This window comes from Saccopteryx bilineata, chromosome 4 (genome assembly GCF_036850765.1).
Source record: "Saccopteryx bilineata isolate mSacBil1 chromosome 4, mSacBil1_pri_phased_curated, whole genome shotgun sequence".
In the NCBI taxonomy this organism is placed as follows: Eukaryota; Metazoa; Chordata; class Mammalia; order Chiroptera; family Emballonuridae; genus Saccopteryx; species Saccopteryx bilineata.
In genome coordinates this window covers 154,421,636-154,491,098 of record NC_089493.1, presented here as the reverse complement: position 1 = coordinate 154,491,098, position 69,463 = coordinate 154,421,636, and the positions used below count along the sequence as shown (strand labels likewise).

General features: G+C 51.8%; 3 protein-coding genes across 6 annotated transcripts in view; 2 read left to right on the top strand and 1 right to left on the bottom strand.

Moving 5' to 3' along the window:
* The window catches only part of SNCB (synuclein beta), an 8,978-nt gene extending 5,562 nt beyond the window's left edge, over positions 1-3,416 (top strand). The window contains exons 5-6 of the mRNA XM_066276975.1: positions 2,321-2,410; positions 2,794-3,416. Coding sequence (XP_066133072.1) covers positions 2,321-2,410; positions 2,794-2,826 — 123 coding nt within the window. The 3' untranslated portion in view covers positions 2,827-3,416. The remainder of the gene's footprint in view (positions 1-2,320; positions 2,411-2,793) is intronic.
* A 10,665-nt stretch (positions 3,417-14,081) lies between these two features.
* Positions 14,082-27,340, top strand: GPRIN1 (G protein regulated inducer of neurite outgrowth 1). 3 transcript variants are annotated; one of them, XM_066272284.1, is made up of 2 exons: positions 14,082-14,582; positions 22,957-27,340. In XM_066272284.1, the coding sequence occupies exon 2, from the start codon at positions 23,122-23,124 to the stop codon at positions 26,377-26,379; it is 3,258 nt and encodes a 1,085-aa protein (XP_066128381.1). In that variant the 5' UTR covers positions 14,082-14,582; positions 22,957-23,121; the 3' UTR covers positions 26,380-27,340. The 3 variants fall into 3 exon arrangements, with proteins under 3 accessions (XP_066128381.1, XP_066128379.1, XP_066128382.1); XM_066272282.1 differs by having other exon boundaries at positions 14,082-14,592; XM_066272285.1 differs by lacking the exon at positions 14,082-14,582 and adding an exon at positions 19,599-19,680.
* A 29-nt stretch (positions 27,341-27,369) lies between these two features.
* Positions 27,370-60,826, bottom strand: CDHR2 (cadherin related family member 2). Of its 2 annotated transcripts, none has more exons than XM_066272281.1 (32): positions 60,729-60,826; positions 55,868-55,934; positions 55,522-55,590; positions 50,062-50,201; positions 49,860-49,913; positions 48,595-48,684; positions 46,392-46,481; positions 45,644-45,769; positions 45,404-45,550; positions 45,249-45,324; positions 45,035-45,150; positions 44,696-44,929; positions 43,068-43,223; positions 42,823-42,984; positions 42,469-42,530; positions 42,001-42,244; positions 38,873-39,112; positions 37,048-37,117; positions 36,278-36,883; positions 34,776-34,847; positions 34,322-34,371; positions 32,804-32,955; positions 32,551-32,659; positions 32,371-32,459; positions 31,850-31,918; positions 31,687-31,764; positions 31,533-31,593; positions 31,330-31,454; positions 30,688-30,801; positions 30,526-30,606; positions 30,240-30,297; positions 27,370-27,627 (listed from the first exon to the last, which is right to left on the bottom strand). In XM_066272281.1, exons 2-32 carry the CDS (start codon positions 55,917-55,919, stop codon positions 27,493-27,495), a joined length of 3,927 nt encoding a protein of 1,308 aa, XP_066128378.1. In that variant the 5' UTR covers positions 55,920-55,934; positions 60,729-60,826; the 3' UTR covers positions 27,370-27,492. The 2 variants fall into 2 exon arrangements, with proteins under 2 accessions (XP_066128378.1, XP_066128377.1); XM_066272280.1 differs by having other exon boundaries at positions 55,522-55,593; positions 60,729-60,825.
* Between the last annotated feature and the right edge of the window lie 8,637 nt (positions 60,827-69,463).

Below are 69,463 nucleotides of genomic sequence, written 5' to 3'. Positions count from 1 at the left end.
CAGAAGTTCTGGTTTACGTCCTGCCTGTGTAATTTACCTGCTGTGTGACTTCTCATTTCTTATTATTATGTTTCCAGTGATTGCTCTCATTCCCTGACCTCTTATATGGGCAAGAACTGCTCTAGAAATGTTACATGGAAGTAACTCATTGATTCTTGACAATATCCCTATGTAGAAGGTGCACAGTTAGCCCATTTTACAGAGCAAGAACTGAGGCTCAGAAAGGTGAAGTGACTTGCACAGTATCCTATTCCCGCCTGCCTCCCTAAAAAGGTGGTTGGGAGGATAAGCTCAGGTCCAATCATTGGAGTCACTTGGTGCCTGCATGGAACCAGGTCAGAGAGGCAGGTCTGGGCTGTTTGTGAGGGGCATTTGCACAGAACCATCTTTCTCCAGCCACCTTCCTCCTACCAGCACTTCCCCTCTCAAGGAAGCTCAAGATCATAGATTTACAATTCAAGCTAAAGCCCTTTGGGGCCACCAGGTATGGGGAACCCATGCAAGCTCAGTATGCATGTTCCGTCCCAGCCTGCTCACATGTCACTGGAGCCTCCTGTACTACTACAAAGCAGAGACCCCATCTCATCTCCCAGCCCAGGCCAAGACCACTGAGATTGGCAGTGAAGTGACTTCCCTGATACCAGACAGCTAATGAGTGGCCAGGCCGGGAAACACTCCCATATTACCTGCACCCAGATCAAAACACAGAATGTCAGTCCTTCAGAAGACCCCACTCCCACCCCTTTTCCAGCCCTTCCCCCAGGACCAAGACTAGGGTGAGATGAGGGAGGTGTTGAGGGCACAGAGTTTAAGGGGTGTGCTCATTCCGGGGTCTCATTGACATGACCCTGAGAGTGCGTGCCTCCTCAACACTTGCGCCCTCAGCTCCTTACTCTCCTCCCCTTCAGCCTGGCCCTGCCTCTCCCTCTGTGAGTAACTGCTTCCTCACTTCTATCACCACAAATTAATTGGGTGTTTTTTAACTTCACATAAAAGTTATCCTAAAGTTCATGCCCTTCTGTACCTGGCTTCTTCCACTCAACAAGGAACCATGCTGTGCACTCTTGGTCTCCCTGTTTATTGCTCAGTATCCACACGTGATAAAACCACAACGCATACCTCCTTCTCCACCTACTGGACTTCTGAGTTTATTTCCTAACAATGTGCTCAAGCTGGGATTTTTAACACTCGGTTTCTTTCCTGGGTTCTGGTCACAGCTGGGTGACTTGGAGCAAACTAACATTTCCCACCTCCTGGGCCTTAGTATACCCAGCTGGATACTGAGGAGAATGAACCAGGTCAGGAGCTGTAAAGTCCTGTGCCCATGAGGCCCACCTGGACTGATAATTCAAAAGACCTGAAGCTGCTTGGATGGAGCTGGGGCAACTAGAGTGCATAGTGGTCTGGGCAAGCCTCCTCAGTGCCAACCTTCCAAGGTCCCAAGAGTCTTATCTCCACCCAGTAGGGGGGGATAGTGGAACTTGTGGAAGTGGGGGAGTTGGTATTCTTCCCTGCCTACAGGTTTCCCCAAAGGCCCAGGCATGTGCCAGCCCATGTGGCCTTGTGCAACCGTGCATGGGACCCCAGGTTATTATTGTGTGTGCCTGTGTGACAGCCAGCTCCATCCCGTTTGCACACATACATGTGTTCACTTGCAGGTGGTTGACCATCTGTCTGGCAGCCTCCCACTGCGCGCCTGCTGGTCTGCACTGGGCTGGGCAGCAGATGCAGGGGGAAGGGAGAATCTTAGCTCACACATCCAAGCAACACCACTGAGCTGTTGCTTCCAGCTTATCTTAAAATAGCAACAGCTGAAGAAACCAGGCCACACAGGGCCCTGGGGGAGGGCTGGATGGAAGGTGGCAGGAGAATGGTTCAGATCCCCTGCCCAGTCCATCTCTGAGCCTCCATCTCCCTCCAGCCCAGAGGAGCCTTCAGGGTTATCTCTGGGATCCCAATGCCCTACACAAAGCCAGACCCAAGAGGGTGTAGGGATAAACTAGGTTGCTATATATGCTATCTCCCTATTCCATTCAGTCCAAATGATGGAAGTGCAGGAGGCTGCCAGGTGCTGGGAGAGGGCATGGAGAGCCCTGCTCCACTCCCCATCCCCAGCTTCAAGCAGGATTTGGAGGGGTTTCACTTCTCATGCATTCATCCCACTTCCAAGGTACTCCAAATAAACAATTTAATTAGAAATTCTGGTTTCACTGTCAACAAAGCCTAGCTGTCCCCTAGTCATCCAAGCTTCCCAGGGTAGGAATTTGGGGGGCATCCCCAGCTGCTGCCACCATAAGCCCTGTCCCTTCTCTGCCTGCAGCCTGAGGAAGTGGCCCAGGAAGCAGCTGAGGAGCCACTGATTGAGCCCCTGATGGAGCCAGAAGGAGAGAGCTATGAGGAACCACCCCAGGTGAGGGGTGGCAGGGCTGGGTGAGATTGTGGGCATCTCAGAGGATTGCTGTCATCCCCAACTGGGGCAGGAGGTCCCTGGCATGGTAGGGTTGGGCCAGGGAGTTTCAGGTCTCCATTTTCTAGAACCCAAGCCCCAGGAGTTATCAGCATGGAGGGAGGATAGATGGTGTGTAGCACTGTGCCCCAGGCACCCTGCCTAGGACTAGCCAGACTGTCCCCTACTTCCAGCTTCCTTGTTTGCCCAAGGGGACCGGATGTACTCTTCCTCCTCAATGGGGGGGGGGGGGGTAGAGCCAGGTCCTCAGTCCAAGCCTGGCTGCTTGTTTTCCAACCCCTTCCTCTTTTGCTCTTCTCTACTGCACCCCAACCCCTCTGATGCAGGAGGAGTATCAGGAGTATGAGCCAGAGGCATAAGGGCCCAGGAGGGCCCCCCACCATCAGCACAATCCCTTTCCGGTTTCTGCCCTGCCCCCCAGAACCAGGGCTGTCCTTCTACCCCTTCCCCCCAAACACAAGATCTTCCTTTACTCCGAGGCGCCCCTCGGAGCCTGTGTTAGTGTCTGTCCATCTGTCTTCCCTACTCAGCGACCTCCAACCCTGGGGCGGGGACAGGGCCAGGCTGAGGCTGCCACTAGGAGCCTCGCTCCACCTGTGTCGCCCCTTCCCCGCCCCATCCAGTCCAGTGTCTGCGCGGATGTAGCATGTTTTGTGTTTTTAAAAGATCCGAAAGCGAGGCTCCCCACCGCACCCGAAGTGGCTCTCCGAACGACCCCCCTGCAGCCCCAGAGTCCCCCATCCCACTCCACATTGACCCCCAGAACCATTTTTTAACCAAAACCAGGAGCCAGGCTGTGCCATGCCCCCTCCCCCAGCTGGACCGGTCCAAGCGCAGGCGTTGTGTCGTGATTGTGGCATGGAGAGTCCCCCAACCCCGCTGTGAGCGTGTTCCGGGCGGGCGGCACAGCCGCCCCTGCGTGTCCATGAATAAAGTCAATCTGTCTGTACGCGGCGCCGCACGGGCAGGGCTGGGCGCTGGATGGGGTTGGCCGATGGTTTTCCAAGACCCAACTGCCCTACTCTCCTCTTTGGGGCCCGGCACACTTGGCCCAGGTACGAGACTGACAACCTTGGACCTCAACTTCTCCATCTCCCACCCTCCACGTGGGATTACCGGGGGGGCGGGGGAATTCCCCCCAGGCTAGGACGTGTAGTCGGTTGGGAGGCGGGAAGGTGGCCTCGGGAGCCACCTGCTGGGCGGTAAAGTGCCTGCTGCGGGTTCCGGTATGAGGGGAACCCTGCGCCGCTGTAGCACAGGGTGGACAGGTTCACACTTCGCCGCACACGCAGCGCAGGCGTACGACTGCCACGCACGCGCGGACATGTGTGCACGTACGCTAGTCCCTGTGCACCAGCTGAAGTGTACGCATTGTGGCCGATATGTGCGGACACGTGCACACTGTTGCTCGCGAGCCGCGCACAAGTCCTCAGAAATCAGCAGCGTGGGCAAGGAAAGACTCTGTTACGCGCAGACAGGCCTCTCTCCTCCCCAAAACGTTTACACGCACACACACCTGCTCACACCTGACTAACGCAGACAAACCTATGCAAGGGAAGGGGAAATGGACAGCTGCCTCAGAAGGAGTCACAGCATGGGCAACCGGTGCTTCATCCCTCCCGGAAGGTTTGCGGCCTGGGCTGAGGTGGGCGAGGGGCTGCAGAAATCGGGAGGCCAGCCAGACGCTTCCAGCAGACCAGGACAGACACTGAAAAGACCTCAACACCTCCTTCATGTGTGGAAGAAAGGGCGGAGACATCACGGTGCTGCGTAAGGTCCCGCCTTCGTCGAGGCAAAGGTGCTGCTCTCATTGGCTCAGATGCTCCCCCATAGAACCCGCCCCAACCGAGGCAAGCTCCAGCCCCCTTTGCTGCAGAGCCGCTTTAACTTCACTCCTGCAGAGGCCGCGACCCCGCGGATCCCCCACCTTGCTTTGTCGCTGGATGCCCCTACCTCGCCTGCGTAAGACCCCACCCCCTTCTCTGTCTGGTCGGACACACTTTCCGACTCCAGTGCCAGGTCTGGAAGAAGCTCGCTCTACTCAACCTATCCTAAGTGTTAGCGCTGCCTCTTTCCCTGAGGGACTGGGTGCGGGGATGGTGCCAGGTTTGGGAAGGCCTTGAACACTGCGATAGACCGGTCCCCTCGGGTCACCTTGGCCTGCAGTATACCGAGCCTTTACTTCGGAAGTCGGAGGCAACTGGCAGATGTGTGTATGTAGGGAGGACAAACCGATGGGCTTGGATTCTCTGACTCCACATGCGAGTGCCAGGATCTTCAGATCCCTTTTGACTGAATTAGGGCACTATTTACAACCCACAGCCTGTGGGGGTTGCAAATTCCTAGCCCTCAGGTTGAATTTGACCTATAGAAGTGTTTAATTTGTTAGCCTGACATTTGTTTATTTGTTTCCATTCGATTCCAGTTGGCAACAGGCCCTTTCTCCCTATTCACTCATTTTCATGACCTGCCTGGTCTCTAAAGAATTTGTGTTTGCCACCTCCTCTCCAGTAATCAGCACTTGATCACCATTTTTAGATGCCAAACAAGGTTCACCATCTGGCTTGGGGTGGGGGGTATTCTTCCTTCCTGGGTGCCAAGCCATGCACCTGGTTTCTGCTCAAAGACCAATGTTCTCTTCTGCCATGGTCACTTTAAATGCATTCCAGGCACAGGCCCAGAAGCGTCAGTGGAAGATGCCAGCCCTGTGTCAGATGGCAGCCCTGACTGTGGATGCACATGTGAGAACACATAACTCAGGGACTCTTCTCTTGTGACAGGGGTGGAGCTATTTACCAAGTACCCACTATGTCCCAGGCATCCGACATTTGTCTCCATTAATTTCACTTGAAACTGTCTTCAGGGGTTCCTTGTTATTAGCCCCAATTTACAGATGAGGGAATGGAAGCCAGAGAGGCAGTTACCTGTTCTGGGGAACATCATTGGGAAGTGACAAAGGCCGCAAGCCTAACCCCAAAGCCCAGTTTTCCAAAAGGGACTTGCTCTTTGGGGAGACAAACACAAAACCACCAAACAAAGAAAAACATAGGGACAACAGAGTTGAGATAACACACTTGTGCAATTTCATGCAGACTGCAAGTGAGATTGTGGCTTTATGTAGGGGTGCTGAGCTTTGCACTTACATATGTGATGCAGGTGTATCTGTTGATGCATGTTCACGGATGTTGCCCATGTGTGTTGGGTGTGTTTAGTCATCCAACAGTGTGTGTTGCACACCTACTCTGTTCTTAGAAGTGAGGGGCCTCAGCTTGCTGCCCTGACAGAACTCATGTCCCATGGATCAACAAATACATGATCAAGATAATTTTTAGTTTTATGAAGAACATAAAACAGAGTGATGTAACAGAATGTGACAGGGACGGGGTGGTAACCAACATGAAATTGGGTGGTCAGCTCAGGACTCTGAGGAGTGAGGTTGGAGCTGAAACCTGCATGTAGAGCAGGGGTCCCCAAACTTTTTACACAGGGGGCTGGTTCACCGTCCCTCAGACCATTGGAGGGCCTGACTATAAAAAAAACTATGAACAAATCCCTATGCACACTGCACATATCTTATTTTAAAGTAAAAAAACAAAACGGAAACAAATACAATATTTAAATTAAAAACAAGTAAATTTAAATCAACAAACTGACCAGTATTTCAATGGGAACAATGCTCCTGTCACTGACCACCAATGAAAGAGGTGCCCCTTCTGGAAATGCGGCGGGGGCTGGATAAATGGCCTCAGGGGGCCGCATGCAGCCCACGGGCTGTAGTTTGGGGACCCCTGTTGTGGCCTGGAAGGTCTGAAGAGACAGCCTTGCAGCCATCTTGCAGAGAGGAGGAGCCCTCCCCCCCCCCCCCCCGTCTGCATGGACATGAGGTGTGTGGTCAGTGCTCTGAGCCTGGCTAGGCCCCTGAGATCTGTGGGTCTAGCCCCACCATTCTTTCTTGTCAGGGCTTTTTCCTCCACAGCTGCCCTCAGCTCTGCCTGTTGAAATCCTCCTCTCCCCTGAGCTTTCCCTTGTTCTCCAATCGAAATGACTTCTCATCATCACCCCCATCCTGCTCAGTTGTGCACACACAGACCCCTCCCCACCCATGCCAGCACTCTCCGGACCTGGCTGGCTAACCTGAAAACTGCCCTCTCCCCCTGATGAAGGGCTGGGGCTCTCCCTGTGTCCCCACCATCCCGTCTCTCCAAGCTCCCCACTCTTCCCCACCCCACCCGTGGTATATGAGGCTCCACAGCTTGCTCTGGAACTTTATTTTTGTTTTCTCCCTTCCCTATTTATAGCTCTCTCCCCTCCAGAACCATCCCTGCATCCATCCTGTTGCCTAGAAACCAGCTCCCGGCTGAGGGTGGGGAAGGCCAGGCCAGCCAAGGCAAGGGGAAGGAAGAGGTGTTACCCACTCCCCCTCTCAGCACCTCTACCCAGGCTTCGAGAAGCCCACCGTGCCCTCCACCCAGCACCCATGGGTGTTTTTGTTTGTTTGTTTGTTTGTTTTTTTATTACAGAGGCAGAGATAGACAGGGACAGGCAGACAGGAACGGAGAGAGATGAGAAGCATCAATCATCAGTTTCTCGTTGCGCGTTGCGACTTCTTAGTTGTTCATTGATTGCTTTCTCACATGTGCCTTGACCGTGGGCCTTCAGCAGACTGAGTAACCCCCTGCTGGAGCCAGCGACCTTGGATCCAAGCTGGTGAGCTCTTTGCTCAAGCCAGATGAGCCCGCGCTCAAGCTGGCAACCTCGGGGTCTCGAACCTGGGTCCTTCCGTATCCCAGTCCGACGCTCTATCCACTGCGCCACCACCTGGTCAGGCCCATGGGTGTTTTTTTTTAAAGATAGAACAAAATGTGGAAAATGACAACTTTTGTCATTTGTGAAGTCTTTCACAGCTTCTAAAGGACAACACGCACGTGATTCATGCCTCTCAATAGCCTACGCTGGAGGAGGCCTGGGCCCATTTTTTCAGATGAGGAAACGGAGGCTTCAGGAAGCAAAGTTCCCATAGTTCAACTCTTCTCAGTAGAAACTCTATGGCTTTGGACTAGCTAGCCTTGAGATATTGGCCTGAAACACTAAAAAGAAGTTTTAAAAGCATAAACAACCCTATAATCCATTCGTTTCAGAAGAGTAAAAAAAGTTTTGTCATGATCTTGCCACACACTAAGCCACCAATCCTGGCTGTCATACACCCTGCCACACCCTCTGCCATGCCCCCCACTATGATCCCAACATGTCCCTGCAAAGTCTCCACCATGCTTCTTCACATTCCCCTCGCCCAGCTGCAGCTTGACTTCTGGCCCTAATGCTCACTGTCCATAAATTCGGCCAGGAAGCTGGAGCTTGCTTCCCAGCTGTTCTTGCACCAGCCTTGGAAAATTCACATAACCTTTCTGAGCCTTGGTTTCCTCAGCTCGAAAGTAAGAATGCTAATTCCTACCCCATAGGACTAATAAGAGATACTGATGAGAAGGTGCTTTGAAAACCATAGAGTACTGTAATATGTGAGTGATCCATTAGAATAGTTAATATAGTCATTGCTGTTATTAGGTCCAAGAGGTAAGGCAGGGGAGCCAAAAGGGCTCTGAGCTTACAAAGGGAGCCCTGGCCTCTGTCCATGCAGAAGGGCCCCTTTCCTTGGAAGAAGGAGGGACATGGGTGGGGACTGCTTGAGGAGTGGGGAGGGCACAGAGACCCTCTGCCTGACTCCTCCTGTTCTCAAGCACCTCCATCTCCTCCTGCTCCACTCCCTGTCTCCAACCCTCAGTTTTCAAAATAGGCTTTCTGGGCAGAACGGGGGAGAGGGCTGCCAAGGAGCAGCTGGGCCATGATTCAGCCTGAGTCACCCATACAAATCCTCGGGCCGCCCCCAGCTGGGCCAGGGCAGCAGCTGCTGGGGGGTGGGGATGTGGAAAGGAAGGGAGGGGGTCTGTGTGGGTAGCAGGTTTGCTCCCATGTGCCCAGGCCAGGGGTTCTCATGAATATCAGAGCAGCCTGGAGGGATTGGGAGTGAAGCATATGGAGAGGTCAAAGTGGGGTCAATGACTCCATGGACATCAGTTACCTGAGCTGACTGAGGAGGCAGCATTTCCATGCGTGTATTTGTGTATGTGTATGCCTGCACATGCATGAGGTGTTGCAGGTATATCTGAGTAAATGAAGAAAAGCTAATAATGTGGTCTGGAGTTGGGCTCCCAGCTTTGTCACTTTCCAACTCTGTGACCCTGGCAAATTACCTAAGCTCTCTGTACTTCTCTTTCCTCACCTATGAAATGGAAATAACAATACTATCAATCTCAGATGATTTTCCTTAAGGAATAAATGTAATGAAGTGGCGACTGTAAAACAATAAGGCAGACAGTAAATGGTATATTACCATCATTATCATCATCTAGGACAGCGGTTCTCAACCTGTGGGTCGTGACCCCAGTGGGGTCGCCTAAAGCCATCAGAAAATACATAATGCATATCAGGTATTTACATTCCGAATCATAACTGTAGCAAAATTACAGCTATGAAGTAGCCACCAAAATTATTTTTTGGTTTGGGGTCACCGCAATATGAGGAACTGTATTGCGGGGTCACGGCATTAGAAAGGTTGAGAACCACTGATCTAGGATATATGGGGGTACACACTGCCTGCTTGAGGACAGGTACGTATCTGATTGTATTCAGGGTGTGTCTGTACAAATTGCAGGGGATGGGGGATCTGGGTAAATGTATCTTGAAAGAGCCTGGTGAATGTGTGTTGTGTGTGCATCTCTGAAGCAAACACAAGCACTTTCCAAAGAGTTGGGTTTATATGGCTCTGCCTGATACATGATCTCCTCCCAAACACACACACACACCACCACCACCGCACTTTCCCTAAAGATTGATTTGCTGAAATTGGACCTAGAACAGGACCAGTGTCTAAGAAAATGGCTGAGGAACTGTGGGTGCTGTTGTATCGGGATTCTCAGACCTTCTCAAAAGCCTCTGGCCTCAAGCAAAGCTGGAATGGGGATAACTGGCTAGACCCCAAGGTTGGGTGTGCCTGGGGGGTTAAGTGGAGACTGTTTGATTGAGTGGATATGAACTAATATGAACATGAGAAAGCACAGAGAGATGCGTGTGTGTGTGTGTGTGTGTGTACACACGCAGGGCAGTGTTGGGGGGTGGCTGCTGTGTCTGCTCTGGTACAGTCTGCTTGTCTCCATGGCACCTGTTGCCACACATGCTTGCTTTTCAGAAAGTCACCAGGATTGTTTATTCCACCCCCGACCTGGGCCCCAGCCAAGGAGCTGCAGGCACTTGTTTATCTTCTGGTGCTTATGAGTGTGTATGGTTTCCCAGTAGCAGACCAACTGAGACACCCGCACACACACATTCACATGGGTGTGGGTGCCCATGTCAGTTGTCACAGAACGAGCCTGAATCCCAGGATGAGCCCAAACCCAGGCCCAGTCATACTCCACATGGGGACAAAGATGACCCCTCAACAGCCCAGGGGACATACCACACTCCCAAAGTTCCAGGAAAGTGTGAGAGACAGTTGTCCCAGCCTCTGTCCTGTGCTCTACCCCCAGCCCCCAGAACTAGTAACTGCACAGCGATTGGCCAGGCCTAGGTCACTGCCCACCTCTAAAGCTGGCAGTGGGATAAGTCCTCCTCCACCACTTAGACTGCAGTGAGGAGGTGGTTCCCCTCAAAAATAGAGGTACTGTGGTCAGAAAAGGGTGCATGGTGTTAGGCTCACCACTACCCCATTATCTGCCATGAGTGTTACACCAGGCATTTTTTTTTTTAGTTTTTGTTGCTTTGAGGTTTTCTCCCTACATTCACCTTAGAGCTCTGAGAGCTATTACATACGATGAGGCTGAGTCTGAGAAAGACCTCAGTCAAGGCCACACAGCTAGTGACTAGGAAGGCCGGGATCTGAACCCACCCTCCTGCTTCCATGCCCTTTTTTTTTTTTTTGTATTTTTCTGAAGTTAGAAACGGGGAGGCAGACAGACTCCTGCATGCGCCTGACCAGGATCCACCCGGCATGCCCACCAGGGGGCGATGCTCTGCCCATCTGGGGTGTTGCTCTGTTGCGACCAGGGCCATTCTAGCACCTGAGGCAGAGGCCATGGAGCCATCCCCAGCTCCCGGGCCAACTTTGCTCCAATGGAACCTTGGCTGCGAAAGGGAAAGAGAGAGACAGAGAGGAAGGAGAGGGGGAGAGGTGGAAAAGCAGATGGGCGCTTCTCCTGTGTGCCCTGGCCAGGAATCGAACCCAGGACTCCTGCATGCCAGGCCGACGCTCTACCACTGAGCCAACCAGCCAGGGCCTCCATGCCCTTTTTGAGCTACCATTTTGCCTTAGCATTTGGTTTTGTTGTCTGAAAATTTTCATTTTCAACATGGTTGTTGTTGTTTTTTGTTTTTGTTGGGGTGTTTTTTTTGTAGCAGAGACAGAAAGAGTCAGAGAGAGGGAGAGATAGGGACAGACAGACAGGAAGGGAGAGAGATGAGAAACATCAATTCTTCGTTGGGGCTCCTTAGTTGTTCATTGATTGATTTCTTATATGTGCCTTGACCAGGGTGCTACAGCAGACCAAGTGACCCCTTGCTCAAACCAGTGATCTTGGGCTCAAGCTGGTGTGCCTTGTTCAAACCAGATGAGCCCACGCTCAAGCTGGCGACCTCGGGGTCTCAAACCTGGGTCCTCCACATCCCAGTCCGACACTCTATCCACTGCACCATCGCCTGGTCAGGCTTTAACATGTTTTTATCAACAAGTCCCTATGGAACAAGAGTGGTTTGATGACAAAGGGCATAGATGGGATGTACCCATGTAGCAGGCATGGCCAGAGCACTGACTACATCCCCTCAAGTGACCATTTCTGTGCCTGCCAGCGAGACTCCCACCAGCCAGGATCAGCAGCTCTGTCAGAGGGCTGCCCTCCAGCTGTGGGACCCACTCTGCCCCCACACACTGTGAGCCAGAAGTACCTGGGAATTAACACACAGCCTCAGTGTCTGCCAGGCACTCGGATGTAAATACACCAGCTCCTCCACCCTTGGCCAGGACAATTCTGAGATGTACCTTTATGCCATTTCCCAAGACTTCCTGCAGGATTAAGTTTCATTCACCCACTGTAGTAGCTGGCTTACTCAACCACCACTTACTGAATGCCTTCCTCTACTGGGTCACCTTCCCACTCCCCTGCTGTTGTCACTGCACCTCCCAAATAAACGCCATTCCCTGATCTTCATTTCAGGGTCTGTGAGCTGCCCCAGGGAGCTGAACCCCATCTTACCCTTCCACCCTAAGCATCTAGACCCAGCGTCATGCTCTCCCTTGCTGGCATCTCCCTTTTCCCTCTCTACTGCTTCTCCTTCTATCAGGATTTAAATGCCTCCAATCTCCTCCTAGTCACATGTAGAGACCATCACATCTCCTTTCTCCTTCCAAGTCCAAGCTTATTAGAGTCATCTGCTTGCCCTCTCCAGTTCCTTACTCCTATTTACTCATCAACCACCCCACCCCCTCCAAGTGTGGCTTCCACCTCCACCACTCCACTGACTGTGCTTTCATCAAATTTTCATTACCTTCTTCCCAAGTTCAGAGGACATCTCTTCAGCCATATTTTGTCTTTCTGATGTGGTTGGTCCTGCCCTCCTTCTGAAACATTCTCTCCCCTTGGCTTCTGTGACATCACATTTTCCTGGGTTTCTTTTGGTCTCCCAGACAACTGTTTCTCATTTTTCTTTTCTTTCTTTTCTTTTTGTTTCTTTTTTTTTTAATTTTTTTTAAAGAGAGGGGGAGAAAAAGAAACGTGGATTTGTTGTTCCACTTATTCATGCCATCATTGGTTGACTCTTGTATGTGCTCTGACTGGAGATTGAACCCACAACCTTGGCATGTTGGGACAATGCTCTAACCAACTGAGACACCTAGCCAGGAACTTTTCTCATTTTTCTTTGCAGCCTTTTTTCCCAGGTGGTCCCTTAGTGTTGGTGTTCCTCAAGGTGAACCTGCAGTCTTCATCTCACCTTATTTGGTCTACATGCTCCCCTCATGTACAACACATCCTTATGACTTCCATTACCAGCTCCCTGGTATGTCTGCCTTGGCCATTCCAAAGCTCAGTTTTGGACTTGTATATGATAAAATGTCTGTCCCCACAGCCCCAGATTTCCCCCAGGGTATCTGTCCTCCACCCACTTGGTTCCCTAATGCAAAACTTCAGAGAGGCAGCAGAATTCTCTCTCCCTCACACCCACATCCAGCACATGACCACCGAGACCTAAATAGTTATCAAATCTAGTCCCTTCTCTCCATCCCAACAAATGCTACCATCGTTCAGGCAGCATCATCTCTCACCTGGACAATTGCCATCGCCTCCTCATTCATGCCCTGGTCTAGCTCAGATACACCTTTTTCCTGCCCCAGTGTGGCTTTTAGATAATAGGTTGGTCTTACCACTGTTCACAGCTTGTGAACTTCCCCAACCCTCCATGTCTTCATCTGTATCACGGGTCCAATAATGCCTATCTTGAAGGACTATAGGGAGAATAAAGTGAAATGACGAAAGTAGGGTTTGTAAACTGAAGCAAAGTGCCCTTGTGGACAGCGAATGAGCAATTTTCAGGGCCTGAAACATTATTAAGCAGACCCCGTATGGGTGTTGTCCGTGGTGCTGAAAATTGGCCCGGCACTCCGTGGTTTTCTGCTTCCCTGGAATGCTGGCTGAAGACGCTGGTCTGATAGATTTTCTTCATTTGCTATCTAGACTATTTAAATAAATTTTTTAAAGACCACGTTGACTTAAGGTTCATCAGGAAAGTGAGGGGAGCAGAAAGTAACGGTTAAGTATAAGTAAGGTTTCAGGAGTTAGACAACACCACTACTAACTAGTTGTGTGAGCAGAGACAAGTGACATCAATTCTCAGTATTCTTATCTTAAAAATGGGGATATAATACATTAATATTGACTTCCTCTAAGTGACTGGAAATTGAAATTAGATGAAACTTGTAAACAAAACTTAGCATGGTGTCTGCCCCTAAATAAGTGTTACATTAACATGAGCTGCTACCATTTTTAGTAAGTGGTTTCACAGTAAAGGTGAGAGGGTTTTATCACCTCTTGGCAATTATAGAATTGTTTTTTCTCCTCTGGGAAGTCAAAGGGGACTGTTTCACTGCCAATAAATGTCGAGGACGTGTGGGCCGCAAGTCCTGATGTCCTTGGCAATTCATATTCATTTGGAAGCCCGTGAACATTTATTTCAGGCTCCTTCATCCTTCCAAGGCCACTGTGAGGTGGTTCATGTCAGTCCCATTTTATAGATTGGGAAATTGAGGCTCAGAGAGGTGAAGTGATTTGCTCGTGGATACTCAGGGGGAGGAGAACTGGATTTGCAGACTACAGGGTGGGTGGTCACGTGGCTAGGACAGCAGGTGGCAGGGGACTCCAAGGCGCTTCCCCTGAACCCTTAGCACCACCTGTGTCCGCGCCACTTGCGGGGGCGTGGACCGCAGCAAGACAAAGGACTGGGGGCTGGGAGGACAAGACCGGAAGTGCGGCCAAGGCGGAGGCGGGAAATTTCCGCGCAGTGAGAGCTCGGAGATCTCACCGACCTGCGACCCTATCCGAGCGCTGAGTGTCCTCGGACTAGTGGCTTCCCCTTGTCTGAGCCCGAATTTCCTTCACCGTGAAACGCGCAGAGGGTGTTCGCAGGGCTGGATTGAGTGAGATATGAGCGCGCTCCACCCTAAACAGGCGCGCGGCGAAAGGCCAGCCTTTCCGCCACCCAGTCTCCTCGTTCGTCTGTGACAGGAGAGCTCGGGCGAGTAGGGCAGGGAACCCAGGAGCGCAGGGGCCGTGGTAAGCGGCGTCCCTCCCCCCTTCAGCCCGGCTTCCCCGTGGGTTCCGCCCCTCCCGGTTCCCAGGCCGGAGTCAGCCAGCGCGCATGCCCGGGGCGGGGCGCGGGGCAGGAGCGCGGAGCCGGCGCGGGGGCCGGCGGTGCGGAGTCCACGGGTCCGCCCGCCACCCCGGCCGGAGGCAGCTGAGGCCGCTCGGGCGGGGCCCGCGGGAGCCGGAGCGCGGCGCGCGGAGGAGACGGAACAGCGGTACGGCCGGGTAAGCGCCGCGCCCGCACCTGCTACCCTCGGGCGGGTGTCATAGAACCCCTTCTTCTCTCCTGTCGACCTCTGAAACAACTGTTCAGGGTCTTCGAACCCCGGGTGGCGGGGCTTCGGCTCTGCGCTCGGCGTGTGTCCAGTATGAGTCCGGGTCCGTGTGCGCCCGCGGCCGGGGGGCGGTGGGTGTCCATTTCCAGGCTCCTGGACGAGACCGGGCGGGGCGGGGGCGGGTCCCGCTGTCCCGGCAGAGCCCCCTTAGGGCCCTGCTGGCCAACCCGCATGTATGTAGAGCCTGGGTCCGGTGCCTGTCCTCCGGGCCGACAGCCACTTTGTTCTGCATGGCCTTACGGGAGGGGGCGCTTCCCGCCACTGCGGGGAGGGGGTCCGCCCGCGTTGATTCATTTTTACCCTAGAGCAAGCTCCGCGATACATAGCGGCTCTGCTGTCTACGAGACACTGAGCACACTCGACATAGCACAGTTAGTGTGGCACACACCGGGGGTTCCATCTCCCACTGTCACACCGCGCATTAGGCCACAGGTCCACCCACATACACTGTGGCCATTCCATGGGACTCATGCACTCGCCACCTGTGCACTCACCCAGTACACCTAGTAGGAGCCTTGCATACACACCCAGACTTAGCTACGCACTCACACCAGCCATTGCTTGTCACAGCACACTCAGCTCCACAATACTCTCTGATCGTAACACACTCGCAGCCATCCTGCTCTGGCCTGCTTGTGCCTGTTCACACCTGCTCATCATGGCGTCCCTCATGTAACCCCAGACCCTGGAATAGGCTGTCCCACTTGTGTCCACTTTCCCTGTCATACATTCTCTGTCTCTTAGTTTGCTATTCATCATCCTCCCCCACACTCAGCCCAGGTGTGCACACACTCTTGCCCTCTTGGAGATGGATGGATGGATGATCCGGGGCCATTTCTGGAAGGTTTGGCTATCATCCTTTGCTAGGCTCTTTCTCACCTCCAGACCCAGGCAGGAAGCTTTGCTGCTCTGAGGATACTAGATGAGGGGATGAGAGGGTGAGGGGCAGCAGACCAAGACTCAGACATACACAGGTACACTCACACCTGTCACGCCCTACAAGCCTTTGTAGGTCTTGTCACGACAGGAGGAGGTGTTCGCCTGGCAGCCCTGACTCCACATCGCAAAGAAACCCTAGAGGGAGAGGAGTGGGCTGGCCAGGTCTCTGAACCAGAACAGGCATTTATAGGGCTACTTTGCCTAGGAGCAGGGCACAAGCACCTATGCACACCTCTAGCCAGCTCTCCCCGAGTGAGACTCTGAGGCTACGTGGCCACACATGTGCATACCCACATGGTCCAAGTGGCTCTCATGTGACACAAACAAATGGGCAATTCTGCTCATACAGGTTGCCATGTGTACACCAAACTCTTCTTGAGCAGAATTCAGGAGCCAAATCATGGCTCCCCAGGCTGGCCTATGCTGGTGCAGACAGCCGCAAGAGGTCTGCACACCTTCTGCACTTAGGAGGTCATCTGCTCATGGGGTATGTGTGTTCCCGCAGGTGGCTGTGTACATGGGGGATACACTTGCTTCCTCTCCTGAATGTTCCCTGGTAGGTCTAGAGGTGTGGAGGACCCTTGGCCTGACCCCAAAGAACAGAAAGACATTTTAAGAGTCAAGCATCAGTGTTCAAGGTCTTAGCTGATACAGGTAGGAAGAACTCAGGCTTTGAGTTCAGACACAACAGGTTTTGAACCACAGTTCCCTGCCCCAGCTGTGTGTCCTTGGTGTCCATCCTTTCTTCCTTTGATCTATGTCACCTGTGAAATGGGTAGATAATGCCCCCCTCATGAGAGTGTTGTGGAGTCTAGTTGCTAAAGGGAGACTGAGAGTGCCATGCCCAGGGCTGAGCACACAGTGGAAGAGTGATGGAGCTGGATTCTGGGGATGGGGAGTTGGTACCCCAGCCCTGGACTGCCTCTTGAAAAAGGGGCTGGAGGATACCAAACTTTCCAGAAGATCCAGCAAGGACCCAGAAGAACTGTGAGCAGCAGAGCATCTGGGAGTGGTCTGCTGCTCCCAGACCACTGATCTTAAACATGGGGCTGGATTTAAGATCTACACACCCTCCCCCATTTCACAGACTTTGGAAGACTCACCTAAAATCATGGAGCAGGTCAGTGACTAAGCTCAGGCTTGACCCCACGTCTTTCTAACCCCTGTTGGGTTCTCTGTCTCTACCTAAGCCTGATCCCAAGTCGGAGAACCTAGAGCTGGGAACTGAGAAGTTGGTCTCTCCCAGGGAGACTTTTCAGAAGGAGCATATTCCTAGCTGGGCCATGCCTGCCCCTCAGAACCTCAGTTTCCTCCTCTGTAAGATGAGAACACAGCACCTGCATGCATGGCAGGTGTATGGTTCTGTACATAGACATAATAATGGCTGTGTGTGAGGTCACTTCCCACTGTTCTCGGTATCTAGGCCAAGGGTCAAAACTTAGAAGGCTACAGGCCAGGCAGATAATTTACGAGGGGGTGGCTATGAGAAAAATGATGGTTCAAATTCAGAGACCAATGGCCACTGACAGCCAGCCTCAGTGTCAGGACCCAGCTGGAGAATTGGAGAGCACACCCCGCTGACCAGGGCAGCCCCTGCTTGGCCTCGGCTGACTGTTGCCATGCAGGAAGCATGCTCAGATCGCCTCACCACATTTTAGTTTTCCAAGGGGAGCTGGAAACCTGGTTTTCAATGAAGTCTTCTAATTTTTAGAAGTTAATTTCTTTAAAAATTTGTTTTTTAGGACCCTGGGTCAAACAAGCATACTGAGGCCTAGGTTTGCCAGTTTGTGCCCCTGCTGCAGGCCCTTCCTCCCTGCACAGCTGGGCTTGGACAGGCTGAGTATATAACAACGGGCCTTCCACATGCACAGCCTAGTCCTGACCTGCAGAGCTGTGCACACACCCTCGTCTCCTTTACATCTCATAGCAGCCCTGGGGGAGCAGGGGTGGGTTGGCCGGGGTCCACAGTGCCCTGAGGTCACAGACTGTTAAGTGGGGAGCTGTCCTGACTTCCTACATAGTCCACACCCATAGAGAGGGAGCTTGTTGGAGGGGCCGGTGTGAGGGAACCCAAGGCTGGGCTACCAGGGGTGACAGGAGGGCTAGTGAGGATCAGAGTACCCTCCTACAGCCCTTGTTGATGACTTCCAGCTCCATCCAAGCTCTCGCTGCACCTGCCAGGCAGCTGTTGGATTCTCATTTTCCAGAAGAGGAAACGGGTTCTGAGAGGCACACCTAGCAGGCAGACCCAGCCCTGACCAGAACCTGGTCCCTCTCTCTTGGCCATCTACCCAGTCGATCTGGCTTATAACACCCTTTTCTACAGCCTGCACAACCAGATAGATCAGTGGTCTCCAGCAAATGACCTAGGGGTCAGAGCTGGCCTGTGTGGTATTTTAAAAATTAACCAACATTTAAAATATAAAAAAATCCAGGCTGACAACTTTGCTCAAAATAATAGGAGGACTGGCCAATCATGAGCCACATTTACTTCCCTGCTTAAGACACACCATGGGGTTCTGTACCCTTAGGATTGCCCCCGGTCCGCCCCTATGGCCTGCATGATGCGCTCCCACCTGCCTCCTCCCTCTCCCCTTCCCACTCCACTCCACTCCAGACTCAGGCCTTTCCACAGCTGCCTCAGCTGTTACCTCCACAGAGGGGCCTTCCTCGACGATGTGTTAAACCAGCTGCCCACTCCTTTGTCTTCACAGCATCTATTATTACTTGAAATTGCATGATTTATTTGCCTGCTTGTGAATTGCTCTTCCCCAAATCTTTCCACACCTAAAGAGGCAGGGACTATGCATTTCTTATTCACTGCTGTATCCCTAGTACCAAGAACAGTGTTTAGAACATTGCATATGTGTTGAATTAATAAATGAATTTCTAATTAGCTAGTAGCACTTCATGCTAGAAGGGGCCAATGTGCTCTAGTTTAGCACAGTCCCCACCACTCCCTCTTACTCCCTTACCCTAAGGACGTCAGAAGTCTTTAATCACTTACTCTGCTGGCTTTCCTGTGGGAGAAAAATACTGACCTGTGCCCATATCACCATCTAGAGGCAAAACATGAAGATGGACACAGTCCATACCACTTGACTCACGCTTGCCTGAGCCCTGTGGGCCAGTAAACTTCCAACTCGTTTTTATGCTGTTGAAAACCAAATCCAAAGATTTCCAGCCAGACCTCTCCTCTGCTCCAAGCCTGTCTTGCAGCTGCTCCTGGAGTTCCCCCATAAGTCCTACAGGCACCCAGTTTACCTTCCCAAAACCCTAACTACCATCCTCTACAAAACTATCCATCCCCCTACATCCCCATTTTTGTGATGACCCTGCCCCAAGTCCCATAAGCCCAACAAAGTCTGAGGACCCAGTGGGAGCTAAGTCCCCATCCAGGGACTGAGCTCTAGACAGGGACCCAGAGGTTAAAGGGCTCAATGCAGAGTGGCATGAGTCTGGTTAGGGGAAAACAAGAGGCTATGGGAACCCTCAGGGAGCTAGTGGGCAAGGAAGGCTCACAGGGGAGGAGGAGGCATTAAAACAGACTTGAAGGTTGAATGGGAGCCAGACAGAAAGTGGGTAGAGCCCACAGAGGGAGAGATGTGAAGCCATGAAGGAACCCGAAGAGGTGGCGCATATGTGCATGTGTGAGTGAATATGGGTGTGTGTGAGTGTAATGAATGTATGTGTGCACGTATATGTGTGTGTGTGCATGATTTTGGGGGAAGGGAGTGCATACTAAATGATATAGCCTAGCAGGTCAGTACGTCTGCAGGGCTTGAAAGCATATTATGGAGTTGGACTTGACCTTAAAAGTAATAGGGAGTCATTAAAATTTTCTTTCCAGTCAGTTGGTTCAGTGGATAGAGCATTGACCCAGCACACATGAGAAGTGACCATCTGCTTCTCTTCCCCTCCCTCTCCCCACCCCTCTCTCTCTTTCCCTCTTGCAGCCAGTGACTCAGTTGGTTCAAGCATCAGCCCCAAGCACTGAGGATAGCTTGGTTGGTCCAAGCATCAACCCTAGACAGGCATTGTGAGTGGATCCTGGTTGGGGTGCATTTGGGAGTCTGTGTCTCTATGTCCCTTCCTCTCACTTAAAAAAAAAACCTGACCCTGGCCAGTGGTTCAGTGGATAAAGCCTCACTCAGCCAGACATATGCACATCCCGAGTTTTTATTCCGGGTCAAGGCACACAGGAGAAGCAGCTATCTGCTTCTTCCCTTTCTCTCCCTCTTCCCCTCCCACAGCCAATGGCTTGATTGGTTCAAGCATTGGCCCTGGGTGCTGAGGATAGCTGTTGGAGCGTATCAGCCACAGGCACTAAAAATAGCTCAGTACTCAAGCATTGGCCCCAGATGGAGTTGCCGGGTGGATCTCAGTCAGGGTGCATGTGGGAGTCTGCCTATTCCCCCCCACCACCAAAAAAATAAAATATTTCCTGGGTTTGTTTGTTTTGCTTGTTTGTTTAGAGAGGCAGGGAGAGACAGACAGGAATGTGGAGCTGCTCCTATATGTGCCCTGACCAGAGAATCAAACCAGCAACCTCTGCACTCCGGGAGGATGCTCCTACTAAGTGAGCTATCCATTTAGGGCTTAATTTTTATTGATTTTTAGAGAGACAGAGAGAGGAAGGTAGAGAGAGGGGAGGGAGAAGGGAAACATTCATTTGTTGTTCCATTCAGTCATGAATTCTTTTGTTGCTGCCTGTGTGTGCCCTGACTTAGGGATCGAACCTGCAACCTTTCCATTTTGGGATAATACTCTTAACTGACTGAACTAACTGGCCAGGGCCTCCTGTTTTGTTTTGTTTTGTTTTTAAAGTCAGAACTCAAATTTAAACTTCACAAAAGGACATACAAAACAGTTTCTTCCTCTTCTAAATCCCTGGCCTCACTTCCCAGAGGCCATCACTGCTATAAGTTTCTAGGGTTTCCTTCTAAAAATGTTCACTTTATAACTAAGCCATAGATGTGTGTCTGTCCTTTTTCCTTGGCTACATGCATGGGATCCCACTGGCCATTCTGTTCCTTAACTTTTTTCATTTACTTTATTTTGGACATCTTTCCTTATCACCCCACACATTCTGACAGCCATGAGTGGTCCCAGGGGTTGTCCTCCATTTCCAAAACCTGCTTCTTGGTTTTCTTCTCATCACCAGCCATGTTCTTGTGCACCCTCTGTTCACTATCTGTCTTCAAGACTATCCCTGGAGGTGGGCATGCTGGCCCAAATGATATGTGCACTGGAAACTTTGATAGGAATTGATAAATGTCCTTCCAAAAAGATCACAGCCAATTTACTTTCCTATCAAGAGCCAGGGGAAGTAAATGGCATGGAATGGAATGGTTAGACCAACATCTCAAAAGATCATCCTGTCATTCATTCAACAAATATTTATTGGGAACTACTAGTTTACCACTTGCCAGTCATTTTTCTCAACCCTGAGGATACATCAGTAAACACAAGAAAATCCCATCTCTTGGCGCTGATATTCTAATGACAAACCCATAAGCTGTAAACCAATGCAATGTGTTGGGTGATGACAGGTACTGTGAAGAAAATTGGAGCAGGTCATGGGAGATGCAAGACACCAGCCAGTGTTAGAGAGGAGGCTGTTTTATACAGGATGGGTCAGGGTGCAGACCATGCAGACATCAGATAGGAAGGCATTCCAGCCAGGAGACAGCCAATGCAAAGGCCCTAGGGCAGGGGTGTTTGAGGATCAGCTGGGCAGCTAGCTGAGGCAGCATAATTGAGGAAGAGGTACTGGGGCCAGAAAGTGCCATCTTGTGGGCCACTGTAAGGAGGTTACTTTTACTCTGCATGAGATGGGGAGATACTCGCATGGTTCTGAGATCTGTCCCAAGGAGGGACATGATCTGCCTTGGGTCCTATTAAGATCCCTCCGCTTGCTGAGTTGAGAATGAGCTGTTTGAGATGAAGGAAAAAGCAGGGATGCTCCAGGTGGGAAATGGTATGAGTTAAGTTCAAGGTGGTGGCCAGATTCTGGATATACTTTGAAGGTAGATCCAGTATGGTTTGCTGACGGATGGGATATGGGCTTTGAGAAAGTCAGGGGTGACTAGGGATTCTGGCCTGGGCACTAGTAGGGTGGCTTTGGAGATGAAGGTAGGAAGGGCAGGTTTGGGGCTTGCTTTGGCTACTGAGTGTACAATGGAACCGACTTGCTCGCAGACCCAGCCACCGACCAGATCCTTTCCCTGGCTGTCCCCCAGGTATCACATACTTGGCTTATCTAAAATGCAACATCCCCTTTCCCCACATCTCCTGCCCAGCACCATTGCTTGGCAATCCACCCACCCCCAGCCAGAATCCTGTGGTCCACTCCCACCATATCCCCTACAGCCAGCTAGTTCCTGTCAATTTTCCCTCAGAGATCTCAATCCTGCTGACTCCTATTCCCCAACCAGGACCTTTCCTGTGCCATCTCTCATCTAGACCATTGCAGCTGCTCAGGGTTCACTGCAGAGAAGGCTCTGGGTGAATGAATGAACTGGATGAATGACAGACCAGCCTCCTCATAGGTCTTGGCCAGCCCCTCTCCTCCAGCTCACCCTCTACACCATTCCAGAGCAACCTTTGAAAACACACATATTAGACTATGTCCCTTCTTTGACTACAAACTATTCATAGCTCCCCAGGGTCTACACGGACATAACTATGGCCTAAACCTATTTCGATTGACCCCCATATTATTGTTTTATTTAAATCTTGAATTGATTGTGACATTTTACATTAAAGTGTTGGATTTCCCACTTCTCGTTGGTACTCGCGGATGCATTTCTCCAGAGCAGTATCTGGCTGGTGGAGTAGTGGTTCCCCCCTTGGGCAAGGCATGCACTCTTTAGTTTGCTGTAGTCCTCCACTCCCGATTGTTTTATACTTATCCTGCTTCTCTCACTCAAATTACCTACCTGGCCCCAGTGGCATCAGAGTTTGTCACTGTGGGCTAGAGGACAAAAGCATAATTTCTTGGTAGCATTGCAGTAGGCTGACAAGGGAGGAGTAATGGTAGATGAGTTGAAGAGTTAGTGCCCAAGTTGTGAAGACCTTGAATGCCATGTTAGGAAGTCAGGGTTACAGGAGCAGTGAAGCTGGAGAGCAGGGTGCATGAGTTAGTGTTTTTAGCCCAGCCCCTCTAGACAGTAGGGAACCAGATGAGGTCAGAGTACCTGGAGAGAAGGCCTGGCTGCTAGGAGGAGGGTAAGAGAGAGAAGGCGCAGATGGAGACTCTTCCCACTGGTCTCCCCTGAGTCGTCTGAGTCTGAGTCTGCTCTCTCTGTTTCAGAGCCAGACAGCAGCCTGGGGCGGAAGCATGGCCATGAGAGCCGTTGGGCAGTGCTGAAGAACCAGCGCAACTCCAGTGACTCCAAAAGGACTCCAGCCCCCAGGACCCCTGCCCATAACCCTCTGCTGCCCACAGGATGGGAGCCTGGGGTTTGGGAACTTGGCCATGAGGGATTACTGCCCCTCTCCACTGAAGGCCAGCTCTGTACCCGCCAGGTACACCCCTGCCCTAAGCCCAGGCATGTACTCAAGACACAGCAACCCCACTGGGGCTGGGGAAGGGGCCTCCTGCTCTGAAGGTCCTCACGGGAGCTTGACCTGCCCATCCCTGACCTGCATCCCTCCCCAAGAGGCAGCCACCAAGGAGACAGTGGGGGCACATGTCATCTCGATCTCCGGGACACCAGAAGTCACCTTCTCTGAGAAGCCAGAGCCTGTGTCCTCAGCAAAATCTGAACCCTCATCCCTGGAGAACAGAAATCCCATGTTCTTGGAGAAAGCAGACTCCAAGTCTTCAAAGCAGGCAGACTCCACTTCCATAGGAAAGGAAGATGCTGGGTCCATGAGAAAGGCAGATCCCATGTTCCTAGGAGAGGCAGAGCCTGCAGTCGTCTTGGGGAAGGAGGATCCTGTGGTTTCTGGAAGGATGGATCCTGAGACCACAAGAAAAGAGGATCCTGGATCCTTGGGAAAGGTAAATCCTTCATGCTCCAGCAAAGTAGATACAGTGTCCCCAAGGAAGGAGGATTCTGTGATCTCAGCCAAAGTGGATCCTTTGTGCTCAAGACAGGAGGAGTCCTGGTATTCAGAACAGAAGTTTCCTATATCCTCAGAAGAGATGGGTTCTGCATTTGTGGGCAAGACAGATCTTGTGTCCTTGGAAAAGAGGGATCCTGGGCCCTTGGGACAGGTGGATCCTGGGTCCTTGGGACAGGTGGATCCTGGGTCTTTGGGAAAGAGGGTTCCTGGGTCCTTGGGAAAGAGGGATCCTGGGCCCTTGGGACAAGTGGATCCTGGGTCCTTGGGACAGGTGGATCCTGGGTCCTTTGGAAAGAGGGATTCTGGGCCCTCAGGACAGGCAGATCCTGGGTCCTTGGGACAGGTGGATCCTGGGTCCTTGGGACAGGTGGATCCTGGGTCTTTGGGAAAGAGGGATCCTGGGTCCTTGGGAAAGAGGGATCCTGGGCCCTTGGGACAAGTGGATCCTGGGTCCTTGGGACAGGTGGATCCTGGGTCCTTTGGAAAGAGGGATTCTGGGCCCTCAGGACAGGCAGATCCTGGGTCCTTGGGACAGGTGGATCCTGGGTCCTTTGGAAAGAGGGATTCTGGGCCCTCAGGACAGGTAGATCCTGGGTCCTTGGGAAAGAGGGAATCTAGGCCCTCAGGACAGGTGGATCCTGGGTCCTTGGGAATTCTGACTCTAGGGTCATCAAGCAAAATCGAGCCTATATCCTGTGGAACAGTGGCTTTGGGATCAACAGGAAGGAATCAACTCTTGGAGATGATAGATCCTGTATCTATGGGAAATGCAGAAACTGTGTCCTCTGCAAAAGAGGACCCTCAGTTCCTGGTAATGAAGGAGCCTGCCTCCTCAGAAAAGGGAGATCCCGTGTCTATGAGAATGACAAAAACCGGGTCCACTGGACAGGTGGATGCTGTGTCCTTAAGCAAGGAGAGTCCACTTTCACTGGAAAAGGTGGTTCCCATGCCCTCAAGAAAGCCAGAGCCCTTGTCACCTGCACAGGCTGAACCAACATCTGCGGGAAAGACGGAAACTGTATCAAGAGCAGAAGACCCGGTGTCTTCCAGAAAGATGGATCCCATTATTTCTGTGGGAAATATAAAAACATCATCTTATGGAAAAGTGAATCTTGAACCTTTAGGAAGGATGGAAACTGTGCCATCCATTCCAGGGGATCCCAAGTGCTTGGGAACAGTGGAACCCTCATTCTCTGTAAAAGCTGAGGCTGTGATTGGGGGGAAAGCAGCTCCATTGTCCTCAGAGAAGGCAGGTCCTGTGGCCTCAGGGAAGGCTGGTCCTGCCCCCTTGGGCAAGGTGGACCTGGTGAGCAGGGGTAAGGCGGAAATGAAGCCCCTTGGAGAAGCGAACTCCGTGTCTTCAGGGAAGGTGGCCCCCACAACTCTAGGGCAGACAGCCCTGGCACCCTTGAGAAAAGCAGAAGCGCTCCCAGAGGGAAAGTTGGATCCTCTGCCTCCAGAGAAGGGGAATCCTGTGAACTCCACAAAGGTAGACCCTGGGGCCTCAGGGAAAGCTGAACCCAAGTCCCAGGGCAAAGCAGAGACAAAGCCTCCAGAGCAGGAGGGTTCCACTTCATCAGGAAAAGCAGGGGCTGCGTCTCTGCAAAAGAAAAAGCCACCGGCCTTGGACAAGAGGGACCCTGGATCCTTAGGAAAAACTGACCCTGTTGCCTCCGGAAAAGTAGAGCCTGTGGCCCTGGGGAAGGCCAACTCTGCACCACCTCTGGAAAAAGCGGAGCCCCTATCCTTGAAGAATGTGGCCACCCTGAGTCCAGAGCTGGCGGAGGCCTCCCCAAGGTGGTCAGATGGTAAAACCTGCTGTTCAGCCTCTTCTCCCTCAGATGCCGGGAGTGGTGAGGGCCGCGTGGACCCGGCGCCAGCGTCCAGCACCGAGGCCTGCAGCCTGAGCCAGAAAGTCCTGGTGGCTGCTGGGGCCCAGAGAAGCCCCAGCCCCAAGGCTGATGGACCCCCGCCCAGGCCACGAACTCGTGACAACTTCACTAAGGCGCCATCGTGGGATGCGAGCGCCCCGCTGCCGCGCGAGGATGCGGGCACGCAGGCGAGCGCTCAAGCTTGCGTGTCGGTGGCCGTGAGCCCTATGTCTCCGCAGGATGGCACGAGCGGCCCGGCCTTCAGCTTCCAGGTGGCGCCGCGCGCGCCCAGCCCCTCGCCCAGGCTGCCTTCGCGCCGGGACGCGGGCCTGCAGGTGTCGCTGGGGGCCGCCGAGATGCGCTCTGTCGCCACTGGGCCCATGACACCGCAGGCCGCGGCGCCGCCCACCGCGCCACCCGTCTTCCCGGAGGTGCGGGTACGGCCTGGCTCAGCGCTGGCCGCAGCTTTGGCGCCCCCGGAGGCGGTTGAGCCTGTGCGTGACGTGAGTTGGGACGAAAAGGGCATGACATGGGAGGTGTACGGCGCCTCTATGGAGGTGGAAGTGCTGGGCATGGCCATCCAGAAACACCTAGAGCGACAGATCGAGGAGCACGGCCGCCAAGGGGCACCCGCGCCACCGCCCGCCGCCCGCCCGGGCCCTGGCCGTGCAGGCTCAGTGCGCGCTGCGCCCCCCGAGGGCGGCGCCAAGCGCCCACCTGGCCTCTTTCGCTCGCTGCTGCAGAGCGTGCGCCGGCCGCGGTGCTGCTCGCGGGCTGGACCCACGGCCGAGTGATTTGACCCTCTTTGGTACAACCCATATTTCCAACCTTCTCAGGCTCCCTTCTTGACCCCAGGCCCCTAGAAGGGATTCCCTCAACACCTAAGAGGCCTCCAAGGTATGGCCAACCTCTAAGACCTTTTCTCATCCCCTTCTCTTCAGCCTCCTCCCCTCCCAAACAAATAAACCTGCTCTCCCCAGCTCCCTCGTCCTGAATTCACTAGCCCAGCCCTGAAGCCCTACTATCTCCTCCCAGCCCTCCACTTTACTCCACTTCCTCCTGGTCACCCTGGGCGACCTTGGGTATCTGCTCAGTTCCCCCAGCCCAGAGAGCTGAGGCAGGCTCCTGAGCCGTCCAGAATGGTAGGCTGCCAGTGGCAGCCAGGTCCCCAGAATGGGAGACACTGTGTACAAAAGCTCCAAGTGTGCAAGGATTGGTGTGTGAGGCCCCAGAGTGTGCAAGGTTTTGAATGTGAGGCCCTGGGTGTGTGTGGGTGTGTGTGTGTGTGTGTGTCCTCGCCACGGGCTGGCCCCCATGGCCCAGGCATCTCTTGCATGCTGGTAGTCATCCCCCATTCCTGTCTCCTCACCTGGCCCAGCCCCCCCTCCTCTGTACTCTCACAGGACTCCAGTTCACAATTCCCAGAGGAGGGAGGCAGCTGCTGGAGCACCCTGCACTGCAGTTGAAAGGGGAGTCGCAGAAAGGTCAGAATGTCTTAGGTAGGTCTAGGGATAGCAGTCAGAGGCCACAGGCAGCCTGGGTGACAGCTAGTCTTGGGTGTTGGGGGCAGAATAGAGCTCACTACAACCACATGCCTCCCTCTCCAGCCCCTTGTATCTCCTGTGCTGTTAGCCCCACAAGTCCCTGAGGACTCAGTACTCCTGTTCCCACACCCCTCCAGTCGTGTTTGTTTAGTTTTTTTTGCTACAAACTGTCACAATATACATTGGTAATAAAATTTTTCCCGAACTCTCATCAGCTGTGATTGACTACAAGCAGAGGGAGACAGAGCAACACAATATATTATTATGTTCAGGGAGGGTAGGTATAGTTTGGGGGAGACAGGGTCTCTTCCAAGGTAGACCAGAAGAGTGGGGGCCTGTTTAGAGCCCTGCGGCAGGGCCTCGTCACAGATCTGTGGTGTCCAAGCCAGCGTTGGTGAAGGATAAGCCCTGCTGGCCACCTACACCCGCCTGCCTTCCTGCCAGCACCACGCTCAGAGGCTCTGCCTCCGGTCCCACTGGACTTCCCTGGGGCTCCATCTGTAGGGGAGAGAGGGACAGTGTGAAGGGCAGGGCAAAGTGGGGCAATCTCCCCCAGCCCTAGGAAATGGGTGGACCTTCAAGCCTACACAATGAGGTGGCTCCTTGGTCGGAGTCCATCCCTGCTCCTCTTTGGGCCTCAGTTCCTTGGCTATACCCCAGAGATGGCCATAGCCACTGGAGGTACAGATGGGCTCAAGTGGCAGGCTGGATGCGGAGAGGCTACTCTTGCCTTTGCCCTATCTAAAGACACAACAGCACGTTGGTGTTCTGCCCAGTCCTGAATAATGCCAGACCCTGGGTCTTGTGCCAAGGAGCCAGTCCAGCAATTCCTGCCACCTGCACCCCATGGCAGGCACCATGCTGGGTGCAGTCTATCCATTACCTGAAGTACCCAAGGAGTCCCCTAGGGAGGAATTGTGTGCCCCACTTTACAGATGTGGAAACTGAAGCCTAGAAGGCTCTCATGGCCAGGGAGGGGCAGACAGAGCAGGCTTTGGGCTGCTGGTCTTGCTGGTTCTGAAGTTTGTCCACAGCACAGCGCTGCCTCTGGTTCAGTTTGACATTTGTCAGCCTCAGAAGGACATGCTGCAACCAGGGTCCCATCCTGTTCATTGTGGTGCACACTCATGCATCTCCCTGCCTTTTCTTCTCCCTCCCCATGTGACATGCAGAGCACACACATGACCAGTCATACACACCTCACAAGTGCACCTTCCAGTGGACCAGCCCCAGGGTCAACTCCTCCACAGCAGACGCCACAGGGCAGAGCCCCCAGCACTGCCCTGCCTAGGGCACTCCCAGGGCTGTTTCAGACTGGGGCTCTACCCGTCCCTGGTGAACAGTGAAACAGCTGAGGGGCCTCAGGTTAGGCTAACCATTCTCCTTGTGCTGCCTAAAGCCCTCACCACTAACCCCCTGTAGCAGCTGTAGGCACAGCGCAGCCCAGGAAAATGCGACTGGGCCTGGCAGACAGAAAACCCGGGTTCTGGTTTGCCTTTGCCTTGCAAGCTTTCTGACCTTGGGCAAGTCAGCATTCCTCCCTGGTCTTGGTAGCTTAAAAAGGTAGGCTTGGATGACCCCTCAGGTTTCTCAAAACTTCTACACGACCACAAAGGTCTTGGCTGAGTCAGGGCACTAGGCATCTGAGGGAAAGGCCCACCACTCTGTTCCCCACTCAGCCAAGGAGAAGGGCATTCAGTTCCTGAGAAGGCCCATGGCCTCCGGGGCCTGCCTGCTGCAGGAGAGGGGGTGGAGCCTGGGCAGCTTCTGGAAATATAATGACCCCCTGCCATCCCAGGACAGTCTGGGCTCTCTCCTGGCTTTGGAGGCTCTCAGTGGCCTGGCCCCCTCCCTCTCCAGACTCTTCAGAGTTCTCTACCTTCCCTAACCCCCAGGTCTAGCCCCATTGCTGGGCCCCTGACTTCAGTCCCTTCTGGGGGCCAGATCTGGACTCCTCCGGGAGCCACTGGTCTGGCTGCCGACTCTGGCAGGCAAGACTGTTCTTTTCTGCCTCACTTCCCCCAAAGTATGTTCACTGGAGTTTTTGCCTGAAACCATTTTCAGTCAGAGAGAGCCGTTCTCCCAGAGACCTCCACCACTGCTTGTGGCTGGGATTGCCATCTACAACCCCTACCCTTGCAGGCCTGTTTGGTGGCCTCCATGTTACAGCCAGGTCCTTATGCAACAGTCTGGTATTTTAACACCCAAAAGAGGCTTTGGTTGACCAAGTCCTTCCACGTAAGGCATCTTCAAGGGAAATTAAGTACTGAAGGAAGGATGGTCACCCCCAGAGAGCAGGACACAGCTGAGGGTGAGACCCAGAGGGCAGTGGCTCTCTAACCACCCCGCACGCACACACACACAGAGCCACAGACATTCAAGCTCAGTGGGCCTTAGAGTTCCGACTCCAGTGCTGGTTTCCAAAGCGCTGGAAGGAGTATGGTGGTTCCTTCTGAGTCTGGTGCCCAACCCACCCCTCTCGTGCTTCTCAATCCTGCCAGCCCAGGAGAACACCGGGAGCTTTAACAATTCATTCATGCCAGGCCCACGTCAGCCATCGGATCAGAGTTCCTAACTGGTGACCCAGGATTTCTAAAGAGCCACACACACAATTCCAATCAGCAGCCCAGGCTGCATAACCTCGAGCTAATAGAATCAATTAACCTATTGAGCATATGATGGTACTGTTGTTTATTTGAGCCTACCTTCTCTCCTTTGCTAGGTTATATTTACCTCCAGATCTCTTCCCCCTGCCTCTCAGCTTTTATATAAGGGACATAAAGCTGGGAGCCGGAGATATTCACAGTTGCTTTGTACCAAGTGGTTTTATACCCTCTCTTATTTCATCCTCACTGCAGTCCTGCATGGTTGGTAAACTGATCCCCATTTGCAGGTGATAAAACCAGAGGGAGAAGTCACCAACCCAGGGTCACAGTAAATAGTAGAGGAGCAGGGATTAGACACCATTCCAAAGCCATAAGGTATCCAGGGCCTGGAGCAGAGATGTGCCCAAGTCAGCAGCAGGTCCTTCAGCTCTCTCCTGAACCCCACCCCTCCAGAGAAGGACCCCAAGTCAGAATCCCCAGGCAAAAACACATCCCCCCTCTTGCCTTGATTCTCTGTTTGTTATTTTCCAGGTCCACAGAGTTGTCATCCAGGGAGTTGAGGCTGTGGGAGAGATGATGGAGTTCAGATAGCTGGCAGACCCTGTCTCGTCAAGAAGCACCACTGCCTCTGCTACCTTCTCAGCCACACCATCATCACTACCACTATCAATAGCATCACCACCACACATCACCATTACTACCACCATCACCATCACCATCACTACTGCCACCACCACCACCACCATCAACACAACCACCAGCTGGCATAGCTGTGAGAGTCACTGCTCACCTGAGATGGTCCAGATCACTGGAGGAGGATTGGGACTCAAAGTCCAGCTCCTTGGTGCAGAGGTTCAGCACGGGATTGGCCCTGGGGAATGAGGTCTAGTCAAGCAGCTGTGGGTCTCAGCCGCCCCATGGGTCCACCACCCACCCTTTGAGCTCCACGCACCGCTCAGTGGTGTACATGTTAGTCCCGGGGATGGCAGAGGCTGAGGGCAGCACCCCTGCTGCTGTGTTACGGGCCTCCTTGGCAGCCTTTATAGCCCGAAGCTTCCGGTGGTAGCTATGGGAAACCAGGAGGGGGTATTTTCCCCGCAAACCCACTGTGTACCCGTGCAGGCCCTGGGAGTGTGACTTTACAACCACCCTGGCAGGTGAGAGTATTTGCTCCATTTTGAAAGAGTACAAGTAATACCCAGAGAAGGGAAAGGATTTGCTAAAGGCCACACAGCTGACTACCGGCAAGGCTTAGAATCAAACCCAGATGTGGCTACTAAATACAAATGTATTGAAAATGGAAAAAGAAACAGCATTTATTAAATGCATTATGTGTGCCAGACATCTTGCTGGGTTTGAGATGCACATTGCTTCCTTTAGGACTTTGAGGAATCTAGTGTCATGCCCATTCTGCAGATGAGGAAACTGAGGCTCAGGGAAGGGAGATAATCTACCCAAGATGTCACAACAGGTCCCTGGGGACTGAATACAGATATACCTGATGCCTAAACCCAAGTTCTTTTACCCCCCCCCCCACATGTCTGGGGGTACAAGTGGAAGAGGTGGGACTAGAGACACAGGATGGGAAGAGCACCTCTTTCGGGTACACATGAGGGCCATGATCATGATCACGATGACCAGCAGCAAAGCTACTCCCAATCCTATGGCGACACTACTGAGCAGCTTCGGCAGGTCTGACTCCTGGACCTCCTGGGAGCCCTGGAGAAAAAGGAGTGAGGGAGGCTCTGCGGTGGGCGTGGCCACCCCACCCCACTCCTCCCGCCTGCCGTCACTCACCACCACTACCAGCCCCAGCTTCAGCAGCTGTACCAGTGAGTCCTGGTCACTCCGGATAATCCTGTGCACAGAGCCCCACTCAGACCCAAGGGACACTGGCATCCCCCAAGCTTCCTGGTCGTCCTCCTGCCCACCTAAGACCAGCCCCACTCACACATTCAGTTCATCAAGTGTCAGGGCTGACCCATTGGAGAAGACAAAGTAGGCATCAAGGTAGGAACGGCCTCGGGCCCTGAAATGGGGCAGGGGTGAAGGATGAAGAGCAGCTTAGGACCACCCTCTTCCTCATGCCAACCACCAGGCCTGCAGGCACTCACCGAGTCATGGATTTTATGTCCTTAATGTCAACAATGTAGATAGTAGTCCTGGTCACCTGGGCAAGAGCCCTACAAAGGGGGCAGATGTCACAGAGGCATGGGGTAGGAGCCTTAAACCCAGCTTGTGGCCAGGCCTCTGCCAGTGGAATTGGGAATTGTGTGAATTAGAAAGGGGCACTTCCATTGGACAACCCCATTGGCTCAGCAGGTAGCAACTCGCTGCAAATTGACAAGGAAGCTCCTTCCTCTAAGGCTGGGTTTCTAGCTTGGCAGGCAGAGTGCTTGTGCAGCACACAACCGTAGTAACTGTGCATGGTAGCCTGGTTTAGGTTTCTCCCTGCCCAGCCCAACAGTGGCTTCTGGGGACATGCAGAAAGCAAGTGCAGGTACAGGGTCAAGGACAGGGACAAGAGACAATGTGAGTCTGGGGCAGGATTGAGAGACATTCCATCCAGGTCTCACCAGGGACCAGGCTCCCAGGCCCTGTCCTCTCCCACAGTTCCCCAGGCCCCCAGACCTACGCCTTAATCTCCTCCGTGTTGGCGCCCACCTCCTCCTTGCTCGTGGAGAACTGCAACCTCACCCGGTAGCTCTGGTCCACAGTGAAGAGCTACGGGAGGAGGGCATGGAGGGAGATGAGGCACAAGCGGCCAGAGGCTGGTGAAGGGCTCCAGGGGCTGCAGGCAAGGACCAGTGCTCACATTTAGGGTGATGTTGGCTTCCTGGGCAGGAGGCACTAAAGGTCTGTCCCGGGCCTGGACTGTCACTTGGTAGGTGCCTTGGAGAGTGGAATCAAGGCTGGTGACTAGCCTATAAAAGGAAGAAGGCACAGCTGAGCCTTGGACCCAAGCTGGAGTCCTCTGGAACCTATTTGTACACATCCAAGGATGGGAAACGCACTGCCTTGAGGTCTCCTTTGGGCTCCCCCTCCCCCAAGGAGCTGCCCACAGTTACTCAATGTTGCCAATGAACACGTCAGCCTCTGAGGAGGTGGAGACCCGGAAGAAGCCCTGGAAAGGAATCATGGCTCCATCCTTAGTGATGAAATCCACTTGGAGGATGGAGAAGAGGATGGCCCCGTTGTTCCCCGAGTCATTGTCTCTGGCCTGAGAACAAGAGTGGACAACATCTGTGGGCCAGACCAGGGGCCCCTCCACCCCCAGCAGGAAACAGAAGCCAGGGTGGCCTGGGAGGTTGGTCTGCATGATCACTCAGCCTTCCCCACAGGCCACCCCAACTGAGCAAATGCTCTAGATAAATATAGTTTTAGGCAAGTCCCTGCCTCTGCCCCCCCAACCCAACAGGTTACCCCCCAAATTCCCTTTCATGTGGAAATCGTGTCCCGTCCCACCCACTATCCCCCCCCCCGCACGCGCATGTGCGCGCGCATGCGCACACACACACACGGACACACACGGACACTGCGATTTCCTGAGCCGCTCCTATGGCCAGGCTCCTTGCCTTGGAGCCCTCCATTCAGTGCTTACTGGCGTGAGTACAGATTCCCCTACTGAGTCGTGAAATGAGAGAGAGCAGACACATTTCTATTCATTCTAGTATCTTTTAGAGAAAAATATAACCAACACACAGACCTACGAGTCCACTGATGTCATTGTTCAGGATGAGGCCAAAGCTGGTGTTTAATTTTCAAAAAAAAGTTAATTTAAAAAAAATTGTTCAAAGCCATGGGCAGACTCATGGCATTGGATGGCAACTGGCTAAAGATTGGAAAACTGACTGTATAAAGCTTGAAAGAACCTAGAGAGGGAGAATATTATCCACACTTTCTGAAGCAAACTGAGGCTCCGAGAGAGATGCTGTCCTGTGAAGACTCAGCTCTGAGCGGGGCAGGCCCAGCCGCTCATCTCCTGCACCCATGCCCTCCCCACAGCACAGTGAGGGGCACCCAGATGCTGCCGCCTCTGCATTAGAGATTACTGCCAGGAACTGCCAGCTTCTTGTCTAGGAGGGAACTGAATTCCACAAAGGCATGGCAGCACCCCAGGTCAGTAAGAGGCCCAGCCTGGCCCAGGGCCCAGGCTTGGGGGAGGTCTCACCCATGCTCAGCATAGCCACCGCCTTCTAAGAAACACACCCGCATCCAACACCACAAAGAATTAAGTCTTTTTATGATGTTGCTCTGGAAATTATTTAACTACAAGGAATTCATTCAATGTACAGTTGATTTCTCTGTGATACTCAAGAATCTTGGCGTAGGGAGACAAATCTAGCCTGAAAGTAGTTTTTATGGTCATGAAATTTTTATGATACTAAATTTAACAATGAATGAAGTTTAATCATATCAATCAGGCAGGTGTTCACTTCCATTCTGGGGTTTTCTTCTCATATGTTGAAGCCAATAAATTTCCTTTCCAGTGTTAAAGCATCTGAGGGCGGCTCAAAGGCCTAAAGGCCGTGGCCCTGTGTCTGCTGGGCCGGCAGCACTGACAAAGGCGAGAGCCAAGGACTTACCCGCACGGAAGCCACCTGCTGGTTGGGTATCACAAGTTCTGGGATGATCACTACAAGTATGGATAGGAAGGGGTCAGTGGGGTCAGGACCAGTGTTCACCTGGCCTAGTGCTGACCGCAAGCTCAGCTCAGTCCCCCAAACCTGCCCTCAACCTCTCTACCACCAGAGACTCCTATAACAACTGCCCCGGAGCCATCAGCTAGCAGGTCATCATCTCCCATTGTGCAGATGGGGAAACTGAGACCCAGAGAGGGAGGGCCTGGTCCAGAATCAGATATGAGTTGGGGAAGATCTGGTATGAATGCTCAGGTCTCTCCTCCTGTGGAAATATCAGGAGAGAGGCAGGACAAGAGGCTGTCCTCCCTGTCTAAGGGCCACCTGGGGCCTGAGGAGGGTCTATGGGAGTTACCCAAAGGTAGTCCTGGAGGTAGGGAGGGAGAAGGCTGCTACTTACCAAAAGTCTTGTTCTCAGGGAGAAAATATGGTTCATTGTCATTTATGTCCTCAATGGTAATAAGGAGGCTTCCTAGGAAACAAGGTTGGCTGGCTTGGGTATCTAAGCAAAGTCCTCGTCCAGAGAGCCTGGGTCTCAGCCATATTCCCAGCAGCCTCCCTCCCATGGATCACCCATGCTCAGTCCCCTCCCTTGCTCCACTCAGTCTCCTCTGACCCTTGTGTGTGTGTGGGGGGGGGTGTATCCTTCTCAGACCTCCGAGAAGGTAAGCAACTTACCCAGGGTCACACAGCCAGAGTGGTGGGCCAGGACGGAGCCCAACCCAGGTACATCTGACAATACTATACTGACATGTACTAGCTGTGTAAGCCAGGTTACTTAACTGCCCACTCTGTGCCTATTTCCTCCTCTATAAAATTGTCTGGGGATAGCCCTGGCCGGATGGCTCAGCGGTAGAGCGTCGGCCTAGCGTGCAGAGGACCCGGGTTCGATTCCCGGCCAGGGCACACAGGAGAAGCGCCCATTTGCTTCTCCACCCCTCCGCCGCGCTTTCCTCTCTGTCTCTCTCTTCCCCTCCCGCAGCCAAGGCTCCATTGGAGCAAAAATGGCCCGGGCGCTGGGGATGGCTCTGTGGTCTCTGCCTCAGGCGCTAGAGTGGCTCTGGTCACAACATGGCGACGCCCAGGATGGGCAGAACATCGCCCCCTGGTGGGCAGAGCGTCGCCCCCTGGTGGGCGTGCCGGGTGGATCCCGGTCGGGCGCATGCGGGAGTCTGTCAGACTGTCTCTCCCTGTTTCCAGCTTCAGAAAAATGCAAAAAAAAAAAAAAAAAAATTGTCTGGGGATCACCTACTTTAGGGGTTGTGTGGGAGCTAAATGAAGAAATGCTCCCCAGGTGACTGGCACAGCTCTTGGCTATAGTAAGGACTCTGTGTATGCTAACTAGCAATATGGTTGTTTTGCTCTTTGGGTCAAAGGTAGGACACAAGGACACATCTGATTTGGAAGTGTGCTCTGTCCTTACGCCACCTCACAAAATGACAGCGTCAAAAAGTGCCCGCTGCCCTGGCCAGATAGCTTGGTTGGTTAAAACTTCGTCTCAAAGCACAAAGGTTGACGGTTCAATCCCCGGTCAGGGCACATACAGGAAGATTGATGTTCCTGTCTCCCTGTCTCTCTATATATCTCTCTCTCCCCTTCCTCTCTCTCTAAAATCAGTAAAATAAATTTAAAAAAAAAAAAGTGCCCGCTGTACACTGGGCACTGTGTTAAATGCTGTCCATGGTGCTCTCATCTGATCTGCACAACTGACCTACTACTACCCAACTTCGCCTGACAGACAAGGACAATGAGCCTTAGGAAGGTGTCATAATTGCCCAGTGACACAGCTGATAAGAGCCGGAGTCAGGATTTGAACCCAGACCTTGCAGATTGCAGCCCAGGGCTCTTTCTCACAGTCCCTATGGTGCAGCTTGCCATGCCCCACCCACCAGGCCGCCTCACCATTGTCACTGTAGGCCTGGAACCGAGGGTCTGTTGTGAGGTCATAGGCCCGCACGACCAGCGTGACCAGGTCACAGGTCTCGTAGTCAATGGCCTCGCTCTGATTGATGAGCACAGAGCCGTTGATCAGCACAGAGAACCAGCCACGGCACAGGCTGCCCACATCGACACTGGCCTTAGTACAGATGACGGTCACAAACTGCACCTCCAGCTGGGAATCAGTATCCACATCCTGGGCAACCACCTGAGCCACCACACCGTGCTGCGAGCCATTCTCAGCCACACAGATGCCCCGGAGCGAGGCCGAGTCCAGGGTGGGTGGCTCATCGTTCACGTCCTCCACAGATACAGAGATTTCTGCTGTGGCCTCAGCCCCCTGGGGGCCTGGGTTCTCAGCACGCACATTCAGCCTGAAGGCGGTCTGGGTCTCATAGTCCAAGCTCATGTCTGAGGGCAGCCAGAGGAGGCCCTCGGCCCACCCAGACCCTAGCACCGAGCCTCGGAGCATGAAGTTGTTGGCGCCATTCCCTGACAGGCTGAAGCTGATGCGGTTGTTGGCTTCCGTCTGGTCTGCATCCCAGGCCTTCACCACGCCCACCAGCACTCCTGTGAAGGGGGGTGGGGGGCAGAATTCGGAAGAATTCCTGGCCTGGCCACCAGAGTTGTCCCCTGCTCTCACTTTCCTCAGGCATGTCAGGGTTGCCCTGGGAGGGGTTATACGCCACACTGGGCCCCAGCCCCCATGTCAGCCTGACCCAGAAAGGACTTACCAGGGTCCCTCTCCCGCACTGGGAAGGTGTAGTTGGGCTGGTTGAAGATGGGCAGATTATCATTGATGTCCTGTAGACAGGGGCAGTTCTGAGTCCAGGAACCTCAGGAACCCCAGGCTCAGCCTCCCAGAGCCAGTCTGAAACACCAACCCTTTCTCCAGCCCAAAGCCCAGACTCAGGTCTCCTTGGTCAGCACCACTCACATCACTGCTGAGGAGATAGCCTTTGAGAGGGCGGAATGAGCCCAGAGGCCTGTGCTGGGACCCCTGACCTGAGTTACACACTTTCAGGGAGCCCCGCCTCCTCCCTGCTTCTCTGACCACAGCTCAGCCTTCTGTGCGCCTCCCTCTGCAGCCTTGGCCACCCCGCACAGAGCATTGCCACTGTGGCAACCAACTCCACCTGCCACTTCTGCCCTGCCCTGAGGGACCCTGGGGGTGCCCTTGGCTTTTCCAGCCTTCCCCCAGGCAGCCCACAGACACCTGCTTCTGCTTTAAGCTCTTTCTAAATAATGGTAAACTGGACATCTTTGAAAGCCAACACCCCCACCCCTTAACTAGCCATATTTTCTGATGGTGATTGCCCAGAAATGGTGTGACAGGCTCGGTGCACGTGGCCAGCTGCCTTCTCGAGGCCCTCCCAACCTGCAGGGGTGGCTGAGAGCACAGCTGCAAGTCAAATCCACCCCACCTCTGCCTTGCATCTGACTTCTACCTCTCAGGGCCTCAGTGTCTTCATCTGAAAAATGGGGCCAAAGTCCCTGCTTACAGGGCCATGGTGAGGACCAGCTCACAGCAGTGAAAGTACCTCCTCACTCACTAAACACAGCGCTGCCTTCTGCCTTCGTTGTGGCCCACTTCTAGTGCAAGGGCAGTTGGCAAGTCCTAACTCAGCTTCCGTTTCTCCATTTTCCCTGAGGTACCAATCCAACCCCTGAAGGAAAGTGGCATTGGGACACAGGGATGCCCTGTGGGGCGGTGCAGGCCGTGCACTGCACAGCCACAGGGGCTGCACCCACACCATGGGCGTGGTAAAGATGCACCTTCTAGACTCTAGAATCTAGAGGAGGTGGTTTGTGGGCTAGCAGTCTCAGTACCATACTGACTGGGTTCAAAACCCCTTTCTGAGGCCCTTGGCAAGCTACTCAGCCTCTCTGTTTCTTTTTTTTTTTTAAAGGTTTTATTTATTCATTTTTAGAGAGAGAGGGAAGAAGAAGGGGAGAGGAGCAGGAAGCATCAACTTCCATATGTGCCTTGACCAGGCAAGCTCAGGGTTTCAAACTGGCGACCTCAGCATTCTGGGTCAACGCTCCATCCACTGCACCACCACAGGTCAGGCTGTGCCTCAGTTTCTTGATCAATAAAATGTTAAATTTTAACATTGTTCCCTTGCACTGCCAGGTGTGCAGTTGACACTGTAAATGCTGGTTTTCACCCCATCTTTTTGCCCCTGAATGGTGGTGGAAGACAGGAGGGATTCAGGTGGATTTGTAAATGATAATTAGAGCTAACAGTCACTAAGTACCTTTTATGGGTCAGGCATTCTTCAAAACACTTTCCATTTGTTACCTCACTGTCTTATCTTCATCCTCATTTACAGATGAGGAACTTGAGGGCACCAAGAGGCTGAGTAATTGCCTAGAGACACCCAGTCAGGGAGCCAGGTTTCTAACCCACCAGCCTGGCTCCAGAACTCTTAGCCACCATACCACAAATGGCAGAAACTTAACTCATGCTACGGGGAGGTGGGCGCTGGCCATCTGCTTGGGAGCCCCCCAATATAGGGCCCATCCTGAGCCCTTGCCATTGGCTGAGCCAGGCCTTACCTCCACAGTGATGGTGACATTGACCTCAGTGCTGAGGAAAGGCACACCACAATCAGCCACATGCACAGTCAGCACAATCTGTCCCTCCAGAGTGAAGTCGATGGCTTCTCTGTCCAGGAGCCCCAGGTTTCTTAGCAGCCCCGTGTCAGGGTCCACTGAGAAGTTGTGCCTGTAGGGACTGGGCAGCAGGCTGAAGTACAGGCGGCTGTTGTCAGTGCCTGGCTGGTCATTGTCGTGAGCCTGTACAGATAGGTAAGCCAGATAAGCAGGGTTGGGCATCAGCCATCAGGTGTTATCTGGTCCTGCGTTACACCCTTGCAGCCTGGCCTCCCTCTCCAGCACTAGCCCATGAGGACAATAAATGCACCAGAAGCCACTGGGATGTTGGCCAATCTCCCAACCTGAGTTTCCCCCCTAACAGGGTCAGATAACAGCTTACAAGAGTTTCTGAGATGGCCATTCATTCATCTCACAAATGTTTACTGTGTACCTAAAATATGCTGGCCCTGTTCTAGGCATTAAGAATAGAGCTGGGCCTGACCAGGTGTGGCGCAGTGGATAGAACATCGGACTGGGATTTGGAGGACCCAGGTTTGAGACCCCAAGGTCGCCAGCTTGAGCATGGGCTCATCTGGTTTGAGCAAAGCTCACCAGCTTGGACCCAAGGTTGCTGGCTTGAGCAAAGGGTTATTTGATCTGCTGTAGCCCTCCCCCCACCCCAGGTCAAGGCACATATGAGAAAGCAATCAATGAACAACTAAAGTGCCACAACGAAAAACTAATGATTGATGCTTCTCATCTCTCTCTGTTCCTGTCTGTCTGTCCCTAACTATCCCTCTCTCTGACTCTCTCTCTGTCTCTGTAAAAAAAAAAAAAAAGAATAGAGCCGGGATCAAGACAGTTCCCTTATGGAGCTGATATTCTAGTGAGGAGGAGGTCATAGGGGAAGTATATTATAGACATTCAAAGTATAAACAAACACAAAATAAGTGTACTGTACAATAAAATTATGATTTTGCCCATGATGGCGTTATGTGTTCTTTTCCTGCCAGGATCCTGAACACATGCTTGATTTGCCTTTTGGGTGATCTAGCCCAAAAAATGCAACAGGTTCTTCCCTGACCCTGGGCCTTTGCACATGCTGTCCCCTCACCCTGAATGCCCTCTACACCTTCTCTACCTGACTCTAAGCCAGGTTGATGCTTCCATGATCCCTGTATTACCTTCAACATAGCACAAGTCATAGCACAAGTGACCCGATTGGGTTATTATCCAGTGCCCTCACCTAACTCACTTCAAAAAACCAGGGGTCCAATAAGGGCCTGGTGCATAGTAGGTGCTCAACAAATGTGGTTTTGAATCCAGAGGTGGACTACTCTGACTTGGGACCAGTTCTTTCCCCTTCCTCCCTCCCCAGCCCCCAACTTCAGCTCTTTTATTTCAGTTCTGTTGGAACCTTGTTTATTAAATGCCTACCGTGTAGGCAGCCGGAGATGGTTATTCTGAAAGCCTGACCCCATCTGTTCATCCCTTGGCACTCTGAACTCAGGCCAACTACTTCGCCAAGTGCTGCTTGGGGTTCCCGCTGGGCACCACAGTTACAGCAGAAGATCTGACATGCTCTTGCCCAAGGAGCTCACAGACCAAGGTGGTACGCATCGAGGAGCCGGGAAAAAAGGTCCAGGTCAGGGCGAGTGTGTCTGACCTCCAACCCAGCACTGCTTTTACTGGCTACGCAACAACAGAAAAGTCACATAACATCCCTGAGCCTCAGTTTTCTTCCATAGAATGACGGCCATTGGAGCATCTGCTTCACAAGTCGCTCAGGAGCCCGGGATGGGAAAGTGTGCTGGAAACTGCACAGCCCCAGAAAGATAGGAAGCGCCATGGCCACATGTGTGGCAGCTTGACGACCCACCTGCCCACTTCTCACAAGGCCCCCTTTCAGAGGACGCAGGAGAAGCTTCCCTCCGGTGTTCTCTGGGGCCAATCATGGGTTTTTATCTCATAGACTCGGTGAACCCAGCCATTGATCTCATTTCCTTTCTTGCCTTGGCCATTGGAAAACTCAGAACTGACTTTTAAGCCCACTCCAAGCAATTCTGTGGCTCTGGGTTCTAGATCCACCTTTGTACCCTTTAACAAAACCATCCTTACTTTCATTCTTTATTCCTTCCATATTTTTAGCTTACTTTTTAATTTAAGCCACCTCAAATACTTTTTGGAAGAAAGAGGGGCCTGAATTAAAAAGGACAATATGGCCCGACCGGTGGTGGCACAGTGGGTTGAGTGTCAACCTGGGACACTGAAGACCCAGGTTTAAAACCCCAGGTCACTGGGCTTGAGTGTGGCTCATCCAGCTTGAGGGCAGGCTTGCCAGCTTGAGCACGAGGTCACTGGCTTGAGCATGGGATCATAGACATGACCCTATGGTCACGGGCTTGAGCCCAAAGATCACTGGCTTAAAGAAAGAAAAAAAGAGAGATAGAGAGGAAGAGAGGGAGGGAGGGAAGGAGGAAGGAAAGTAATTTTTTTTTGGTTTTGGCGGGGGTTTTTTTACAGAGTCAGAGAGAGGAATAGATAGGGACAGACAGACAGAAATGGAGAGAGATGAGAAATATCAATCATCAGTTCTTTTGTTGAGACACCTTAGTTGTTCATTGATTGCTGTCTCATATGTGCCTTGACCGTGGGCCTTCAGCAGGCCGAGTAACCCCTTGCTCGAGCCAGCGACCTTGGGTCGAAGCCAGTGAGCTTTGCTCAAGCCAGGTGAGCCTGCACTCAAACTGGTAACCTCGGGTCTTGAACCTGGGTCTTCCGCATCCCAGTCTAATGCTCTATCCACTGAACCACCACCTGGTCAGGCAGTAATATGTTTTTGAGGGCCTCTGTGCTAGGCTTTGTGCCACGTACTTTACATACATTATCTTATTATTCCTCAGTGACTTTGGGAATGATTGGTATGATTGCCCTCATTTTCCAAAGAGGAAACAGAGGCCAACTGAGGCTGAGTGACTTTCTCAGGGCCACACAGCAAAGCGCAGATGCCAGCCCAGGGCCAGCATGACTACAGAGCCAGGCTTGGTGTCCTTCCCCCATCCCAACCTCAGGTCCAGGCTGGCTTGTACCTGGATGGTCACGGAGACATTGCCCTCCTCCTCCTGGACAAAGATGTTGTAGGAGCCGCTGACCACTGGCTTGTTGTCATTGATGTCCAGCAGGTGGACCTGCAGTGTGGTGGAGGACGACAGGTTTCCGCCGTCGATGGCCTGCAGCGTGAGGTAGTACACGGCCTGCTTCTCCCGGTCTAGCAGCTCACTGTTTCTCACTCTCACTGTCCCTGAGTCTGGATCCACCTCAAAGATATCTGCGCTGTGCACGGTGGCCAAATTGAGCAAATAAGGAGACAAGGTGCCCACTTAAGTTTGAAGTTCAACAAAGTAACAAAAAATATTGTACTACCTCTCATGAAATATATATATATAATATATATATATTATATATATATTCATTGTTTATCTGAAATTGCAAAGTAACTGAGTGTCCTGTATTTTACCTGGCTACCCCACACACCCCTGCCAATCCGGAGACCTTACCCATTCCCTGGAAGCAGGCGGTAGGTGATGTGGCCCCACTCACCCATGTCTGGGTCAAAGGCCTGTGAGGCAGAGACAGACAATGGCACACTGTTCAGCAGTGACCGTACTCACTGCCACCTACCCAATAGGTGGGCATTGAGGTGTCCTGCTCCCTGACACAAAGGGAAAAACCCCAACACAAATTCACACTAGACACCCCACAAAAACACACCCTCACACATATTCACACATGTGTGCACACTTGCTGAGACCAAAGGCATCAGGTGATATGGAGACTCAGGCAGGGCCACAGACCCCCCTCTGCCCCTCTTGCGCCTCTTAGTCTGGCCCACCCCATCCTCCGTCACTCACATGGATGCTGTTAGTCACCACATAGCCGACTTTACTGTGCTCGTAGACACTGAGGTTGTACAGGCTGTGAGGGAATGTGGGCCTATGGTCATTAATGTCTCGAAGGTGGATGGTCACCAAGGCCTCGGAGGAGTTCCCACTGACCGAGTCAGTGGCCACAACCTGAGGATAAGGAAGGAGGCAGCATCATTGGAACTAGAGTGTTCCATGGCCTGAGCTGCCCAGTGCCCCTAAACGCTCCTTACCTGCACCAGCATCACCGGCTGCTTCTCATAGTCCACCATCTCCGGGTCCCTCACCAGCACCTGCACATCAGCTGAGCCTGCCGCCTTGCTGGGGGAAACACTGAAGGCTGCTGCATCAGGGCCTCTCAGGGACAGCAGGAAGGTGCCATTGCTGCCCTGTGGAGGTAGGCTGTATAGTAAGGACCCTACTTCCTGCAATGTACCCACCCACACCTTTCCCCAAGTCCCTGGCCTCAGGCTCCGCCTTAGGAAACCCTGTCCACTGAGGTCCCATGAGAGAGGGACTCTCCAAAAACTGAGGCACAAGAGCCCTGGGAGACTGGACTGGTCACTAGTCCTTACAAAGGTGGGCTCATCATAAGACACCTCTAGGCTCTGTGGGCCCCAGGTCTAGGCTGCAGATGGAGCACAGACACAAACACACCACTCCCATGAAGCATTGCAGCTAGCCTCCCTTCCCAGCCACCACTCACCAGTCTCCACCACACGTGCCAACACCAGCACCACCAACATCCATCACACCCCTTCTGCTCTACTAAACAACAACCTCCGACTCAACATACCCACCCAGCTCTCACCACCCAATATCACGCTCCATTCCGCATCTTATACCAACTCAGTACCACCAGATACAATCAAACACCACCCGCAGCTATTCTATTATTCAATAACACCCACCATTGAGTGATGCCCACCACTCAATGTCATCCTCCACTTAGGAATACCCTGTAACTTGCCCTGGCTGGGTAGCTCAATTAGTTAGAGTGTCATCCCAATAGGCCAAGACTATGGATTCAATCCCTAGTCAGGGCACATATCAAAATTAACCCATGAGGCCATGGATGATTGGCTCAGTGGTAGAGCATCAGCCCAGCATATGGACATCCCAGGTTTGATTCCCAGTCAGGGCACACAGGAGAAGCAACCATCTGCTTCTCTTCCCCTCTTCCTCTTCTCTCTCTTCTCCTCTTGCAGCCAGTGACTCAGTTGGTCCGAGCATCAGCCCTGGGCACCAAGGATAGCTCGGTTGATGTAAGCATTGGCCCCAAACAAGGGTTGCCAAGTGGACCCCAGTCGGGACACAGGCAGGAGTCTGTCTATTTCCCCTACTCTCACTTAAAAAAAAAAAGAATCAACCCATGAATGCATAAATAAGTGGAACAACAAACTGTTTCTCTTTCTCTCTCTCCCTTCCTCTCTCTCTAAAATCAATCAATCAGTTAAAAAGAATAACTTACAACTTAACACTCAGAGTACTGTGCGCTCAACACTGCCCACATCCCCCAATATCCAGCACCATCCCAACACCCCTCACTTCACCAGCCCCACCCTCTCCTCAACACCACCAAAACCTGTATTCCACTCCGTCTTACCCAGCACCAGCCTCCCCTATTCACCACCACCTCGCTTCACCCGGAGCACAAGAACACTAGTGCAACATCCCCCAACATTTCCTTTATCACCCGACAGCTCTGACTCTCACCATCATTCTTGACTGGCACCACCACTGCCCACCGCATACCCCCTCCATGCACTGCAGTACCCTGCTCTACACGCTATCTGAACCTCCCTCCCCAGCCATCTCCTCGGTCCCCCTACCCATACCACCCTTCGCCTGGTGCACCTGCCTTGTCTGGGTCATGGACCACCATGGCAAGGTCTTCGATGGGGATGCGAGTGGAGGCGTGCTCATCCACAGAGCCTGTGAAGCTGGCTTGGGCTTCTTGGGGGGCGAAGGTGCAGGTTGGGAGACTGCAGTTGAAAAACTCAGGTTTGTGGTCATTGGCATCTGTCACTCTCAACGTGACCCATATGCTCACCTTGGCCTCCTGCCCATAGATGTTGGGGTGCATCTCTGTGGCCTGAGAGCAGAGGTCAGAGGGCAGAGAATCAGTGCTCAGTGTTGAGATCAAAGGTCAGAGGTTAGAGAGTAGGGGTGGAAAGGGGGTGATGGACCTTTCACTCACCGTGACCTGTACCTGCACCTCCTCATCCTCCTCCAGCAACTGCTCACGGTCCAGGGAACCATCGACTCTGATCACCCCATCTGGCCCGATGTCAAACCAGCCAGGCTTTGTGGAGTCTGGCAAGAGGCAGCAGGAGCAGCTGTTTTCAGAGGCTCTGACAGAGCTTCTACCCCTCCTCACTTCTACCCCAGCCTGGGGCCACCCCGGTCCTCACTGGAGATGATGTAGGTCACCCCATCATTGATGCCTTTGTCTCTATCCACAGCCTCCACTTTCAGCACTGAGGTTCCCTGCAAGGAGACATGGTCAGGGTGCAGACCCTTCTCCATCTCTCATCTCCACCTAGAATTCCCCAAGTCCCAGGCACACCTGGGGTGCATCCTCAGGCACAGAGGCCGAGTACAGCTCCCTGACAAACTGGGGGTCCAGGTCCGGCTGGTCAATCACAGAGATGGACAGGAAGACAGGGGAGGAGCACAGGGTGATGAAACTGTTGTTGTACAGGCCCCCGGTGTCCTGTGACGAAACAGGCCTCCGTGAGCAGGAGGCCTCCGTGAGCGGGCTGCATCCCAGGGCCCAGCCCCCAGCTGTGCCCGCACCCCCACTCACACAGGCACTCAGCTTAATCTGGTAGAAGGCACTCTTGTTGTTATAGCTGAGGCTGCCACTGAGAATGATGGAGCCACTGGGCAGGATCCTGAAGAGGTCCTTGCTGTCCCCAGTGCTCGGGATGACCTGAGGGAGAGCATAGTCAGGCCAAGCTCCCAACAGCCTGCCCCAATACCTGCTCTGAAGGACCTGTGGTCGAATCCCACTCTGCCACTGACCAGCCCTGCAACTTTCACCAGGTGACTTAGCCTCTCTGAGCTTCGGTTTCTGAGCATCAGTTTCCTCTGGGAAGTGGGCTCAGGTATTTGCCTCAGGGGGTTGAAAGGAGGATCAAACAAGTTGAGGTATGTGCCAGGCAGGTTGTGGGTGCTCAGACAGAAGCTACAGCTAGAAAATCTGTCTTCATGAGAAGTGGGGTCATATCCCTAAAGTCTGTGTAACTCTGGACAAGACCCTGGACCTCTCTGAGCCTTGACTTCCTCCTCTACATTTGATGTGACATGTGCTCGGTAAAGGTCCAGACAGTGCCCCTGGGAAGAGGGTGGGAAGAACGGTCCTGTACTCAGCAGGTCCCTCCTTATGCTTTTGGGCCAAGTGAGGTCCAGAGGGGCCCAGCAGAGGCTTGAAGATCAGGGCTGGACCATGCAGAGCCATCTTCACCCAGACCTCAAGGTCCCTGCCAGTTGTGTGGGAGATGCTGCCCCCTGGTGGTTGTGAGCGGTGGTGGGGCATACACTTCCACACTCACCTCCTCCACGTAGTATTTCACAGCACCGGCAGACCCCGTGTCTTTGTCCTCAGCCAGCACCATGAACACTAGGGAACCGATCGGCATGGTCTGTAACAAGGGACTCGTCACCTATGAACTCCAATCCATTTCCTTCACGTCTGAATGCATCGCATCCCCACCCTGAGCTTCAGTCTCCAACTGTCCCATGGGATAAGGACAGCACCTTCCAGGGCCTGAGTTCCAGTGTTCCAAGGATGTTCCCTTTTCCTTCCCAACCGGGCTGGGCCTCTGGAGGCCACTGTGGGGCAGGGAACAGCATCCCCCCACACCTCCTCTCCTCACACAGCCTCCCTACTGCTTGAGCTGGCTTCTGATTGGCAATGACTATTCCGGAACCCAGGATGTCACTCCCCTGATCAGACATCCCTGTGGGCTCTCTATAGCCTACCGCTGTAGGTTCCAGGCGGCACTCTGCAGAGCTAGAAGGTTTTTTTAGAAGGCCTTTGCTGCCTGAGACCCGGCCTTGCAATTCCTGTCCACACCCTATTTCCACATAGTGGTGGCCAAAGAGATCCTTGAAAATCATGAATCAGGCTACATTGGTCTTGTGCTAAAACTACAATGATTCCCCATACCAGTCAGAATACAGTCCATGCTGCCTCCATAGCCCTCCCAGGTTGGGCCACAGCCTACCTCTCTGACCTCCCCCCCTCACTCTACCTTGGCTTCCTGGCTAAGCCCAGAACACGCAGCTCATCCCCATCTCAGAGCCTTTGTATCTTCTGTTCCCCTGAAAGGGGTGTCCCTTTCTGGAGCATGTTATAGCCAGCTTCTTCTTGCCATGTAGGTCTCTGCTCAGATGTTGCTTTTTCTGAGAAGCCTTCTGTGACTGCTCAACCTAAAGCAGCCCTTCCTCAGTCACCTGCTCTCACTTTGCCCTGTTTTATAAGCTCTATGGAGCTTCACACCATCTGAAATAATCATGCTTAATTAATGTTTCCTTGATAGTGTCTGTGCTCTTGACTACAATGTGAGCAACTGAAAGTGGGCAACCAGGTCTGTCTCGTTCACCAGCTCTCCTCAGCACCGAGGACACAGCAGGCACACAGTAGGTGTTCCATCAGAGCCTGTTGAATGACTGTCTGGACCTCACCAGCTTCAAGTCTGGTGTTGCATGGAGACCTAACCTCGTGGGTCTCCAAAGCCACGTGGTAATAAAGGTACAAGAGTGGTGTTGTTTGCTGATCAGGAGCCCTTGGAGAACCTCTCTCCACTCATGCAGTTCAAGTGAGGTTGCCTCCCCTTACTAGAGGGGAAGGCTCATGACACAGACCTAGCCAATCAGTTCATTCCATACCCAAAATGAGCCAATAAGAGTCAGCCCTGGGGTTTTGGCTGGAACCACTGAGAAAGAGTCTGTTGAAGTTGCAAAGCTGGTAGGATGAGATCCTGGAGCTGCTGGGGACATTTTTATCCCCACAAGGGAGAACTATCTCCCTACCCCAGGAAGGAGGCAACAAGAGAAGCAGAGCTGAGAGTTGGAGGGAAATCTCTCTCCTTTTTTTTTTTTTTTTTTTTTTTTTCCAGAAACAGAGAGAGTCAGAAAGAGGGATAGATAGGGACAAACAGGAACGGAGATAGATGAGAAGCATCAATCATTAGTTTTTCGGTGCGACACCTCAGTTGTTCATTGATTGCTTTCTCATATGTGCCTTGACCATAGGGCTACAGCAGACTGAGTAACCCCTTGCTCGAGCCAGCAACCTTGGGTCCAAGCTGGTGAGCTTTGCTCAAACCAGATGAGCCCGCGCTCAAGCTGACGACCTCGGGGTCTCAAACCTGGGTCCTTCTGCATCCCAGTCCGACGCTCTATCTACTGCACCACCGCCTGGTCAGGCGAGAAATCTCTTTTTGATGGCATGGTTTGAATAACCTGGATCTGGCCATGAATCTAGATATACCTCTAATTTTTTCAGATACATAAGAAAATCAATGCTTTTATAATTAAAAGAATCCCAATCCAGTCTGAATGATTGCCAAATGCTGCTGTACCTATTGTTCATAGGGTAACATCCCCTCGATTTTGTTCCTGCAGCCGCCCCTTCTAGCAGGTGCTCTTCCCCTCCAGGATCCCCAGCTCGCTGCCTCTGGTCCTTCCCACTCTGAGAAGAGCTTCTAGGATTCATGTCTCCCACACACGCGCCCTTAAGGCAGATGCTACCTCGCTAATGCTGGTGGAGAAATTGGTGGTCTTGAAGACAGGGGCGTTGTCATTTCTGTCCTCCACGATCACCTGAAGTTCTCTTACCGCCTGTGGGGAGAAAGCCCAGGTAAGCCCAGAAATTGTAGGCTCCCAAGAGAACAAAATGAGGAGCACCTGGGGGAAGAGCAAGCTGACATAGTTTCTCAGATAGACAGTTAGGCGATGGGGTAACCTTTTATTTGATACCATTTCAAATGCCAGAAAATTTGCTAGTACAGAGAACTCCTTATATATCCTTCATCCAGGGTTGCCCCTTGTTTGGTTTTTCTCTCTCTCTCTCCATATTTACTGAACCATTTGAGTGTAAATTGCAGACATCATTAGGTCACTTTTTAAAAAATCTAAAATGTGCCTGTTCTATTACAAGGATATTCATGTTAGCTTTGTTTGCCAGTATATAAAGCTGTGGACAACCCAAATGTCCATCAGAACAGACCAGCTAAAGCACCATGCTTGGGCCCCTTGCTGGAAGAGAAAGACCGGGACTCAAGCCCAGACACAGAATGAGCTCCCAAGCTGTGAGTTGAGTGGACAGGCAGTTCAAGGCTGTATGTACAGGAGGCTTTCACGTGGGCATCAGAAAATGCACACAGAACTACGACCATCCTTCTGTGGACAGGGGGTGGATATGAACACTTAGGAAGGGCAGGAAAAAACACAGGGCAGTGGACACTTCAGGTGGAAGTGGGCTGGGAGAGGACTTGACCTTTATCTGCAGTTTTTGAGATGTTTACAAAGATAATGTATTCATAAACATCCAAATCAATTAAATGGTTTTTTTCTAATGGATATGGTTGAGGAAATATGTTATAAAGACAAAACACTCAAATTTCATGGACACAAGGCACATTAGTATTTAGAAATATGAGCATCAATTCCAACACATTCAGCCAAAGGAGCAGAAAGAGATCACCTCAGGAGTTGAGTAGGGAGGTATTTGGCATGTGTTTTTTATTAATATGTGTATTAATTAATAACATAATCAGTTATGTTTATAATATAAACAATGTTTTATATCATTAAAATAAATGTATAATAAATATTAAAATCTTGGTAATATTGTGTAAGAAAAAGTGGACAAGTATAACCTTGATAAAAATAAACATTCAATTTCTTTTCTGTTAACTGGGGCTCTCTTGTTTAAGGCAGGAAACACAGTCAGGAGGGGGTCACAGTCCCCTGATCTCTAACCCCTAGCCCAGCCTGCACACCCCACAACTCACTGCATTGTTGTAACCGTCGCTCACAGAGATGTTAACTGTGAACCAGTACAGTGTCTGCAACGGGAGGAGAGACAGGGTCTAAGGTGAGCCCCTGCTTGCAGTGAGAGCACAGCCAGGGCACCCACCACCAGGACACGGGCTCCCAGGGTCCCGACATCTCCCTGTTCCCCTCACGGGGCCTTCCCAGGCCACTGCCCTTTACCTCATAGTCCAGAGGGCTGGCCAGTTTCACTTCCCCAGTAGCTGAGGTGACAGTGAAGAAGTAGGCTTTGGAGCCACTAATCCCATAGGTCAGAGGGTCCTGGTCCTGGTCCTCAGCTACCAACCAGAAGGCCTCAGCACCTGGAGACAGGACAGGGGATGCCCAGGGTCCACAGCCACCTCTTTCACAACTGGCCTGGCCAAGCTGCCCATGAGGCTGGGCTAGGGCACCTGACTTCTCTGTGCCCAGAAATCTGGGAACTTTCCAGGCCCCAGGGCTCCGGCCCCAGCAGTCCTGGGCATCAGGTTTGGTGGTTGTCACTCAGCACCCACTCAGAGGCCCCTTGAACACAGCATCCTGCTTTCCTTTGGGGGAATGAACCCAACTGCACGGGACTCAGGGGGGTGAGCTGTTACCCAGGCCTCTCCCCTCCCCAGCCCGGCCTCAGGACCTGCCCTCCTAAGATCCTTTGAGAAGACCAAAGAGGATTGGAGTTAAGGTGTCTGGCTGTAGCCGCTGGGTACTAGGGTACTAGGGTGGGGGGCTGCTGAAGACCCTTGGAGGGGCCTGGGCCCCTGCTAAGTCTTCCATTCACCCTGGGGGCTTGCCCAAAAGCTGCCAGGACACTCTGCTCAATCAGGCATCTGCTGCTGGTCTCTCGAGCTCCCCAGAGCATACCCCTGGGCAGAGCAGGTGTTGGGAGCATTGGGGGGCTAGGTGATCCCAAGGTCATTGTCTTTCCAGCCTGAAAGAAACTTTTACAGATTCCTCAAATCCACACATGTGCCCCCAGCCTCATCTCCTTTGCCCCATCCAACCTCTGTACCACCTCCACACAGAAGGTCCTTGCCGCTGTGCCACCAAGCTGTCAGACAGCTGCTCATTAGCAAGCGCCTGCCCCGTTTCGTTAAGCTGTGCTTGCTCCCTAGGGTCCCCCCGGGGTCCCTGGGGCTCCACCATTCAGTACAAGGGCCCAAGAGGTATGGTGCCCAGGGCCCGTGATACTTTTAGGGTCCCACAAGAATGTTTAATTTATTTGAAAATCGGAAAGAGGATATGATTATAGTCCAGCCTGCATATTTGCCTTCACACCAATGTAGCCATAAAATACAATTTTAACATATTTTTTCTGGAGAAAGGGGCCCACAAGGCAGAAGTGCCACAATAGTCACATGCAGCCGTGGGGCCCGTGCCCTGCTGAGGGTCTCAGAGAACCCAACCACCTCCTCTTTCCCACGACAGCCCTTCAGGGACAGGCCTGGCATGGTGCCCCAAGCCTGCTTTTCTTTGCTCAAACAGCCCCAGCTCCTTCAGCAACTCTTTGGAAAGCTTGGTCACAGTTCCTCCTCATCAAGCCCCCCTCCTCCAGGAAGACTGCTTGGCTTATGTTCTGCTAAAAAGATGTCAGTGTCTGCATTATTATTCCTTGGGTATAAGACACACTGCTAATTTAATCACTGCCGGGGGGGGGGGGGTGTCGCTCTGTGATAAGTGACTACCACAATTACAAGACATATCCTGATTCCGAAATGCCAAAATGCAAACAAATAGGGACCTTACGCCAAAGGAAATACAGGAGGTGGTGTGTGTAAATCCTTCTCTATGTACCTGTGTCCTTGGGCATAGAAAAGTGTATCAGGGAGAAAATGCTTTTTAAAAAGTCTACTTGAAAAATAATTAAGTGGGCTCTGGCAGGTTGGCTCAGTGGTAGAGCATCAGCCCAGCATGTGGAAGTCCCGGGTTCAGTTTCCAGTAAGGGCACACAGGAAAAGTGACCATCTGCTTCTCCTCCCCTCCTCCTCTTCTCTCTCTCTCTCTCTCCTCTCACAGCCATGGCTCAAATGGTTCAAGCAAGTTGGACCCAGGAGCTGAGGATGGCTCCATGGCCTTGGCCTCAGGAGTTAAAATAGCTCCTGAGCAGTGGCCTCAGATGGGCAGAGCCTTGCCCCAGAGGGGGCTTGTCAGGTAGATCCTGGTACATGCGAGAGTCTGTCTCTGCCTCCTCTCCTCTCACTAAATTAAAATAAATAAATAAGTAAGTAAAAGTTTGCCTGCCAACAGACTGTATTGCACATTGTCAGGAGCACAGGTCTCTAGGGAGGAAGGACAGGGTGGGGCAGGGTGACTAGAAGGGGAGAAAGAAAGGACTAGGGATGTTGGCAACATGCTGTGTCCTGATCCCGTGGTGGTCATGTGTGAGCCCAGTGTGCTTTTCTGCACATATATTACACACATATTTGCCTTACGTCACTTTGCTTTTACAAAATACCTAATTAGTACCTGTTTTTGCTAACCAAAAGAAATCCAAGGAGGGTTTTCACTTTTAAAAACAAAAGTTGGGTCAGTGTTTGTTGCCTTATGGAGGCAGCATGAGCCCCGCAGCGAGGGGCCCACCTAGCACCTTCCCTGGGTCCCCCCCACCAGCATTGCAGCACGGGGCCTACAGCTCTGAACTGTGTCTGTCTCAGTTTATTTTGTGCACCTGTTAGCAAGGTGTGTCCTAAGGTATCAGAAACACCTAAGAGAGCTTTTAAGGGGGTTACATTTAGCGTATAACTGGACATAATTAAGCATTTTGATTGTGATAATGAAATAAAAACATTGTACGTGCATTGAATTTTGGGTCTGGGAATGCTCCAAGCATTTTCCATGCAAACTCATGGTAGTTGCCTCTCCACTTAATGCCATTTCAGCTCAGAAAAGGCTTCAGAGGGACACTGTACTTTGGATAGTAGGGAAAATCTGTACTTCAAAATAAAAAGCCCGAATAACATATTTTTAAATCTGATTGGAAATGCTTTTGCATGCCAAGAGAGTTGTAGACTTTGTCTCAGGAAGGAGGAAACAGCTCTTTGGTTTAGAGGAGCCATGTGGTTATGAAAGAGGGAAAGACCCTCATTTGGTCTAGCTGAGAAGGAGCCAAGTGCCTTGCTCTGAACAGTAGAGTAGTAACGAGCTTCCGGGAGGCTACAGAGGGCAGAGTTTGCAAGGGTCCTGGGGGTGAGGAGAGGAGGAGGCAGGTAGGGGTCAAGGAACCTGCGCCAGAGTGGACACTCCCTTGCTGACAGTGAGTACTGGCTTCCTGCTGAGCACCATCATTTCCTCCCTTCTCCCCAAACCCTCAGTAAAGGCTGGAGATGGTCAGGAAGAAGAAGGAACAATAGTCAAGCCACAGCCTCCAAAAGAACACACATAAGAGCAGCCTCTGAAACTGGGATGGGGACTCAAGCTGTTTAATTTAGACAGCTTGAGTCCCCATCCCAAAGGGTTACCGTGGAGAATGGAGGTCTTGAGATCATTTGGGTTACATATATTTGCGACATTTGTTTGAAGGTGTGTGTGTGTGTGTGTTTACATATGACCAAAGAGGTATGAAAATATGTGTAAATATCATTAACATGTATATGTTACTTCTTTGTTCTACAAAGAACATTCATAAATATCAAATAGTTTGCCTGACTTGTGGTGATGCAGTGGATTAAATGTCAAACTCAAATATTGAGATCGCCACTTTGAAACCCTGAGCTTGCCTAGTCAAGGCACATATTGGGAGTTGATGATTCCTGCTCCTCCCTCCTTCTTTCTCTCTCTCCTCTCTAAAATGAATAAATAAAATCTTTTAAAAATAAATAGGGAGTTGATGCTTCCTGCTTCTCCCCCATTCTCTCTCTAAAAAAGAATAAATAAATGAAATAAATAAATATCAAATAGTTTGACTTCAGCCCAGTCCTGCAGGGAAAAAAATAGTGCCATCTCAGAGTATAATAAATGAGACTATCACCTCCCTCATCCTGGGCTCTAAACCTTTATTAATATAACCCTTAATAGACTTTATTGTCCTGGCAATCACATCCAAATAGATGTGGCCTTTGTGGCTGCAATGCTCATCCCCCATCCTTTCCTCTTATACCCATACCCAGGTTTTTGAATCCCAGTGGACTTCTTTGATGCAGTCTCTTGCTTCATCTGGTAACTTTAGATACCTGGGACGCCAATTCTGACTCTGCTGACTATAAGATGTCTCTCAATATCCACATCCCTTTTCTCTCAGACTAACAGAAAGAACTCTTGATTTTGAGCGAACACACAGCCAACCAAAACTAAAGACCACATTTCTCAGGTTCCCTTACAGCTAAGTGTGGGCACATGACTAAGTGTGGCCACTGAGATGTGAGCAGATGTAATGTGTGTAATAGCTGAAGTCTGTCCTATGATAAAAGGGGGAGCCCTCTTGCCTTTTCTCCTCCTGCTGGCTGGAATGGGGTGTGGCATGAGGCATCATAAACCATGTAGATGAGGGCCACACTCTAGGGAAGGCAGAACAGGGAACATCCTGATGGAACAGAGCCTCCAACAACCCTGGACTTTGCAGCTCTAGACTGCTATGTCAGAGAATAATAAACCCTCATCTTGCTTACACACCTGTTTTGGGGGTCTATTATGTACAGTTGGCCTTACATTCCAATGAATACAGTTCTCTATCATTTCTGCTTCTCCGACCCATATCCCACCTTCTGGGAATTAGGTATCCAGCCTTATAGCTTCAACTGAAAGGATGTTTCCCAAACACATCATACACTCCTGTATGCTGCCATGGTCTTTACCATATACACGATTCTTTTTTTTTTTTTTTTTTTTTTTTTTTACAGAGACAGAGCGAGAGTCAGAGAGAGGGATAGATAGGGACAGACAGACAGGAACGCAGAGAGATAAGAAGCATCAATCATCAGTTTTTCATTGTGGCACTTTAGTTGTTCATTGATTGCTTTCTCATATGTGCCTTAACCATGGGGCTACAACAGACCGAGTGACCAGCTCAAGCCAGCAACCTTGGGTCCAAGCTGGTGAGCTTTCTTCAAACCAGATGAGCCCGTGCTCAAGCTGGTGACCTCAGGGTCTTGAACCTGGGTCCTTCACATCCCAGTCCGACGCTCTATCCACTGCGCCACGGCCTGGTCAGGCGATTCATTATTTTTGATCAACTTACTATTTCATTTATTCTAAAAACAAGCATTAGATTACTGCTGTAAATGGAAAACCCATCTCCCTTGCCATAGATACAAAGTAATTCTACAAAGGCAGTAAGAGCAAAGCAAAGGTGTTTATCTCTGGTGAGATGTGGTGAGGGGCTCTGAGCCTTAAGCTTGCTCTCTCTTTGTTTGGAAAGAGAGAAAAGCAGGGGTGGACGGAGATTAGCCAGTGGGGGAAGTGTAAGAGAAATAATGAGACCAACAGACACTTTCTCCTTGGGGAAACCAGAAAGACAGAGAGATGGAAAACAGGAGAACTGTTCACATGGGAGTCTGATTATCTGATGCTGTGTGAGGGCCCTGGACCCAAATGCTGAAGAGGATAAAGCAAACTTCTGGAACAAACTCTTTTCAAGCCTACATGGGAGCCCCCGGAACCCTCTTGTGGGTAAAGGTTTGGCATAGTCAGGGCACAGGGATGGTTACTCACCCACAGGTAGGTCTTCTGGCAAGGTCACTAACGTCATGTTGGACAGGAACGTAGGGGCCACATTGGCTGCTACTGCAGAGACACAGCACTGGGATAGTGAACACCCCTATGACATCTGAAACCCTATCTGGCCCTGTGGGAGCCCACATTGATCCCACTGGTCAACCTTCAGTCCTGTTCACCCGCTTGGGTCTGGATTCCTCCCTGGACCTCCCCAGGGCAGCCAAACAGGGGGCTGGGTCATTGAAGCTTTGTGTTTGCTGATGAGGGAGCCCCTGCCTTCTGGAGGGTTCTGCCCAGGGTCCCCAGGTTAATGCTGCTCTGGTGCGGGAGGGGAGGTACCTACCAGACATGATGAGGGCAGGAAGCAGTAGACAGGACAGCCTCAGCCATGCCATGACGTCTGGAGCAACCTGGAGGAAAAGGCATCAGGGAAAGGGCACCTGTACTCAGGCCTTCCTCCTTTGGCAGAGCCCCACCTGTGTGGTCTGACCCAGGTCCACCCATCACGCCATTCAGCGGTTCTCCCCAGGTCATTATCACGCCCACCCTTTTCCAGGTGTGCTAGGGTAAGCAGGGGTCAGAGGGAACTAAGGTGAGCAGGGTAGCTGAGCCTGGTCCAGAGCCCCAGCCTGAGACTGACCTTGGAATTGATCTGAGCTCAGAGCCCACCGTGTACCAAGCACTGATCCAAGCACATTAGAACCATTACCTCCTTATTTCTACAGCTACGAGGTGGCTGCTAAGAAACCAAGACTGAGGGAGTACAGGGCTTGTCTGAGGCCACACAGCTCGATGACAAGGCCATGCTCTGAACACAGGTCCCTGGGACACAAACTTTATTCCCTCAACACTGCACTGTTCTCCCTGTTCGAAGTGCTTACATGCACAGGGCTGAGAAGAGCAGTCTTGCTGGGTATTGCCTGCCCTTCTCTCACCTGTTTCCTCCTCTGTAAGATAGGAAGGGCGATTCTAACAGGTGGTTGGCGGAAGGAATGAGGTAGATGAGAATAAAATGTGCCGGCTTAGTGCCTGGCACATAGTAGGTGCTCAGCAAATACAAATCCCTTCCTTCTGCATCCTGCAGGGTCATCTTCACTTTATCACTTCTACAGCCAGTGCAGTCGCCATGGAAACTGCTCCATGCTCTCCCCTGCGCCCATCACCATGCCCATGCTCTGATACCAGAGGTCAAGGACAGGGTGGGCTGAGTGTGGATGAAGCAGTGTGGACTGCATTTCTGCTCATTCCTTGCAGTGTGGCTCTCACCAGTGCCCCTTGGGAAGTGGCTGTGGAAACTGCTGGCTTGCCAAGGTCCCCAGAGATGAGAGCAGGGGACAGCCCATGTACTCAACAGGAGGGCTACCCTTGGCCAGGCTGGAAAGTGCAAATGGGCCCAGCTGCTCAGGAGGTATTACGTCCTCAGTCCTCAGAATCACGTGTGCTGAGCCACAGTCCACAATGAGATGAAGACGACGCTGTGGTAGGTACTGGTGCAATGCAGTTAGGGTCAAGGATAGTGACCAAGGCGGTCCTTGAGCTGGCTGTGCAGGCGGGGCTGGGGACAAGGGCTGCAGTTCAGTTTAGGGATGGAAGCGGTGATGGTGGTGATATGAAGTAAGGATGGACATGCTTGTAATGTCTGTGATGACAGGGTGGAGAGGGATGGTGCGGGGTTGGGATGGTCATGGTGGTGGGCTGACAGTGGAGAGGCAATGCAATTGGGCACTGATGATGATGGTAGGTGCTGGTGTCACTGGGTGAGCAAACCCAGGGCACTGGCTGGATGCGGCTAGTCCTGGCTTTTCCTTGTGCTGTGATCTTGGACTTAACTCCTCACCTCTTTTGTTTTCTTTTGTCCCCTCCTTTAGAGGTGAGTCAGCAGTACAGGACAATTAGTTACAAAGCCTGCGCTCCTCACCATGACAAAGTTCGCCTGGTGCAGTCTGCTGCTGGAAAGACAGGGAACTCCTGCCCTGGGCCCAGCCCCTAGCGGCAGGGAGCTGGCCCAGCCACATGCTGTGGTGGGCACTTTGTCTCATACTGTTTAGTCCTCAGCCTACCGTGGCACCAGAGGAGAAGGGAAATGGCCCAGTCAGTAATGGGATCAGAATCCAAAGCTAGAAGTCTGTGCTCACTCTTTCTTGGCTTCCAGTTTACCCTTTCTCGTTGGCCAGAGCTCTCCCAGTGCCTGCAGAGCCCCTGGGTGAGGTCAGGGAGAACTGCTTCAATCAGGAACTCCATTCTGCAGGAATCCCTGAGGCCTCCACCTCCAGGCTCCCTTCTCACACACAGCTCATCCAAGTCTCTTCCAACTACCCCCCTTCCATTCTCAGGGGGCTGCAGGAAGCCTTACTCAGAGCAGCATGGTGACCCTACACATTTTCATAAGGGTCTTGACAGTCTTTCCCTGCATCTAGTCCTCACCATACCCCTGGAAGGAAGAATCGTTAACCTGCCTTATGCCTGAGTCCCAGGGAAGCTAACACTCCTGCCCAAAGCCCCCACGCCAGCCCTCTGACTCCCTGCCCAGGGCTCCTCCTGGCTCCTCCTTCTTGCACTGCCAGGACCTGCACTGGGTTTCACACAACCTCCTCCTTCTCACGGAGACTTTTACAAACACGCTCATTTGATCATAATGAGGCCAAAGTCCTATGATTCAGGGCATCATCCCTGGATTTGGTCACCTGAGAAAACTATGCAGAGTCTGCATGCACTGGGGGAAGGCACACGAGAACCTGGCCACCAGTGAGCACTCCCGCCTCACTGGGCACAGCCACACCCAGGCTCAAACCTCCGCCACGGTTCACTGGCTGATTGCTGCCCCTCAGCCTGGCAGGTCCTCACAGGTCCTGGGTCTCTCTTCCCACACAAGCCATTCTGGCCAGTGGCATTGAATGCTCCTGCTCTCTGTCCAACCCTATGTTGTCCTTCCATAAGTACTTGCACCTGTGTGCCCTGTGCCCAGGATGCTGGCCCTCGCCTTCTGGCACGTGCGGAGTCTCTCCACCCTCTAAAGGCAGGTCGGGCATGGAGCCATGTTCAAGCACCAGTGACCCTACCTCTGGACTCCAAGCTCCTTGTACCCCAACAGGGGCAGTGGCCACACCAGGTGCAAATGGATAAGAAGTGAACGGTGAGGACAAGAAAGGGGCCTCATATTAAACCTGACAAGCTCAGGGGAGGCCTGCATGGTGGGTGGCCTTATAAACTCAGAGACCTAAAGTAGCCACATAGGATAGTCCGAAATCATAACTTGCGAACTAAAAGTGAGTCATGGCAGGCAGTCATGTCTAGGCCTGTATCTTCCTTGACAAAGGTCGATCTTTACCTTAACAGAGCCTGTCTATTGTCTTTTTGCATCTAAGATAACACAGCTTTGGAATGTCAGAGTGAACCACTTTCCAGACCCCTCAGGGGACAGTCTCCCGCCAGAGCACAGACCACAGAACCCTCATTGTGGTCTTGTTGCCCACATATCTTGTTACACTGGTGAGTCCTGCTATAAATGTTCCCAACAGTGTAAAAGGAGATGTGTTTATACTTTTTATCCAAATTCAGAGATTTCCCCTGCTCTTCTTTCTCCCGGCTCCCTAATCTATCACCAGTGGATTTCATGTAACCCCCTAACATCTTCCCCTTTGATTCTGATGAATATAATAATTCATAAAACTGCCATTTTCCAGAGAACTTTTACCCTCTCCCAGCTCCTCAGCCTCGATAGGAGGAGGCATCACCACAGCTCTCAACAGCCCATGGCTCCAAGATGTTCTAGAATTTGGGGAGCCCAGGCCTTCCCAGGGCATTTCCGCAGGGCTGGAGGGGGAGGGGCCGCCTCACTCGCAGGTCCCCAGCAGGAGGTCCCACCCCTGCTGCCAGGCCACCACCCATGCCTCTGACTGGAGGCACATTCACTTCCGCTTCCTCGTGCTCTTCCCACAGCTGTTCCCTGGCTGCGGGTATGGTCATTCCAGGGTCCATGTGAGGAAACTGAGGCTTGGAGACACTCAGAGAGTGATTGATACCCAGAGCAAGGGCAGAGGGTGAGAACCAGACTGGCTTTAAAATCAGGAGGCCCTGAGCGAGCCTTGGTCAGAGCTCCATTGGACTCCACACGGGCCACTCCTGTGCCCACAGGGCGGGCACCAGCCCAGCCAGTTTGGTGCAAGGATGTGGACCCCAGGGCTCTGGGCTCCCTGCCTGGGCCTCCCCAGTGCCCACACCCTGGGCTGTTTCACGGGCAGTCAGATATGGAGTCCAATGGTCCTGGATTCGGATTCCAGCATTTCACTTAGTCACTGTGCCATGCCAGGCACGCCCTTATCCCGCTTCCTTCAGCCTGTTTCCCTGGTGAGAAATGGGGCGAGGGTAAAAGCCACAGAGTCTGCATGTTGGTCACAAGTGGTTTGGGATCAGTTAGATCCCAAAGTGCCCTCAGCACCTGTTTTGTGCCTGGTGCCCAACCCAGGCGACCCTGCCTCAGGGAGGACGCCCAGGCCTGGCCCCGGCTTCAGCTAAGTTTCCACCGGGTGTACCAGGGTAAAGACATGTGTCAGGGTCTGGGAACGGACCATCCAGCCGGTAGTCCAGACAGACACTTCCTAGTGCTGGCTGAGGTGGCACCTGGGCCACTCATTGACCACAGGCCCAATTCTGCTCCAGAGGCTCCAGCTTCCTTTCTACACTATTGCCATCCCATTGTATAGGTGAGGAAACTGAGGCCCACAGAGTTACAGAGCCCACACACAGTCAGAATGGAGCTAGAATCTGAGCCCAAACTGCTCAGTTAAAACCCAGCTTTCTCTTCGAGCTCTGAGGATCCACGCTCAGCCACCATGACTTCACCCCCGGAGCTTCCTGAGAAAGAGGCCCGGGCAGGTTAGCTTATTTTCCCGGGGTCCCTGCCTTCTTCCCATCCTCTGAAGACTCCTCAGTGGGTCCAAAACCCAAGGCTTTGGAAGGAAGGAAGGGAACCTCCCAAACCCTGAGAAGAGGTGTTATTGGCCCCACACTGCAGCGAAAACAGGCCTGGCAGCCAGGATGGCACTCGCTCCAGGGCTGCTCGGCCCGGCACCTGTGCTCTCTCCTTGTGCCCAGCGCTCCAACCCAGCTGTGGTGGGACCCTCAAAGCTCGCCTTGGCCCCAACAGCCCTATACCCGGCAGTTGACCCCAATATCCTGTTGCAGCAAGGCTGTGTGGCCCCTACCTGTGCCCCAGAAGGGGCTGCGGAAGGATGAATGGGCACCACAGGCACAGGTGGACACCTTCTGGGGCCTTCCGCATGCAACTCACAGACTTTGTCACCATCTCCACCTCCCCTGAGCAATCATTAACCCTGCCAGAGATTGCTCCTCCCAGGATGGGAAAGACTTCTCCAAGGATGCTGACGACAGCTGAGCAGGAGGCAGGGGGATAGGGCCTCAGCGACAGGCCCCAGAGCTCCAGGGAGGGAGGCCCAGGCCACAGAAGGGAGGGCCTGGCAGAGCCCGAGCCCAGAGCACCTGGCAGCCAACCCCAGCCCTGGGGCAGGCAGGAGGAGGGGAGGGTGACAGACATCCAGAGCGCTGTCAGAGCCCTTGGTTTCCTCCCATACAGGAGTCCTCAGTGACTGACAGGGCACCTGTGGAGAAGGTGAGAGAGGTTAAGGTCAAGAGAGGGAATGAGTAAAAAAGTGTAACAATCAAACATGAGGTGTGCACAGAGAAGTGAGGCCAGCCTTGAGCTTGGACATTGTTGCTGTGACCCCTGCTGAGGCCCTGCGGGGCTTCATCTCCCTCTCCCTGTAGCACACCAGACACTTGCATTTATAACTTGGAAAAAGTAATGTTACTTATGTCACGGAATTCCTCCGAGGTTCAAGTCAGAAAATGAAGATGCCATTCCAGGCATGGGGCCTGGCACTTAGCAAGGAGCCCACCGCCACTCGTCTGGGCTCCCAGGACACTGAATCTGCAGCCTTCTTGGGGCACAAGCCCACTGTCCTGTCATAACTCTGAGTGACCCCGTCCTCATGGGCAGTAGATATGTATCAGGTAGTTACTATACGCCAGGCACTAAATTTAACAGGGATGTTTGTTCCCCAACCTCTCAAATTTAAACAGATTATCTAAACATACATATATGTACCTCCCTGTTCACAACAGCTAAAGTGTGTAAACAATCCAAGTGTCCCTCAACAGATAATGGATTAACAAAATGTGGTCCAAATATACAATGAAACATTATTCAATCTTTAAAAAGGCGGGAAATTCTGACACATGCTACAACATGTATAAATCTTGAGGACATTATACTGAGTGAAATAAGCCAGTGACAAAAAAGGCTGGTTTTTAATTTTTTTAGAGAGAGAGGGAGAGATATGAAAAGCATCAATTCATAGTTGTGGCACTTTAAATGTTCATTGATTGCTTCTCATATGTGCCTTGACCAGAAGGCTCCAGCAAAGCCAGTGACCCCTTGCTCAAGCCAGCAATCTTGGGCTCAAGCCAGCAACCATGGGATCCTGTGGATGATCCCATGCTCAAGCTGGCAAGCCTGCACTCAAACTGGTGAGCCTGCACTCAAGCTGGCGACCTTGGGGTTTTAAAGCTGGGACCTGAGTGCTTCCACTGGCCGGGCCTGAGTGGGTATATTTATATGAGGAAACTAGAGTAGACAGATTTACAGAGACAGAAAGTAGAATGGTGGTTGCCAGGGGCTGGGAGAAGGAAGAATGAGATGTTTGTGTTTCATGGGCAGAGTTTTAGTTTTGCAAGATGCAGGAGTCCTGAAGATGGATGGTGGGGATGGCTGCACAATGTGAAAGTACTTAATACCACTGAACTGCATACTTCAAATGGTTAAGATGATAAATTTTACATTATGTGTATTTTACCACAATAAAAACAAAAATTTTTAAATGCTGCAGGCTAGCCTGACCTGTGGTGGCACAGTGGATAAAGCGTCAACCTGGAATGCTGAGGTCACCAGTTCAAAACTCCAGGCTTTCCTGGCCAAGTCACATGTGAGAAGCAACTATAAGTTGATGCTTCCCACTCCATCCCACTTCTCTCTCTCTTTCATCATTTTTTTTTTTTTTTTGAGAGAGAGAGGAGAGATGGGGTGGGGGGGACACACCAGGATCTGGGAACTCTGGTGAAATTTTGAGTTCTGATCTCTGAGAGGTGTCTTCTCCTGTGTGTCTTCAAGGACTGGATGCTACCGTAGGTGGATGGCCCTTGATATGACTATTACAAGGCAGTTGCTCACGGATCAGGTTCAAGGGTCAAGGCCTGCATTCAATTGTGGTCGGGCAAGTTCCAGAACCTCTCTGAGCCTCAGCACCCATGATATGTAAATTGTAGGTGATGTATAAAAACCTGCCTCAGAGGCCCTGAGCATCGGCCTGGCGTGCAGGAGTCCCAGGTTCAATTCCAGGCCAGGGCACACAGGAGAAGCACCCATTTGCTTCTCCACCCCTCCCCCTCTCCTTCCTCTCTGTCTCTCTCTTCCCCTCCTGCAGCCAAGGCTCCATTGGAGCAAAGTTTGCCCGGGCGCTGAGGATGGCTCTGTGGCCTCTGCCTCAGGCGCTAGAATGGCTCTGATTGCAGCAGAGCATCGCCCCAAGATGGGCAGAGCATCGCTCCCTGGTGGGTGTGCCGGGTGGATCCCGGTCAGGCACATGCGGGAGTCTGTCTGACTGCCTACCCGTTTCCAACTTCAGAAAAACAAACAAACAAAATCCTGCCTCAGAAAGGTGGTGGTGAGGATGAAGTGAAGCCACACATTTAAAGTCCCAAGCACAGTTCCTCACCCAAAGTAAAGTCTCAGCAAATGTGTTTGCAGTGTGTGGTGGGATGGCTGGTGGCCTAACTGCTAGCAGGACAGGCAGGGGTCTCCATTCCAGGCTCCAGGTCTGCCCCAGACCAAGGGAGTCAACCTGTCTGTCTGCCCACTCCCTGCTCTCCCTTCCTCCCCATGCTAACTGCTGGGGCCAACAGCTCTGAGTCACTGCTTTGGCCCCCAGAGGGTGCGTCCTGGCCTGCCCAGACCTTTAGACAGCATCTGGATGAGCCAGGTGTGGCCAGTTGTTGTCTTGCCATCTTGAGTGGCATCTGCCTGCCAGCCACAAGGCATCTGAGGTTGAGGCCCAGGTTCACTTCAGGGAATGGCAGGTAGCCAGGCAAAAAGTGAGGCGAGGAGGTCAAGATGTGGATTCAGATGACCTAGTTCCTAATCCCCTTCCCACTACTTACCTGCTAGTAGCCTTGGGCAAGGCAGCTCATTTCCCTGAGCCTCAAGGTTCTCTTCTGTAGAATGGGCATAACAGCAGCCCTCAACAAAGTTAATGAAGATCAATCAGGTAATGCAGTCAGGCACTTAGCACAAGGCAGGTGACAGAGAGACATGCACATAAAGAAGCAATTCAGATGCATATCAGCCTTCCTTCATAGCCACTGTCTTAGGTGTATGGTTTCTAAAATTTTGAACAAAAAAACTTTTCATTTCCTATCTTTGCTGGCAATCTACTGTGTGTACCAACTATGTGTTCAGAAATTGATCAAGTTGAGCCTGACCGGGCAGTGGCACAGTAGATAGAGTGTCAGACTGGGATGCGGAAGACCCAGGTTTGAGGACCCGAGGTCTCCAGCTTGAGCGAGGGCTCATCTGGTTTGAGCAAAAGCTCACCAGCTTGAGCTCAAGGTCGCTGGCTCGAGCAAGGGGTTTCTCAGTCTGCTGAAGGCCCGCGGTCAAGGCACATATGAGAAAGCAATCAATGAACAACTAAGGTGTTGCAATGCGCAATGAAAAACTAATGATTGATGCTTCTCATCTCTCCATTCCTGTCTGTCTGTCCCTGTCTATCCCTCTCTCTGACTCTCTCTCTGTCTCTGTAAAAAAAAAAAAAAAAAAAAAAAAAAAAAGAAATTGATCAAGTTGAAATCAAGTGCTCACTTGTCCCTGGCTGTATGACTTTGAGCAAGCTGTTTCTCACTGAGTACACTTTTTTGTCAGCAAGCAACATGGAGACACCCCCCCATACACACACACACACTACACACACTACACACACACACAGTATACAGCTTCAAAGGCCATCTGGAGAGCCTGCACTGAAGGTAGCTCTTTGCTATGAATGTGTCCAAGCCCTCCTCAACTTCCCAGTCATCCTTCATGCTGCACATGGCTTTGCCAAGTACAAAACTCCTTCACTGCTCTGATCTACAGTCAAAGGACTGGCCTAAGAACATGTCAGAGATACACAGCCTCCCACCCTAGAAAGAACTTGGGGACCCAAGAGAAAAACTCCCCCCAGCATCCAGACCCCTGAGCCCCTTTCCAGGGCACACATTCTCTCTAAACATCCCGTTTGAAGTGGTTGTTCTGCCATAGCTTGCACACTTCCAGTGATGGGGAGCTCACCTCCTCCCATGGCCACCCCTTCATGGCCCCAAGTGTACATGTTTTTGTTTTTTTTGTTTTTGGTTTTTTTTTGTATTTTTCTGAAGCTGGAAACAAGGAGAGACAGTCAGACAGACTCCCGCATGTGCCCGACCGGGATCCACCCGGCACACCCACCAGGGGCGAAGCTCTGTCCACCAGGGGGCGATGCTCTGCCCCTCCGGGGCATCGCTCTGCCAAGACCAGAGCCACTCTAGCGCCTGGGGCAGAGGCCAAGAAGCCATCCCCAGCGCCCAGGCCATCTTTGCTCCAATGAAGCCTTGGCTGTGGGAGGGGAAGAGAGAGACAGAGAGGAAGGAGGGGGAGGTGGAGAAGCAAATGGGTGCTTCTCCTATGTGCCCTGGCCGGGAATCGAACCCGGGTCCCCCGCATGCCAGGCCGACACTCTACAGCTGAGCCAACCAGCCAGGGCCCCCAAGTGTACATGTTTTGAGTTGAGTGCTGCCTTGGCCACTTCCCCTGGGTTTGCATTCTAGGAGCACAGACCCCACTTCCGCTCTCTGATCTGGACAGCCCCACTACCAGCCTTCTCTCACGCCCTTCCAATCACTCTGCACCTCCATCAGTGGCGGCACTGCACCCAGGCAGACCTGGGCTCACACTCCAGCTCTGTTCCCTCCTCACTGTGTGACCAGGTGGGACAAGTCGCTCTCCATCTCTGAACTTCAGCTTCCACATCAGGAAAATAAGGGGAAGCAAAATAATCATGGGGCTGTTTCAGCACAGTTAGTGGAGCTCTGAGATGGAACAGGCCCTCCTGAGCCCTTCAGTCACTTCTGTGTTCGTTCATCAGACTGCACATGCACTTTGTGCCAGGCATTGTGTGCTGAGCACTGAGTGCTGGGCACTGGGGGAGGAGTGTGCACATCCTCATCCCTGCACAGGGAGACCCCAGGTGAGAGTAGAGGAAGCCAGGCCAAGAAGAAGGAACAGGAAGGCTGGGCAGAAGGAACAGTGTGTCCAAAACCTCATTCTGGAAAAAGCGTGGTCCTTGGAAGAGCTGAAAGACCAAGGTGGCTGGAACTGAGGAGTCATTGGTTCAGACGATCAGGTCACAGAAACTACTGTATATTCATACAATGGAGTACTATTCAGTAGTTTTCTAAAAAGACACCCATGTTCATTGCAGCATTATTCACAGTAGGCAAGACATGGAAACCTTAGTGTCCATCAGCAGATGAATGGATAAAGAAAATGTGATATAACCTGACCTGTCGTGGCACAATGGATGAGGCAGTGACTTGGAATGTTTAGGTCACTGGTTCAAGGCCTGGGGCTTGACTGGTCAGGGCACATGTGAGGGGCAACTGTGGTTGATGCTTCCCACTACCCACCCCTTGCTCTCCTCTCTCTAAAATCAGTGAATAAAATCTTTTATAAAAAAAAAGAAAGAGAGAGAGAGAGAATGAATGGAAGGAAGGAAATAAAAAAGCAAGCAAGAAAGAAAATGTAATATACAGTGAGATATTATTCAGCCATAAAAAAAGAGAAGGAAATCCTGTCTTTTGGAACTATATGGATGGTCCTGGAGGGCAGCATGCTAAGTGAAACCAGTCAGACAGAGAAAGACAAATGTTTATCTCAATTATATATGGAATTTTAAAAGTCAAATTCATAGAAACCAATTGTAAAATAATGGTTGCTAAGGGCTGGAATTTGGGGAAAATGGGTAAATGTTGGTCAAAGGGTACAAACTTTCAGTTGTAAGATGAATAAGTTCCAGGAGTCTAATATACAGCAAAGTAACTCCGTTAACAATATTGTGGCCTGACCGGTGGTGGTGCAGTGGATAAAGCGTCGACCTGGAATGCTAAGGACGAGGTTTAAAACTCTGGACTTGGCCCTGGCCGGTTGGCTCAGTGGTAGAGCGTCGGCCTGGTGTGCAGAAGTCCTGGGTTCGATTCCCGACCAGAGCACACAGGAAAAGTGCCCATCTGCTTCTCCACCCCTCCCCCTCTCCTTCCTCTCTGTCTCTCTCTTCCCCTCCCGCAGTGAGGCTCCATTGGAGCAAAGATGGCCCCGGCGCTGGGGATGGCTCCTTGGCCTCTGCCCCCTGGTGGGCAGAGCATCGCCCCTGGTGGGCGTGCCAGGTGGATCCCAGTCAGGCACATGCAGGAGTCTGTCTGACTGTCTCTCCCTGTTTCCAGCTTCAGAAAAATACAAAAAAACAAAAAAAACAAAAAAAACCAACTCTGGACTTGCCCTGTCAAGGCACATATGGGAGTTGATGCTTCCTGCTCCTCCTCCCTTCTCTCTCTCTCTTTTTTTCTCTCTCTCTCCTCTCTCTAAAATGAATAAATAAATTAAAAAAAATATTGTGCCATTTTATACACATTGACAGTTGCTATGAGAGTAGAGCGCCAATAGTCTCACCATAACAACAACAAATGGTAGTTATGTAGGTGAAGGATGTTAACTGACCTTATTATAGTAAACATTTTGCAATATATACATGTATCAAATCATCATATTGTACAGCTTAAGCTTACACAATGTTATATGTTAATTACATATCAATAAGTCTGGGGTAAAGACAGACTACTAACACAGGCTAGGTCTCAAAATCACGATGCCGTGCCAAAGGCAGCATTCATACAGCCAGCCATTCCACTGACTTTTTAACTTTTTTACTGAGGAAGAAAACAATATTTAATATTTTTGTTGTATAAGGAATAGCGTGTAAGGTAGGTATTTACACTACTGAGCCCAGAATCACACACTCCTATTTACAAAGCTATAGGACAGAGTAGAGTTGGAATTGAAAAGAAGGAGAAGACAACAGATTGGAAGGGAGCAGGGAGATGCAGAGAGAATGACAAGAGCCCCATGTACACCAAACACTTTTAGTCCCTGCAGCACATCAGAATAATGCCAACCACGTCTCTACACTGGTCTCTACATTAAACTAATCTACAGTGACAGGAATCAGATCAATAGTTATGTCTGGAGGGGGCTGACTCAGAGAGGGTGAGAGGTAACTTTCTAGAGTGATGAAAATGTTTTAGATCTTGATCAGGGGGTTAGTTATACAGAGGCATACATTTATGAAAAATTCAGTAAGCTATAAACCTAAGATTTGTGCATTTTACTGAATATCCATAAAGTATATCCTAAACTAGGCCTTAATATTGTTCTAATTTTTAAAAAATAAAAAATACATGCTTGTTGAAGAATGAATCAAAGTGAGGTAGAAAACAGGCGCTTCTTCATCACAAAATGGGCACTATAGATCTGTCTGTTATAAAGATTAGCCAAGTAATATAGTGAAGCACTTAGCACAGGGCAAGTGATAGGCATGGACATGCAGCAGCAATTCAGATATACATCAGCTTTTTTCACAGCCACTGAAGAGAAATTCTGGGCTTTGTCACTTCCTAGAAAAATCCTTTCACCTCACTATGTGTCAGTTCTCCAATCTATTAAAACAGTGTTAATAACATTCCCACACTAGGTTGTTAGATTTTTGGAATAACTAAATTAATTCATGTTAAGCATTTATAATATTTTCTGGCTCGTGGTAAAAGTTCAGCAAATGAGGCCTGACCTGTGGTAGCATGGTGGATAAAGTGTCAACCTGGAACTCGGAGGTCACCGGTTCAAAACCCTGGGTTTTCCTGGTCAAGGCACATATGGGAGTTGATGCTTCCTGCTCCTCCCCCCTTCTCTCTCTCTCTCTCTCTCTCTCTCTCTCTCTCCCCTCTCTAAAATGAATAAAGACAACAACAACAAAAGTTCAACAAATTAAAGTTAAAAAAAAAACAACAAGCTGGACTGACCAGGCTGTGGCATAGTGGATAGAGTGTTGGATTGGGATGCAGAGCACCCAAGTTCGAGACCTCAAGGTCGCCAGCTTGAGCACGGGCTCATCTGGTTTGAGCAAAGCTCACCAGCTTGGACCCAAGGTCGCTGGCTCAAGCAAGGGGTTACTCCATCTGTTGAAGGCTCACGGTCAAGGCACATATGAGAAAGCAATCAATGAACAACTAAGGTGTCGCAACAAAAAACTGATAATTAGTGCTTCTCATCTCTCTCCGTTTCTGTCTGTCCCTATCTATCCCTCTCTCTGACTCTGTCTCTGTAAAAACAAACAAACAAAAAACAAGTTGGCCTCAACTTGGCCTCAAATTAGCGGCCCTATCCCGCAGAGGTGTCAGTCCTGAGCTGGGAAAAGGGGAAAAGGTAGCCTCATTGGGCAGGCCTCTAGGAGCAAGGTCTTCACGGACTACAACTTCCAGCATGACACGACCAGAGTGAGGCTCGCTGGGAGTTGTAGTCCTTGTGGGCTTAACACGTCAAATGATGCCTTCCATCCGGGATGCCCTCGCGGGTTCGGATGGCTGGCCAGAGCAGGTGTCTACCTACCATCCTCTGATCCAGACTGGCTCTAGCAATGGGCATATGCTTCCTCACTGGAGTCTCCCAACCGCCCTACGGAGATACTGTTGCTCCCATTTCGCAGACAAGGAAACTGAGGCTCAGAAAAGGGCCCAAACGTGAGAA

Excerpts from the sequence above, each read along its gene's own strand:
- GPRIN1 (XM_066272284.1), top strand. The coding sequence starts at position 23,122 with ATGAGGGATTACTGCCCCTCTCCACTGAAGGCCAGCTCTGTACCCGCC.
- CDHR2 (XM_066272280.1), bottom strand. The coding sequence starts at position 55,919 with ATGGCATGGCTGAGGCTGTCCTGTCTACTGCTTCCTGCCCTCATCATG. Across the intron at positions 42,245-42,468 it reads CGCCTGCTTCCAGGGAATGG|CGCAGATATCTTTGAGGTGG; the intron begins GTAAGGTCTCCG and ends CACCGTGCACAG. Across the intron at positions 31,765-31,849 it reads GACATAAAATCCATGACTCG|GGCCCGAGGCCGTTCCTACC; the intron begins GTGAGTGCCTGC and ends GCCCCATTTCAG.